Source organism: Camellia sinensis, chromosome 12 (assembly GCF_055761805.1).
Source record: "Camellia sinensis isolate YWXY chromosome 12, ASM5576180v1, whole genome shotgun sequence".
NCBI lineage: Eukaryota > Viridiplantae > Streptophyta > Magnoliopsida > Ericales > Theaceae > Camellia > Camellia sinensis.
In genome coordinates, this window is record NC_138972.1 from 85096069 (window position 1) to 85168157 (window position 72089).

The window sequence follows — 72089 nt, forward strand, 5'->3', positions numbered from 1 at the left end:
AAATTGTACAGGTAAAATTTGAACAAATAGAAAATTTGCACAGATAAAATTTGGACAAATATAAAATTTACACAAAAAAAATTGAACAGATAGAAAATCTACACAGGAAAAATTGAACAGATAGAGAAAAAAATTTGAACAGATAAATATAAATTTGAATAGATAGTCAACGAAAAGTCAAACAAATAAAAAAAGTCAAAGAGTAAAATTTGAAACAAAAATGTTCTCCAAGATTTCTCGCAAAACTATTTCACAGAGTGCGGATTTCTCACTAACAAAAAAAATCACTGAATCTAATGCCTTAGACAATTGTTAGAGTGAATTTTTCACCAATTTTCTCTCTTATTAACAAGATATTTCAAATAAGATGCATGAGCAATATGAAATTCTAAAGAAAAAAATTCACAGGACAGTGAAATTTCACTGACTTACATTGACTTACACTGACTTGGTCATCGAAATTTCAATGACCAACCAAAATTTCACTGACCTCATTTTTTTTTATATAGAATTTTTTATTCATTATGGATCTTGCTTTACAAATCTTGATGAAACCATTAAAAAAACACAGATTTTATAAAAAAAAAAAAACTAAGATCTAAATCAAAAATTTTCAAATTTTCAAAAGAGTTAAAAAAGTAATAAGTGTTACTATTGAAGCGATGTAGTGGGAATAATGTTGTCACTGTATGTTTTAGAAAACTTATACTAATATAAAAAATGTGTTGTCCTTATACTTTAAAAAAAAATATATTATTAGGGATCATAAACAAAAAAAAAAAAATCCCTAAAAATTCTGTTTGGTTTTGGATTTTTTAAAAACAATTTTCTAGTTTTCAATCAATTTTTTTTTGATAATTTAATATTTTAATCAAAATTTTAATTTTTTAAATTCACTTAATCTAGATAGATTTAAAAAATGTAAAATTTGGGATTTATTTAATAAAAACTTAATAAAAATATACAATTCATTAAATTTTCGTATTTTTTAATATTTATTAAAAAAATTGATTTTTTTTATTATAAATAGTTACTTTTTAACTATTTCTAAGGTGAATCTCAAACTAAAAAAATATTAAAATATGAAAAAAATAACAAAACACAGAGAATAAAAATTTAAAAATTCAAAATTTTAAGTGGAAACTGGTTTCGTTTGGGATGTTGGTTGGTTTTTTGGCTATTATATTTTGGGGTTAAAATAGATTCGTTTGGGATGTATTTTTTTGGTCTTTTGATTTTTATGAGACAAAAAAATATAATGATTATGATTTAGATGTGAAAATTTTTAATCTAAAACTAAAAAATATTTTTTTTTTGTTTGACTAAAATAGTCCTAATCTAACCCAAACCCACATGGCAGCTCCAATTTGCACACACCTATTCCACTCTGTGCACACACTTAATGATAATCACTATGCATGGTTATTATTTTTTAAAAATACTTTTCAGAAAATTATATTTTCTTATTTTTCGTATTTTTTTGTTTTTATTGAATTTTTTAAATATTTTGAGCAATTTTTTTAATTTTTAGACATACCTAATATAAATGTACCTAAAAAGTAAAAAAAAAATTGAAAAAAACCTTTTAAAAATTCATTAAATACCAAAAATACAAAAAAAAAAAGAGAATTCAATACATTTTTATGTATTTATTAATTTTTAAAAATATTTTTTCACAATTTTTTTACTTTTTAGATACATCTAAGTAAAGTGCATTTAAAAAAGTAAAAAAAAAATTAAAATTTTAAAAATATTCACTAAAAACAAAAAAAACACGAAAACCAAAAAATTCAGTTTTCAAAAAATTTAATTCAAAAAACTCAAACCAAACACACTGAATTGTTTTTATTTACAATTTTATTCTCAAGTGAAATTACTATTATGGACATCACATACAATTTAAATAAACACATTCGGAAGTTGAATGTCGAAAAAATGAAAAAAAAATTCAAAATTTTACTGTCAAAAGAAATGATAATTTTCGAAATGTTATTTCCGAACAAATTATTTATTAAGAAGAATGTGTATAAAGTGTAGTGAGTATGTGCAAATAGAAGCTCTCCACTCTAAACTGAATTGCCTTCGTTTTTGTTGAAAATAGCGGAACTGCCATTGGGCTCCAACATTTTTACGAATAATCGTAGTAGCGCACGAAGGCTGACAAAGCACTGGGATTCGTGTCAATCTAAGATCTACAGATATAACGAAGGATTGTTTTGAAAAGTCAATTAAGAGCAAATTTGACAATCTAAAAATAGTTTTTTTTTATCTTTTTATTTTTTTTATCACATTATTTTTTTTATTTTTTTATATATTTTTTTATAAAAAGATAAAAAAATATATTTATTTAGGTCATTCCAAACAACCCCTAAATGTTATTTTTTTAAAAAAATATAAAAAAATAAAGAGATGATATAATTTAAAATAAATTAAAAATCAAAATTAATTTTTAATTATGTCTTCAAATTAGGCCAAAAGTATGTTTTAATAAGTTGAACCGTTTTTGAATAAAAAAAAAATTGAATTTTATAATTTTTTTGTGTGTATTATTTATTAAAGAACAAATTAGATTGATTAATTAAATAATATATTTATTTTATTTCGTTTGTCTGCAGGGCGCTCGGCAATAAATTTACTTTTGAATTTTTTCTGCTCAAGCATCTAGGTATTTAAATAATATGTCTATAATGACAAATGACTAAACTATCCGTCGACATATATATATTGTTTTCAAACCCTAACCAAACCACTCAAATCGTTTATGTCTCTCACCGCCGTTCCATCGTCTCTGTCTCTTTTTCTTCTTTTATCTGTTCAATTTCTTTTCCCTCTTTATCTTCTTAGTCAGTCTCTCAGTTGCTCTCTCCTCTTCCTTGCTCCTTTTTACATCGATTCGATCAAAATTACCTGCATTGCCACCACTCTCCTCTGTCGTTGCCGCCATCAAAGCCAACGCCGACTCCACCCGAATCACTGTGACTCTCTTTGCTATAAATAGGCGAAAATCGGTGATCGGATAAAGTGGAGTTAAAGTGGCAATAGAAGAGGTGAGACGAGCCACTTCAGTCGCTAGAAAAAATGTTATTGGGTGGAGAAACCACTGGGGACACCGAAAATCGCGCACAAAGGCGCAAACGACACTGTGAGTGAACGGTGGAGTTGAGTGTAAATGCTAGAATGGTTGAAAGAAATATGAGAATTGTGTATCTGTATAATAATATTGAATAGAATTCAATAGGTGAGCATGTATTTATAGGCTGAACACAAACCTAGATAAGTATAGAAGAAGATAGAGATAGAGAGAGATAAAGATAGAAGAAGATAGAAATAGAGATAGAGATAGAGAGAGACAGGGATAAGCTATATCTATAATGCTAGAAGATACATATAAATCTAAATCTAATATATACATTAACAGCCCCCCTCAAACTCAAGGTGGGTAAGCATTAACCAACTTGACCCACCTTGAGTTTGGAAACTAGATCAAAGAAACGACTAGGAGAATGAGCCTTGGTGAAAATATCAGCACGTTAATCGGCAGAAGAAATAGGAAGAAGATAAACAGTGCCACGTGTAACATGCTGTCGAATGAAATGACAATCAATCTTAATATGTTTGGTGTGATCATGGAAAACATCATTGTGAGCAATCTGAATGGCACTCTGATTGCTACAATAGAGAGAAGTGGCACCAGGGGAAAAAACACCCATATTAACAAGGAGCCAGCGAAGCCATAAAGTTCCTGAGTAGTGACAGCAAGAGCACGGTATTCAGCTTCAGTACTAGAGCGAGCAGTGATGAACTGTTTCTTGTTGCGCCAAGTAAGAAGAGAATCTCCTAAGAAAAAACAGAATCCTGTGGTGGAGCGTAGAACAGTAGGATCTCCAGCCTAATCAGCATCAGAAAAGACACGAAGCTCAAGAGAAGAGTGAGCAAAGTAGTGGAGTCCATGGAACATAGTGCCTTTAAGGTAGCGAAGTAGAGCAGTGTAATGCGGAGTGCGGAGAGCTGACATGTACTGACTAACAAGATGGACAACATAAGCATTGTCAAGGTGAGTCATAGTGAGATAGACGAGACTACCGACCAGCTGGCGATAAAGAGTAGCATCAGAGAGAAGATCTTCGTCTAGAGGAGTGAAACGAGTCTAAGGATCAATGGGAGTAGAGGTAGTCTTGTAATCGGTAAGACCAGCACGTGCCATAAGATCGGATGCATATTTGGCTTGTGACAAATAATAACCATTGGAATCATGAGAGATTTCAAGCCATAAGAAATAATTAAGAGTACCAAGGTCCTTCATCTCAAACTGACAATTGAGAAATTGTTTGAGGCTAAGAATACTAGCCACATCATTATCGGTGATAATCATATCATCCACGTAAAGAAGAAGAAGAGTGCTGCCATGGGGAGTGGTCCGAACAAATAGAGCGGAGTCATATGAGCTAAAGGTGAAGCCAAATCATGGATGATAAAACTAAATTTTGCAAACCAAGCTCATGGGGCTTGCTTGTGACCATAGAGAGCAGGCTGTAATTTGCAAACCTTATGAACCAGATAAGCAGACCTAGGGGAAGGTTGCATGTAGACTTCCTTTTGACATCCATCTGAAAGAGATCCCAGTGGCGAACAGCGGTAATAACAAGTAACCTACGCACAAAGGTAAGCCGAGTAACCGAAGCGAAAGTCTCCTCATAATCAATGCCATATTCTTGGGTGAAGCCATTTGCACGAAGACGGGCTTTGTAGCGCTCAATAAAGCCATCAGAATGGGTCTTGATCTTGTATACCCATCTGCAGTTAATCGCAGTCTTTCTAGCATAAAGATCAATAACATCCCAGGTATGAGTTTTGTCTAAAGCCTGTAATTCATCAATCATAGATTGCAGCTAAAGAGGATTAGTACAAGTCTCACGATAGGAGGTAGGTTCATAAGTAGAAAAGGTAGTAGACCCGACAATATAATCACGAAGATGAACAGGTGGTTGAGTTACCCGATGTGGACGACCAGTGAGAGGAGGATTTGGTAGAGTGATAGGAGACTCAACAGGACCATCAAAGGGAGCAGTCGGGACATGATCAGGTGTAGGCAAAGGCATCTCTGGAGAGGAGGAACCTGTATCAAAGACATTAGAGAAGAGATCGATAGAAGGATTAGTAAACAAAATGGAAGTAAATAATGATGATAAATGGAACGAGAATAAGGATGAAAACATTTTACGCTCCCAGAAAACCACATGACGAGAGACACGAAGACGTTTAAAGATAGGATCCCAGCAACGATAGCCTTTATGTTCAATACCATATCCAAGAAAGCAACAAAGACAAGAACGGGGTTCAAGTTTGGTGTGTTCATGAGGTTGGAGGAGAACAAAGCATACAGACCCAAAAACCCTAAGATTTGTGTATGGAGCACTAGTGCCATGTAAACGTGCATAAAGAGTATGGTTATGGATAGTAGGAGTGGGAACACAATTGATAGTGTAGACAGCAGTAAGAGCAGCTTCCCTAAAAAAATATTCAAGACACGAAGAAGAGATAAGAAGGGCTCGAGTAGTGTCAAGAATATGCCTATGTTTCCGTTCAACACGATCATTTTGTTAGGGCGTGCCAGCACAGGAACGATGAGGCTGAGTACCGTGATGCTTAAGGAAAGAGAGAAAATCAAGATCCCTATATTCCATAGTATTATCAGATCAAAATTTTTTAATGGTTTTAGAAAATTGGGTTTGGACCATGCTTGCAAAAATTATAATAAAGTTGCTTGAGTTCTGATTGACTTTTCATGAAAAACATGAAAAATCATCAACAAAGACAACAAAGTAACGTGATCGCCCCATAGTGGTAGTAGGTGATAGTCCCCAAATATCAGAATGTATAAGATCAAATGGTGCATGAGAAACAGAAGTACTTGCATTAAATGATAAAGCAAGTTGTTTTGCAAGTTAACAAGATAAACAATCCAAAGTATCGGGAATGACATGACCTAATTGACTAGTAGAAACTAAATATTTTAATCGACTAATAGAAATATGTCTTAAACGACAATGCCAAATATTAAAAGAAGACATGCTGGAAGCATATGTAGGAGTAGCTATCGGGGTGGAGTCTGGAACATAAAGATGAATGAGCTCATTGTCACGACCCGAACCCGCCCTTATGGGTTAAGGCCATAACTGGCCAGTAATCACGAGATTACCTACGGCCTCAAACCAAATAAGACAAGACTCATCAGAGTAAAAGGGGCCAAACGGAAACAAATTTAAAACTTTGTCCATAGAGCCGTGCCATAACATTCCATACGTACATATGTTAATAACTCACAACAGAAAGTGTAATGACATAAGATTCTATACAGATAGGATCATCCAAACTAAGTTAACCCATGAAAACCATATACAGACGTATTCAAAACTTCGCTAACCTGACAAAATGTAAATACATAACAAAAGGGCGAAGATGGGTATCGTGCGTGAGACACAAGGGCCGACTCTCTCAAAACCTTAGTTGTTCCATATAGACTTCACTGAGGCTGGGTCTGGACTTCTCTTGGCTCACCTACAAACACATGAATGAGCGTGAGTGAAAACCCAGCGAATAATATCAAATCAAATACAGAAGTTACATAACAATGTAGAACAACATGTTCCAAACGGCCTTGGGCCCAATTCATATTTCTATTTAACAGATATATATAACTATACGAAATTCAAATCAAGTGACCGTAGTTCCAAACATTCTGGCCTTTGGCCCATTCAGATTTCCATTCATGTCAAAACGGCCTTCGGCTCATTCATTTATGTCAAAACGGCCTTTGGCCCATTCATTTATGTCAAAACGGCCTTCGGCCCATATATTCATGTCAAAACGGCCTTCGGCCCACTCATTCATGTCAAAACGACCTTAGGTCCATTCATATATGTCAAAACGACATTCGGTCCACTAATTTCTATCAAAACGACCTTCGGTCCATTCATTTCTGTCAAAACGACCTTTGGTCCATTCGTTTACGTCAAAACGGCCTTCGGCCCATACATTCGTGTCAAAACGGCCTTCGGCCCATTCGTTTACGTCAAAACGGCCTTCGGCCCACTCATTCATGTCAAAACGATCTTAGGTCCGACCTTAGGTCCATTTATTTCTATCAAAACGACCTTAGGTCCATTTATTCATATCGAAATGACCTTCGGTCCATTCATTCGTTCATGTCAGACTTTTGTCCACAATCCCAATTAGCAACTCATAAAGATTATAAGGGAATAAATAATTGGACATTGCTAAGCTTTCAAATATCGATATTACTCACAGTGATCGGCTTGTGGATTTGCCCTGGAGCTTGACCCTACACATTTCATGAACACAAAAGGGTCACTAACAGTCCAATCCGTTCTTTAATTCACATATTCCTCTTTAGGCTTTATTCTTATCTCGTTAACTCATTTACAATGATCAATGCATGTCTAAGAGTGCTTACAAGTGAAAGAGAACGGAAACCAGAACACAGAATGCAATTTCAAAATTTCAGAAAACAGGATCCCCGCTCGAGCGTGGACTTCCCCGCTCGAGCGTACCCTATAGGCCTGCAAAAGTGCTGGTTGCATCAAGAATACGCTCGAGCGTGAAATAGGGCGCTCGAGCGGAAGGCCTGTCAAAATAACTCCCCCGCTCGAGCGTGAATTACCCAGTTCGCGCGGACATCAAGTCTGCAAAAAGTACTAGGAGCACGCATTTCCCGCTCGAGCGGTAGGTTTCCCGCTCGAGCGGACCTCAAAATCCTAGAAAACCCAGAATTGTGTTCCTGAGCTTCATTTCGACTTTCAACCAACAATTCATGCATGGTATGGCTCAAATTACTCATAGACATGTACTAACATGGTACAAGCATAAATTACAACATATTGAAGCTCAATTTCATAATTAAATCACATGCATGGCTCAATTTAACTCAAACCCAATTCCATCATACACATTTATGCATTCAAAACTCCTATCTTTAATTATTCAAACATGCATGCTAATCTTGACTTCATTTCTATTCCAAATAATGCAAATGGTGTTCATCCTCATCGAACACAACAAAAACATGTTTGCATGTATGATTCAACACTCATATTTCCATATTCAATTTAATACATGCTTGATTATGCAAAATCATGGTGATCCTACACATGCATGTGCACATTAGCTTCAAATTCATCAATTATAGCACAACTCTTGTTCTTGGTTACCAATTAATCTTTAATTCACAAAATCACAAATTCAATCTCATGAATTTACTCACCTAGGAGCCTTAAACACCCAAGCTCTAGCCAAATCTTGAGCTTAATCCCCAAATTCCCAAGCTTGAGCCAAACATTACACAATTCTCTCATTTTTCTCTCTCTATAGCCGGTTCTCTCTCTATTTTGAGTCCCAAATTCAGCCAAATGAAGTGAAGAAGAGAGGATGGAGAGTGTAGTGACTTAACAACAAAACCCACTGAGGCCAATATAATAATAATAAGGTAATTGGACTCTAATTTATCAATTTAATCGATTAAATCTGACCCGAATCAATTTTCAATTAAATTTCACCGTAGGTTCTAAAAATTATGCCAATCACAATGGCGTAATCAATTTCGGGTTTTGTGGCCGATAAGGCCTCCAATTTAATTTCCAAAGCAGATTATTCAAACAGATATTTCTACGGTGAACAGATAGAAGTTCAAAGCCGCATATTTTCACATAATGGCACACAAAATCATACTCATATTAAGGACCAATTAACATATTACGGGACAGGAGTATCACACTCATAGAGATGTCCATGCTTACGGCCGATCCCAAGAGTCTGTCCCGTTTGAGGATCCTGTACCAAACAACCATTAGTAGAAAATGTGACAGTTCGACCAAGCTCACATAATTGACTAATAGAAATAAGATTGAAAGTGAGAGCAGGAATAAGATAAACATTTGATAAGGATAGATGAGAGGTGGAAACAAAACCAATATGACTTACAGACATAAGAGAACCATTAGCAGTATGAATGGAGGGAATACGAGGAGAAAAAGAAATAAAAGAAAATAGGGTAGAACTAGAAGTTATATGATTACAACATGCTGAGTCAAAATACCAGGGAGATGTACCTAAAGTCACAGACAGAGCAGTAGAATGAGGTGTACTAGATGTGGTGAGAAATTGTTTGAACATAGCTTCAACATCAGTTTGGGAAAATACAGGAGTGGCTGGATCTAAAGGCTTAGAAAATTCCTTAGAGGCAGCAACAGCAGTGCGATGAGCAGGCAGAGATCTAGACTGATTCCCGAGACGTTGTGAACGACCTCGTGATAAAGTCCTATGAGTATGAGCGGTCTGGATTGCGAAAATAATGTTGCTACAGATGACTAAGACTAATCTTGTTGCAGTGCAGGCAAGATTTTACTGGGCAATGAAGCAGAAGATGAGTAGAAGGAACGCCTCGATTCTGATAATAATTGCAAGTAGTGGGCCGTTGGGTGGTTGGTGCAGATGAACTTAGTGATTGAGTAGTGGCAAAAACTGTATCCACATGATGAGTCTTCAAAGGGCCAAAACGAGTCTCTTCAGATAATAACTCAGAAATAGCTTGCTCAAGAGTGGGCAATGGAGTGCGATGAAGTAGAGATGCACGCACGGGCTCAAATTGGGTAGTAAGAGCCATGAGAAACTGAACCAATCGTTGGTGATTACGATATTGAGTGAATAAAGTAGCATCTTCAATATGAGACCAGACAGGTTCAAAGAGAGTGAGCTGGTTCCAAACAGAATATATCTGTGAGAGGAAATCATTAACAGGCTAACCAGGCTCTTGACGTAGGCGATGAAGTTGACTTTGAAGTTGATATTGATAAGCAAGACCAGTAGTCTGATAATGTTCTGTCAAAAAATCCCAAATGTATTTGGCAGGAGTAGTCATGGAGTCAAGTTAAAAACAACCAAATTGTAAACTAATACAGGTGACAGAAGTATTCTGAAGCCAAGTGATGATCTGGTAATTCTTACTGTCCCAGTCCTCCAAACGATCTGCATATGTGGCAGCTGTTTCATGAACCTTTTTCTCTAGTTGAACCACATTTACAGTAGTAATGTGTCACAGTTTCTTCCCTTTTAAAAAACCAGACATGGCTTAGGCCTATAACACATAGTTGGAGCTGTCAAGGATAATAAAGATTGGATGTGAAGCATTATGACAATCCATAACGGTGGTTTGGTGAAGTAAAATAAAGAAAAACAGTGTTATAGGAGTAAAAATCAACAAAATAGAGTATACCAGTGAGTTCGGAAGGTCAAAAAAAGTTGAGAGAGGGGTCTGGTGTGCAAAGATGACGTTAGCAAGGGTTGAATGACGTCAGCAAAAGGTGTGGCACACAATAGCAGAGGGAGACGCGACGCACAATAGCAACAAGGACGTGCGCACACCGTAGCGGAAATGGCGCACATGGATGCACGGTAGGAGGATGGCGCATGTGGGTGCACGGAGGGGTGCATGTTGGCACATGTGAGAGTAGAGACAGAAGTCTGGATGTGCCGAAGAGAAAATAAGAACGTGAGGGCACGTGCGGAGAAGTTTGGCGACCGACCTGGTGGCATTGGAACCAGTGCATAATTCTGAGCACTTTGATGAAAAATTTATAAAATTTTGGTAAAAAATGATAACGAAACAGTGTTGTGGGGCAAAGAATGGTATATTGATGAAATAGAAGAGAGATACTATAATGTCACTGTATACGGGCAATGAGTAGGAGAAAAGATGAGCTAGGATTCAAGACCTAAGCTTTGATACCGTGTTAGAATGATTGAAAGAAATATGAGAATTGTGTATCTGTATAATAATATTGAATAGAATACAATAGGACAATAGGTGAGCCTGTATTTATTGGCTGAATACAAATCTAGATAAGTATAGAAGGAGATGAAGATAGAGAGAGATAGAGATAGATAGAGAGAGAAAGAGAAAGAGAGCTATATCTACAATACAAAAAGATAAATATAAATCTAAATCTAATATATACATTAAAGACGTTACGCCGGTTTGTATAATATCCTCAGACTAAGTTATGGTCAATGACACAGTGACGATAGTGGCCCTCATCGCCGTTGGAACACTCCGATGGTCAGACAATATCAGAATCCAATGTTGCTTGGTAGTGGAGAAGGAGGTCATTAGTTTTGCACCGAAGGAACCCATAATCAAGATCAAGACCACTGAGAGTGGAAATGGAATATGCTGCGTCGGGAGTCAAGGAACTCCCATGAGAAAGACCTTAGAGAAGAGAACAGTGTTGACATTTGGCTCAGATTCATTTTCAAACATTTTCCCTGGCCATAGGTCCATTTTCTCTCTTTATTTGATAAGGCTCTTAAATAAAATAATATAAATGTTTGGTGTCCTTTACTATTGTCTATGTCCAAAGAAACTAGCCTCTCTGTAATTACATTGTATATTGGGGCAAGAGGGAGAGAGAGAGAGTAGATTGAACAGATCAAAGTCTCTGTGATTCTAGAGTCTTTGTTTCTCACTCTATACAAATTGAATAGACCAGTCCCTCTGATCTGTGTCATAATTAAAATAAATAAAATAATTTTTATTTTCTGTTTGGTTGAAGTGGATATATTTTTATCCTTGTGTGGGTGATTTTTGTGTTTTCTGTTTGGTTGATAAGAAAGTTGAGTTGTTTAACAATGGAGCAAATTTACATAGATAGATTTGCACTAATGAGTTTAATAGTGGATTTCAATAGATAGATTTAAAAAAAAAAAAGATAATTTGAATAGATAAAAATTTCAACAGATAGATGTTTGTGAAAAAAATTCAAAAATAGATTAAAAAAATCAACAGATAAAAAAATGTTTGAATAGATAGACAAAATTTTTTGAGCAGATAGATAAAAAAATTTGAACAGATAGATATAAATTTGAACAGATAATCAATAAAAAGTCAACAAATAAAAAAAGTCAATAGATAAATTAAAGGGTCAAATTGAAAATAAAATATCTTTCAAAATCAATGAAAGAACTTCTTACCAAATTATTTTTACAGAGGATGAACCTCTCTCCAATAAAAAATATCCACTAAACCTATTGCCTTATACTCTCCTTACCTTGGACTTTTTAATAATTTTCTTGTCTAAATAACATGAACAATTGTCTATTTTTTATTTTTTATATTACTCACCCAATAGTAAAAAACATTAATAATTTATTTTCTCTTATCATTTAGATAAGGGTAAATTACATTTTGCCCCCCTAAAGTTTCACCCATTTCCCACTTTGGCCCTTTAAATTTAATTTTTCTCATTTTGGCCTTCATGTTTGCAATCCTTCCACTTTGGCCTTTTAAGTTTAATTTTTCCTACTTTGACCCTTCATGTTTGCAATCCATCCTACTTTGACCCTTCATATTTGTAATTTTTCCCACTTTATTCCTAGACTAACTTTCATTCAAAAAACTAACAGAATCTGTCACATCACTAACACATCAGCTCCACGTGTGATCTAAAAAATTCACTAAAGATGTAAAAAACAAAAAATGGAAAACAAAAAAATTAATTTTTTTTTTAGTCTTTAGTGAACTTTTTTTTTCAAATTTATTGATAAACATTATTACATTATAAATGCATCTAGATTAGATGCAACTAAAAACAATAAAAACAAATTTTAAAAAAAAAAGAAAAAAGTTTGCTAAAGATGAAAAAAAATGAAAATGTACTGACCAAACACCTGTATTATTTACTATCTTTTTTTCGTCTTTAGTGAACTTTTTTTTTTCTTTTTTAGTTAATTGTTTTTTCTTTTTTTAGCTGCATCTAATCTAGATGCATATAATGTAATAATGTTTATGAATAAACTATAAAAAAAAAAAAGTTCAGTAAAGACTAAAAAAAAATTCCAATTTTTTTTGTTTTTTATTTTTTATTTTTTTGCATATTTAGTGAATTTTTTGCTTCACATATAGAACTGATGTGTTAGTGAGTGGGAAGAATTGTAAACATAAAGGGTCAAAGTGAAAAAAAATCAAACTTAAAGAGCCAAAATAAAAAATAAGTGAAACTCGAATGGAGCAAAGTGTACTTTACCATTTAGATAAACAATTTTAATTTTTTTTCTCACATCGCAAATCAAAATGAAGGGTTAGACCAGTTCACAAATAAGTGGGAATCCTGCTCCCACATCCTTTCGTAATTCAAATGGAGGGTTTTGTTGATTTTGTAAGATTTTCATAGTATATTATTCATTAAAAAAAATTAAGTCGATTTAATAATTGTAATATTTTTATTTTATTATATTTGTTTTCAGAAAAATAAATGATTCATTTTTAAAAATATACTTGTCGTTCATTTTTTTGGGAACAAACACTATAAAATAAAAAGTTACAATTATCGGATCAACCTATTTTTTTTCATGAATGATATACATTGAGGGATGTACAAAATGAATTGTTTAAATTATCGAATCGAGACCTGTGGTGTGCCCTATGGGTTTCTCAAGTTCTATCAAATTTAGATTTAAACCCAAGAGAAACTCAACCTACTAATAATGTCTTCTTAGGTACATATATAATAGGATAAATCACACTGGCCTTCCTGAGATTTTGAAAAAATACAATAAATCTCACAAGTTTAACATAACTACATTCGAATCTCTTATATTGTGTTTGATTGGGGGATTCGAGGAGGGATTTGGAAAGAAAAATAAAAAAAGTAGGTGAAATGTGAATAAAATATACCTAAATTTTACCTAGTTTCACACATCTTTTCCCTTTTTTTTTTTCTTCTAAATCTCTTCACAAATCTCCTAACCAAACACAACGTTAGGGAGTATGGATTTAGATAGAAATTTGAGAAGGGAAATGAAAAAAGTAAGTGAAGTATGAATGAAATATAATTATTTATTATTTATATTTCACACACATTTTCTCTTTCATTTTTCAAATTCCTATCCAAATTTATGAACCAAACACAACATTATGGTTTTAATTCATAAAATACTTGATTCTCTCTTATCAGAAATTCGTTAGTCATATGAATAAAAAAATGATATAGTCATCTTTTTTACACCAAAATATATATTTTACCCGATGTATTTTTATATCTTCATACTATCTACATTAATTTTGATTTTTCTAATATTACTAAAAGAAAAATTAATATAATTATATCAAAATTATAAAATTTGTTATATTTTTTTTGAACTTCAAATTAGGAATTTTCCCAATATAATACATATAGTGAGAGAAAAGGCAGCAAGGAGAGAGAGAGAGAGAGAGAGAGAGGGGGGGGGGGGGGGGGGGTAAGTGGGAGAATGAAGAAAGAATCCCCTCGAGAATTATGCGGGTGACTTTTCATCATCATACAACTCACTACTGCTTGATGGACACAACACACACACTCGCAAAACTAAAGCATGTGTGTGTATTAGCTTTGCAGTGTTGTGTTGTAAATTGTAATGTAGTAGTAGTGTTTTGTGCGTGTCAACAAAAACACTTTAATCGATTATATGTTTGGCCTGTGGGGCAGAACCGTTGGTCGTTTATATCGCCCGCATTCATCGTACCCTTTCTCATGTGTCATTGTCTTACTCCTTCACCCTATGCTTTCTAAAATGACCTTACCTTCTTCTCCCACTACCCTTTTTTTTTAATTGCCACATGATCATGATTTAGACCAACCCACCATCCCTTTAAACCCTCTGTTTTTTTTTTTTTTTTTTTTTTTTTTTTTTTTTTTTTTAAGGGGTGATGGTTTGGTGTTTTGGAGTGATTTTTAGAAGCCATGGAAAAAGGGGGTTGGTGCTTGGGAGTGATTTTTAGAAGCCATGGAAAAAGTTATGTTTGATATAACTTTTAAAGTTAAAAGACTAAATTGCCCTTCGTTCAGCTACCCATGAATTCATTTTAGGTCTATTTTGACAATCTAAATAAGTTAGTTTGTAGGTATCATAGAGAAGATCATTCATAAAAAAAATTAGTTTAATCGAACATTGGTAGAAACTTGGTCAGATGATATTTTTCTAAAAAACATAGACAAGTTACTTTCAAAATCATATTGCCTATTAATTATTTTTTACACAATTTTATTCCAATCAAGTGTTTAATGATGTTCAATCAAGTTGTTTTTGATATGGATGATCTTTTCAAAGGATCCTATTAAATGATTGTTCAAATTGTCAAAATGGGCCCATAGTGGGCCAAACTACATGGTAATTCACACCCAAACGTTAATCAATTGAAAATATAGGTTAAAAGAATTTTTTTTTTCTAATTCTCAATAATCAATTTTTTTTTAACTTATTTAAACTATATATGACTTGTTAATTGTAAGTGAAAATTGCACTATTTTTTTTTTCACTACACTACTAGAAAAAGTACTTTTTGCGGCCGTCACAAGCCGTCGCAAATAATAAGAATACAGTCGCAAAAGACCTTTTGCGACGGCCCATGTGACCGCAAATGGGGGATGCAAATGTGGGGGTGGCAAAGCCTTTTTGCGACGGCAAAGCAACGGTTGCAAGTTATTTGTGACTGCCAAAACTACTTTTTACGACAGCTATTTTACTATTGCAAAAAAACACACAATTTTAGTGACTCTTTTTTACTGTCACAAATAATTGTTTATTATAACAATCATATATACGATTGCTACAACAACAACAAAAAAAAAAATCAATTGCAAGCATCTAACAATTTTTTTAATGAAAAATAACAAAAATAACAAATTAATTAAATTTATAATAGAAATATTAACCTATATTCACATATATATATACATATATATATGTTTGTGTGTGTGTGTGCAAACAAAATATAAATTTTCATACATGCAAAACAAATATCCATCAATCATTCTTAAAATACATCGTACTAAAAGATTTAAGTCTTCAAAAAAAAAGAAAGAAAAAAGTGCAGTATAATCTTGGTTTGGCTCCCAACATCGCCCACTCGATCATATCAACTACTCCTTCAAAAAACCTGTAAAAACATATATCAAACTTGACTTGAAAATTTAATGCACTTTAATTTGTTAGTTTAACTTGAAATAATCAAATAAAACTATTTTAAAAGAAATTGTTAAAATAAAAAAAGAGGTCATTCTCTAAATTCTTTTGCTTGGAGTAAATTACAAAAACATAGATGCCAATTCGTAATTTGCACAAATAAATAGACAAGAAAATGGTCACCCAATCCAATTAGACTAATGAATAAACTAAAATATTTGAAAAATGAACATAATTAACATATGGTATTTTGTAAATATAATGGGAGTCTTATAACTTGTTACAAGTAAACTCGGCCACTTAGGCATATTTAATGGATGCATATCTCATTCCTTTACTCAAGTTCCAAGTGTCCGATGCAATACTTCCCAAATTTAAAAGAGTCCATGTAACATAACTTTTGAGGATATGATATAAGCATCATAGGTATTTCTTACCAGATGAACCCCCATTTTTATACCATGATTATGAAGTGCATCAAAATCTAGTTGAATGGATACACCTAAGAACTCTTGGCAAAGATGAATGAAAATCATGCATCACAACTACTCAGTGTCCACATTTACAGCAAATGAACAGCTTATTTGTCATTTCAGCCTCAAAGGCAAGTCCATGAAAGATTATTATTTGGAAACAATTGATTCACATAAGACATACATAAGAATCCATACACCAGTTTCCTAATACAACTTCAGAAGGCTTGCCAGTCAATAAAATTAAAGATATAACCATAAGAAAAACTTATGTACCATCAATTTTGTCCAAAAGCTCATTCAATGCTGCAAGAAAGTCAGAATCCAAGACGAGTGGATGCACATGCTTTGCATTTTGAACTAAGTTTTTTGGTTTTCTGCGTCTCAGTGGCTTTGAACTGTATACAAATTATGTTCATTCATTTAAGGCCATTGGCACTCAAACTAACAAAAGCAATTAAAAAATAAATAAATACGCAGAAGCAATTTATCAATTCAATAGTCGAACAACAAAATTTTATATTTATAGATGACTTACCAAAAGAAAAATGTTTGTTGCTTAGGATCAACACCATCTGCAACAATCTGAGCAGAACATAATGGGAAAAAAAAATCAATAAACATAGTAAATTCCTTTCAATCTCACATCATAATAAAACATTTTCCTGATTTTGGCCACAATGCATCTGTCAACAAATAAAGGTGGAGTAGTGGACATGCATTCAGTTAAGCTATAAAAAAAAAAAAGATGAAAAAGCTTTTATCACCAAAGTCAGCAGCAAGATGACCATGTAGAGGAATTTAGACCAGCCACCTACATCTAAAATCCTTCGATTGTATATCTGGAAGCTAATGTACTGAAAAATTAATTGAAACTTCCCAAAGAGAGACTTCACCAGGAAGTACGACAGATGATGCAACTGCAGATTTGCACCTTGCTAACCTTTTCTCATCAAGAAAAGTATGCACCTCTGGCCAGAACATGCCCCCTTATATATAAAATATATGCACATCTATAGTTGTATGCACTCAAACATTTATGTAGATGTCCACAATTGATTAAATACTAAACCAATCTCCAATAGACATTTTTCATTAAAGAAATAGCATCTGACCTCAGGTCTCTATATATCTGTTTTTACAGAAACGTTTACAGCCAGATAGTCTTCAGTGACCTAGAGAATATCAATGCTGTCAATAGTTATGGTTTGAAAGAACTAAATGATTGAATGCTATCATAGATTACTGAAGTTTACCAACCCAAAACTCAAAGTTGAATAGATCATGGGATGAGGGCAAGTGATATTGTAGACCCTGTACAGAAGTTGATATATTTGTTAGAATGAACCCATAAATCTAGATATTCTTTGTTCAGTTCAATCCAAACATGTGACAACCCTCACCACTGATTAATGCTAATCCATGATTAAGCATGTTAATTGACTGACTGACTGAATTACTAAACTGATCGATTGATTGTGCTGGTTTGAATGCAATCCTATCTGTTGACTGTTAAATTATATGTTCATGTTTTATGCTTTAAACTGCAAATTGAAGGCCTTATCGGCGGCCAAATCTGAAATTGATTGATGTTTTGTGCTAATTAAGATTTATGTGATTTTATGGTATATTTAATTGAAATGTGATTTTGTATGATTAAATTAGATTTAATAAAGCTAAATTATATAAGTTGACTTTATTTACTAAAATGCCATCTAGTGGGCCACTTTACCAATATTGTTGAAGGCTTAGTCTTGCATCTCATTCTTGTTCATCCTTGAGAGACCAAACCGAGAGAAGGAGTGAGAGAGGAGAAACTTAGCTTCATTTGAGAATTGGCTTGGAAACTAGAAGAATTGAAGGCTAATTGTGCAATTTGAGCTTGTATATCTTGCATTCTAGACCTAAGGTAGAACATTTACCTTCTTGTTTGTGAATTTAAGTTAATTCTTGCATGGCTCATGGTAATTTAGTCAGCTAAGTCTAGAATTGGTTTACAATGTTGAATTGAGAGCTAGATCATGCATGCATGTATATATTTTGACGTTTAAAGTTGTTTTCATGGAAATTCCTCACATACATGTCCATATCTTGAGTATAGTCCATGAATTCATCTTGTTATAGAAATAATTGGCTCATTTGTTCATGTTTTGGAAGCTTGAAGTTGATTTAATTCATACATGTTATGTTTTACATCATGTTCATGGAATTTGTTTGAATTTGTGTTCAATTGAACTACCTTTGGGCCTTGATTTTACAAATTGAGCTTTGAATCATGTTAAACTATGAATTTACAAGTGTTTTTCAGAAAATTGGCCCAAGGGGATCGAATTTGATGCATTAAAACTTGATTTTGAGCTTGAGGTTCAAATTTGAAAATTCCAGATTTTGGACTCCAGCTCGAGCGGGGTAAGTGGCGCTCGAGCGGGAAATTCGTGTATCCAGCACTTTTGTTGTGTTTACAGTCCGCTCGAGCGGGATTTTGCACGCTCGAGCGAGGACTTGTGTCACACGCTCGAGCGGGTGTCGAACGCCCATCGAGCGTGATTTTCACACATCCAGTACTTTTGCAGTACGCTCGAGCGGGAAAGTTTACGCTCGAGCGGAGACTTTTGTTTGCATGTACGCTTGAGCGGGGAAACCTACGCTCGAGCGGGACGTCTATTTTTTGAAAATTCTGAAAATATTTTTAAAGTGCATCTTTGCATCCTCATTCCATTCTAGGCATTCTTAGGCCTTGTTTAAGGCATCTTAATGAGGGTATTGATGTAGAACCACACCGAGACAAATTAGGGATTAAGTTATCATTTTTCCCAACTGTGTAGCTTAGTGTGTGTTCACTCTGTAACTGTGTAGGGTTGACATCTGAGGACGCGTACTAGCTTATCTGTAGCCCAGAACTTTGTGAGTAACAATGTTGTAAAGATATGTTCAATAATGATTATCTTCTGAACAATTGAACTATATTGTTTTCTGAAATGATACTGTTACTGAATGAATGATGTCCTATTTGTGAATTGTACTCATGGCATCCATAGCAATTTATTGTTACTGAACTGTTACTGCTACTGTTATAGAGATCTCTGTCGGTTCCCACGTTTGGAACCATTACTGATGGCCATCATTGATTGCTCGGTCTGTTAAGACTTAATGTACTGTTTTACTATTGGGTGTACCACATATGACTATTATAGTTTCTGAATTACTGTGTGGCATGATTTATGAGCCACAGACTGAATGACTGATATACTGTTTAAATGACTGTTTTCAATACTGAAAGGACATTCATTCTTAACCTCTTTACGCATATGTTATTCACTGGGCTTTAGCTCACTGCTCATATATAGATGTAGGTGTTCAGGCACCGGACCGTTGCTAGGGGCGTCAAGCCAACCTTTGTGCTTCACTTTGAGGTTCCAGAACTGTTCAAGCTGAGGCTGCTTGGGGTGTTTTAGTTTTCCCCCTCTTTGTTTATGTTCTGTATAGACTGAATGATGTTGTACTGTACTGTTCTAATAGGGATTAAGTCCCTGTCCTGAATGATTGTATATATTGTACATACTGTTTGGTACTGATTGTATATATATATATATGAAAAGTCTTTTTGCATACAGACTGTCGCAGCTCATTGGACATCTTTTAATTACTGTTTTGGCTTCCTCCAGCCCCTGTACTCTGTATTACTGTGTTCCTATTAAGCAGGCCTTCCGTAATCTCGGATTACTGGCCGGTTACGGTGCTAAACCCATAGGGGCGGGTTTGGGTCGTGACAAAACAGGGGGGAGTAAGAATATAAATCAACGTCTGTTTACCTTAAAGCTTGCACATTTTATCAAGCAGAACGGGCAGGAGAAGTCTTCTGTCACTGCAAGTTAAGAGTACATATCAGATCCAAAACTCAAACTTCAAGCAATCATTCCATGCTATGTAAGCTCCAACTACAGTACAGTTGCCAAAGTATCAGGAAAAAAGATCAACCATAATAGACGCACATGGTTTTTAGGGATAAACAGCAGAAGTAAGCACTGCCATTGGGCAGAGAGAGATCCATTGAAAGTTATGTAGAATTATACAATCAATTCCAATAGTACTAAATCTAAATTTCTTCTCCGAGCATTGCCACATCATTCTTATAAAGTTTTTTGTATGAATTTTAACAAATCAAGTCTCAAGTAGCATAAATCCCTTATTATCAATCATCTATCCAAAGCACCAAACAGCTAACCTAGAATTTAATATTTCATCATCTATACACGATTATGAACATAAATTGAACTTTAGCAGTAAAGTTTACCTTGCAGAAGAAATGGTGGCAACACTAGTTTGGCCTGCTGAGTGTGCAAAAGATGCTAGGGTTTCAGCTTGAATTTCAATTGAATGTTTACCGCAAAACTTAGAACTTGAACTCAAAGTCTGCAAACCTAAGGATGCACAGAGAGATCATAAATGATCCAAAATCATAGATAGAATATGAGAAAGCTAGATAAGTATAGAGAGATTGAAGCAACCAAATATAAATATTCAAAATCACATTTTCCATTTTTTCTCTTCAATTTCTGAGCAAGCAAACAAATTAATAGAGAGATTGAAGCAACAAATATAAAAAAAGAGCCAACAAATCTAGAAATTAGTCCAACATATCATCACAAACTTCCACTCAATCACATATAATACGTACCAAATCACTTCAAAATCTGTACACAGGTATTTGAAATACAAATAAATAAGAGAAGAAATGAATTAAATCAAAGCAATTCAATCAAATAGCAAGAGTTCAAACACATGAGAGGTGAGCTTACTCTGCTGCATTTGAGTGCTCCAAGAGAACTTGTCCATGGAAAAGGTAGGGTTTCTCTGCGACGAATCGTGCAAATTGTATAGAGAGAAAGTAGATAATGTATACGCAGATACAAAGAGAGCGAGCGAGCGAGAGAGAGAGAGAGAGAGAGAGAGAGAGAGAGAGAGAGAGGAAGAGAGAGATTAAGAGATCGAGATAGAGAGATCAATCGATTAAGATCAAGAGGGATAGAGAGATTCATACCAGTGAGCGAGAGCGAGAGAGAGAGGTTAAGCGAGCCAAGCTAGGGCAAAATTAAGGAAATGTAGCAAATAAATAAAAGAAAATAGGAGAAATAAATGTTAAATATAAATTAGAGCTTTTTTTTTTTTTTTTTTTTTTTTTTGCGGCGACCAAACAAGCAATCGCAAAAAAATAGTCGCAAAAAGTCATTTTTCTAGTAGTGCTATTTTATGTCACCGTCCTAGTTGGGTGCTTATATTGGTTTCATATTTGGAAGAAATTAAAAAACAAAAAAATGAAGGAGGATAATATTTTCTAACTTTGTCATGAATTAAAATAAGAGTAATGTTGTACATTAAAAAAAAAATGGTAAAGTCCAAATTAATAAATACACGTGATCTATAATTTTGTTTCTTGTAATAGTTAAAAAAAAAAAAAAGTCATTTGTGTATAAATTTTGTCATTAATAAAAATAGGTATGGTATAGCATTGCTTACTAAATTCAGGGTTGGTCATCTAGCTAGTAGGGTAGCAGCAAGCAAGGAGCTTAATGAGATAATGTTGGGAAGATAATAACTCCATCTCCATCGTGCCAATCCTAACAACTTATAATGTGATTTCTCTTCCATGTGATCAATACTTAAGGATAAAATATTAAAAACAAAAAGATGATTTTAAATATATATATATATATATATATTTTGAGGGACGGGGAGGCATAGGAGAAAAGATCTTAGCTATTGGATACTGAAACTAAGGTTGACTAATTCTTACGAGTTCAATAATTCTTCAATGGATCAATAATTCTTGTTAAAAAAAAAATAAAAATAAATTAAACCTTGTCAGAAGAAAATGTTGACCCCTAAAATTTTCACTTAAAAGAGTTGGGACAGCTAATTGACCTAGCCTCAATTGATATCTTGATAACAATAGAAGGTGTGGGTCTCCAACTTAAAGTTAAATATTTTATGTTGTATTTTCTTTGATTCCAAGACAACATTGTTGGTGTATATGGCCTTGGGGCCTAGTTTGAAAATGTATGTGCTCATTTTATTCTAATATCTCAATGGGCAATTAAGTTTTGTCATTGTCTAATGTCTAGGGTGTAGCCTTTTAACATGTTTTTGTTGTAACCATCAATTTAAAATAGGGTTTCAACCATCTAAATCTCATAAGGGAGATGGAGATTGTTCATTGATAAGTACATAATTGTAGTGTCAACTTCCTAAGAAGACATCTCATCTTCATTAGTTATATGCTCTTTTCTATTTTTATTTATTTTTGATGTGCACATGTGCACCTTCCTCATCGAAGGTGGGGTGCACTTTTGTGGGGAACAGGGTTGAGAAACATGAATTGTAAATAAAGTTAGCGGGTTGAGATTGAGTATTTTTCGACATGAATTTGACTGATACGAAACGATAACACGATAAATAAATAGGTCGAGTTAGTGTCAAATCTATATAATATTATGAATTTGACAAAAATAACTCGTTTAGTGAAAGATTAGTTACACATTTTAATATTATTTTCATTAACACGTGTTTAAATCAACTTGTGCAATCCTATCTAGTTGAATAAAAATACGTAGATTAAGATTTTTGGTGAATAGAAACTAGTTTGACGAATAGAAACATCAAATAGATATTTAAAAAATTTTAAAATTATTTTTGTCCCACAAAAAATAAAAGGGGAATTTTTTTTCAGGTCCCTAGTATTAAGACTTTACAGCATAAAGGACACTCAATATTTTTATAATGTCTAAGGTCTCTCAAGTTGATTCAAAGAAAATTGGTCCAGAGAAAATTTGTCCAGAGAAAATTCCTCAATATTTTCATAATTTCTTCACCTGTTTGAATATGCAGCGTTACCACCATGGGTTTGTTTACATGGTCCAGAGAAATTCTTTGGTTTAGACTGAATTTTTTTTGGTCTGAACTGAATTTTCTTTGGACTTTCTCTGGGTTGGTCCAGAGAATTTCTCTAGTTTGGTTGGTCTGAATTTTCTCTGGGTTGTTGGACTGAAATTTGAAAAGCTGATGCATACTTACCTTGATTGAATTACCCATGAGATTTGTGATGATTTGCCGAAATCTACCTGGATCTCCATAATACTGAAATTCTTGAATCGGGAAAATTCAGTTTAAAAACCAAAGAATTTCTCTAGACCAACCCAGAGAAAATTCAGTTTAAAAACCAGAGAATTTCTCTGGTTTTAACCCAGAGAAAATTCAGTTAAAAAATCAGAGAACTTTTCTGGTTTCAACCCAGAGAAAATTCAGTTCAGGTGAATGGCCATGGCCATGGGAGTTTCCCTGTCTTGAAGCTGTAGCAGTGTTGATGGAATGTGAAAATCCAGTGAATTCTCCACTATACATGAACACCAATAGGAGTGCTTATACTAGTTGTATTAATAAAACAGTCAAGTCTTCTTCACAAATCCATTATTAACACCAATAGTAGTGAGGCAACAAAGGATGCTAGTGTAATTGCTGGTCTCAATGTGATGCGTATCATCAATGAACCCATTGCCGCTGCCATTGCTTATCGTCTTGACAAAAAGGCAACCAGTGTTGGCGAGAAGAATGTTTAGAAACTCTAGAGCGGTGCATTGGTGGATTACACACAAAATAATAATAATAAATAAATAATTAGAATTAAAATCGAACACATGCATTAAGAAAATGAAGACGCAGTGATATATATGCAGTAGTATTGAAATTCAAATACCATTAGTCCAGAGAAAATTATCATTTTTATAGCTAGTTATAACAATCTATATATATATATATATATATGCACATTGATCATATGTTTTCTTTCTTTCACAATTTGAGAAACCAAACCATGCACGAGGTGAAAACTTTTCTACATTTGTATATTTTCCAAGGATTATCAGTGAGAACTGAGTGTATGTACAATCCATTATAGGCCAATCCATTATAGGCCTTTTCCAGTTTCTCTCTCTATTCAGGGCAGATCAATTATAGGAAAATCCAATCTGGATCTGGGTATAGTCATAACAAAACAACACAAATATTTGATATTTGGCCAAGATGGCAATGACTCTGCATATTGGTGAAAATCTGAAGCTTATCAAGGGAGATCAGGGAAAGTGGTGTTCTTAGAATACTCACATTTTGCTTACTATACACAGTTTCATTCTCATGATACTGTTAAAGGTTTCAAAAAACCTAGTATAGTGATCACAAATAATTTAAATTATTCCAACTCATAACTTCAAATCCACTGCCTACCAAATACATCATAGGTAAAATAAGTTACTAGATGGAAGGATAACTAAATGAGAGACTATACAATATAGGAGCATGCATATATATATTGGTGAAAGGAAGAGTAACAGCACCAAAATGCATGGATACAACAGAATCGTTCTACAGCACAGGCATTGTATAAATGATTCAATCACAGAGAAAATTCAAATTTCTCTGGGTTCAGTTTGACCAATTTTCAAACCAGAGAAAATTGATAAATTCTGGACTTCCCAAGCTTAGAGAAAATTGGTACTATTATTAGAATCTTGAATTTGAAGCTGTGATTTCAAATCTTCCACTTTGTTGGGTTATGAATAAAATTGGTTTTCAAAAATTCAGGTGGCCTCCTCTCTCTCTCTAGCCTGAGACCATCCATCACATGCAAGCAAATCCTTTAAAACCACCATGGACGATGCTGCTGTTTGGGTGAAGCAAGAAACCAAGCGACCGAGGTTCGGATGAATAGACACAAACCCAGACCTCTTTCTCTCTCTCGGGTGGGAGAGACAGCATTGTTTGTGAGACACATGCATGATCTCTCTATCTATCACCTTCTCTCTCTCCACAGGGGCAAAACCCAGCTTGCTCATAGCCCATGGCTGCCACTCTAGGGGCCGTCGTCATCACCGAAGCCCAAGCCACCTTGCACACCATTGGCGGTCATAGCTTCGGTTACCATTAACGTCGCGATAGCTCTGGCTACCATCGGTTCATGCCGATACCATCTCCACCTCATCTTGGTGCTTCACTTCAGACTATCACTCGTTGGAGTCGGATCCATCGATGGCTATTTCCATAGGCATAGCAGCAGAAGAGGAAGACGCAATGTTATTGTTGATGGGCTCGGCCATATCTGATGAAGAATCAACAACGCGAAGTCGAAGAGAGAGAGAGAGAGGAATTGTGGGCAAAGAGTCAAATTTCTCTGATATATGTTTAGGGACCTTAGACATCAAAAAATAATTTTGTGGATTTCTTCTATTACGAAAAGTGGGAGAGGGACCTTAGACTAATTTTCCCAAAATATTATTATTTTTTTTCATAGAAATTATTTTTATTTTTGAAAAAAAACAAAAAATGATTTAAAAAATTAAACTAAACAGAGTTTCCTTTATTTATGTGTTTATTTGATATAATCTTCTCTTTTCATTATTGTTTTTGAGTCAATCTAGTAATAAATAAATAAATAACTTTTAGTCTTTTTGAAATTGGATAAATAGAATTAAAGTAGAAATAGTAGTGTTGGATTTGAATGAGTTTTTTTTTTTTTTTTTTGTTTAAATTTTTTTTCCCCCCGTGTAACATTCAAATTCTCAAGGGATCCACAATCTGATAAGGTCCGTTGCCTGTCTAACCAAATTTAGATCCAGGCCCAATGTCAGGCCGATATATATACGGGACCTTATTCATTTATTAAGGGCAAATTACAATAACCACCTTTGATAAAAAAAAATTACAATAACTCTTATAAATTTAACATAATTATACCAATCTCTCTAAGTAAAATTGAAGTGATTGAAACTAATGTAGATACTAGCGGTTATACACATAAATAAACAAAGGTATAACATATGTTTTAGTATAAAAGATATGATAATATCATTCTTCTATCTAAGTTTAACAAACTAAATGATTAATTTCTCGGTAAGTTTTATTATCTAGAAAAAATGACCAGATTTTTTTCCACTGAATTTAAGTGTGTGATGGAGATTCAATTAACATATTGTAAGCTTAATATATAAAATGAATTTGGATCACAGGATGATATTCTTAAATAAAATTCCAAGTATATAATATTACTAGTAATTTCTTTCTACCTAGCCTTTTGATATTTGTGAATCTTTTGACTGGTTGTTCGCAACATAAAGGTTTCACTGTTTAGCCGTTTATAATTTAATCCCTTTTCTCATTAGGTTGTTAAACTTTAGCATTTACATGACAATAGTCCAAAATTATCAAAACAGAATACACTCACCTTTGACAAAACATCCACTATAAATTTTCTATAAGCATGCATAACCCGTCCAACCCGTTGGAACAGATGTAATTCGATCGATTTTGGACAAATGTGTCTCTTTTGATGGACAGATGCAAATGAAATATTTCAAAAATCACGGATACGATTTAGATAGCGGATCAACCATTAAACCGATCCGTCCGTAGATGAAGTTTAAAAAATAAATAAAAATTTGCTAACAAATAACAAAATAGAATAGAAAGAATAAAAAATATATTTTTGTAAAAATGAAAAACTATACCTTAAAAATATATATGCGCGGTGTCATGGCTTATTATAGACAAATAATACATATCTTTCAAGATTACTAGTTATTGGATGTTGTAAAAGATGAATTATAATTCAAAAAAATGTTTAAAATTTGTAAAGTCTAAATCGTCAAATCGATCACATCCATTTGCTAACCTGCACGGCTCACTCAATCTGCATCCGCCAAACCAGTGGACGTATGCAGATTGATTTTTTTCAATCCTTCTAATTTTGGACAGATACTTGATAAGATGTCACCCTGTTAATGTATATATTAGCTTTATATCTATCTGTATTGTAGATATATCTTTGTATCTCTATCTCTCTCTATCTCTATCTCTTTGTATCTCTATCTCCTTCTACACTTATCTAGGTTTTTCAGCCTATATATATATAGGCATTTCCTATTGTATATGTTAAACTTATTTATTTTGATGATTTATTTAATTATATTTTAATTTATTTGAAAGAGAAAAATAGAATCCAAAATTTATTTTGATGATTTATTTAATTATATTTTAATTTATTTGACAAAGAAAAATAGAATCCAAAATTTATTTTGATGATTTATTTAATTATGTTTTAATTTATTTGAAAGAGAAAAATAGAATTAAAATTTATTTTGTCTCATTATTTATCACCTAAACCTTTATCCTAAATGTTGTTAGAATGTATTTAATATTTGATGAAATCAGGAGTTCAAATAGCCAAAAACAGAGGTTCAAACAGCCCAGCATAGCAGCAGGCCAAAAGGTTCGAACAGTCTAGCACAGCAGCAGGCCAAAAGGTTCAAGTGGAAGATATTCAAATTAGTAACGATGGAGTACAACGGCTATAAACAGTTATAAATTCAAATGAATACAACGGCTATAAGTTTCTTTATATATATCAAAGCTTCTAATGTAAACAAAAAAAATCAGATCTATAATCACTCATATCTATTCTCTGAAAAATTCTCTGAGAAGTGTTCTTCAATTTTTGTTTACATCCTCTTTTAGAAATTATACACTGAGATGTATAGTTTTAAGCCTATCTTTCCTGTGTGAGGTTTACAGAAAAATCAGAGCTTCATTTTGTATATCCATCTGGGAGAGATATTTATTGTAAGTTTCTTTGAAAGCAAAAATACCATTTCATATTGTAAAAGTGTTGCAAACACTGTGTTCATGAAATCTTGAGAGTGATTGTGAATCACCTAAGATTTGCAAGGGTTTGGGCTTGTGAAGTTTGTGTAAAATCTATGGAGGATTGCTTCATGTTTATGAGGTTGCTAGCACCCCTATGAAGCTAGAAGACAGTGAAAAACCTCAAGTGAATCTTGAGGAGTGGATATAGGCTTGGTTGAAGCCGAACCATTATAAATCTGTTTGTCTCCTCTTTCCTAATCTCTTTATTTTCCTACTACTGCTATAGCTATCTAATATTCATGTGTTAATTATTTGATTTACCTTGTATGTTAGTTATACTTCATTGTTATTTTTCTTGATCATTTACTGCTAAGTTCATCATTGTGCTTATTAATAATTTGTTGTACTAGTAGTTAATTTTATTGGGATATTATTAATTTTAATTTGTAGAAACCTAATTCACCCCCCTCTTAGGTTATTTTTTGGGTAACAGTATATTATTCAATTCAATATAACACAGATATACAATTCTCATATTTCTTTCAACCATTTTAACATAGTATCAGAGCTTTAGATTCTACACTTATAGCCTTTTTTTTCTTTTCTTTTCTCTTGCTTAGTCTCGTACACAGTGGCACTGCAGCCTTCATTCCATTACCCATATACTTTATTATCTTTGTTCCAGCACTGCTTCACTGTTATTTTCACCCAAAATTTTTTCCCCTACCACCAAATTGATCGGAATCTCTTCACGATTCCAACGGCACCAACCACGTCACCAGAAAGTTCTCTACGCGCCCTCACGTGACGTTTTTGTGCTTGGCGCGCCTCGGCCTTCCACCGCTACTCTCCCACGCGTCCTTTAGCTGCTTGCTCACGTCAGCACCTGATGTTAGCCCTACGTCCGCGTACATTGTTCCTGTTGCTATGCGCCGCGCGTGGGCCAATCTGCTACTGTACACTGCGAGACCCTTTCTGCTATTGTTATTGTGCGCCACACCTCCTGTTGACGTCATTCAGCCCTTGTTGACATCATCTCTGCACAATAGACCCATTTCCCAACTATTTACGACCTTTTAAACTCACTAATATGCTCTGTTTTGCTGATTTTTTTTCCTATAGCACTGTTTTTCTCTTTTTTACTTCACCAAACCACCGTTATGGATCGTCATGATGCTTCTCATCCAATCTTTGTTATCCTTAACGGCTCCAACTATGTGTTATGGGCCCAAGCCATGTCCGGTTTTCTGAAAGGGAAGAAACTCTGATGCAGTATCACTGGAGATGTGATTCAACCAGTGAAAGAGGTTCATGAAACAGCTGCCACATATGCAGACTGTTTAGAGGACTGGGACAGTAAGAATTACCAGATCATCACTTGGCTTCGGAATACTTTTGTTACTTCTATCTGTTTACAATTTGGTCGTTTTCAACTTGACTCCGTGACTACTCCTACTAAAGAATTTTGGGATTTTTTTAACAGAACGTTATCAGACTACTGGTCTTGCTCATCAGTATCAACTTTAAAGTCAACTTCATCGTCTGCGTCAAGAGCTTGGTTAGTCTGTTAATGATTTACTCTCTCAGAATATTTTGTCTGGGACCAGCTCGCTCTTTCTAAACCTTCCTGGCCTCATATTGAAGATGCTACTTTATTCACTCAGTATCGTAATCACCAACGATTGGTTCAGTTTCTCATGGCTCTCACTACCTAGTTTGAACCCGTGCATGCATCTCTGCTTCATCGCACTCCATTGCCCACTCTTGAGTAGGCTATTTTTGAGTTATTATCTGAGGAGACTCGTCTTGGCCCTTTAAAGACTCATCATGTGGATACAGTTCTTGCTACTCCCCAATCATTGAGTTCCTCTACACCAACCACCCAACGGCCCACTACTTGCAATTATTGTCAAAATCGGGGCCTTCCTTCTACTCATCTTCTGTTTCACTGCCCAGTCAGATCCTGTTGGTACTGTAACAAGATTAGTCCTAGTCATCTGCAGCAAGATTGTTTTCACAATCCAGACCGCTCATCTACTACTCGTGGTGCTTCTTCACGAGGTCGTTCATAACGTCTCGGGAATTAGTCTAGATCTCTGCCTATTCATCGCACTGCTACTGTTGCCTCTGAGGAATTTTCTGAGCCTTTAGATCCAACCACTCCTGTCTTTTCCCAAACTGATGTTGAAGCCATGTTCAAATAGTTTCTCACCACCTCTGGTATACCTCATTTTACTACTTTATCTGTGACTTCAGGTACATCTCCCTGGTATTTTGACTTAGCATGTTGCAATCATGTGACTTCTAGTTCTACTCTATGTTCTTATATTTCTTCATCTCCTCATATTTCCTCCATTCATACTACTGATGGTTCTCTCAAGTCTGTAAGTCATATTGGTTCTGTTTCTACCTCTCATCTATCCTTATCAAATGTTTATCTTGTTCCTGCTCTTACTTTAAATCTTATCTCTATTAGTTAATTATGTGAGCTTGGTCTAACTGTCACATTTTCTACTAATGGTTGTTTGGTACAGTACCCTCAGACGGGACAGACTCTTGGGATCAGCTGTAAGTATGGATGTCTCTCTGAGCTCATTCATCTTCATGTTCCAAACTCTACCCGATAGCTGCTCCGACATTTGCTTCCAACATGTCTCCTTTTAACATTTAGCATTGTCGTTTAGGACGTATTTCTATTAGTCGATTAAAATCTTTAGTTTCTACTAGTCAGTTGGGTTATGTCATTCCTGATACTTTGGATTGTTTATCTTGTCAACTTGCAAAACAACACGCTTTATCATTTAATGTAAGTACTTCTGTTTCTCATGCACCATTTGATCTTATACATTCTTATATTTGGGGACCATTACCTGCTACCACTATGGGGGGATCACGTTACTTTATTATCTTTGTTCATGATTTTTCACGTTTTACATGGTTATTTCTCATGAAAAGTCAATCAGAACTCAAACAACTTTATTACAATTTTACAAGCATGGTTCAAACCCAATTTTCTAAAACCATTAAAATTTTTCAATCTAATAATGCTATGGAATATAAGGATCTTGATTTTTTCTCATTCCTTCAGAATCACGGTACTCAGCCTCATTGTTCCTGTGTTGGCACGTCCCAACAAAATGGCCGTGCTAAACGGAAACATAGGCATATCTTTGACACTACTCGCACCCTTCTTATTTCTTCCTCGTGTCATGAATATTTTTTGGGAGAAGCTGCTTGTACTGTTGTCTACACTATCAATTGTGTTCCTACCTCTACTATCCATAACCAAACTCCTTATGCACGTTTACATAGCACTAGTCCTCCATACACAAATCTTCGGTGTTAGAATGGTTGAAAGAAATATGGGAATTGTGTATATGTATTATATTGAATTGAATAATATACAATAGGAGATGCCTATATATATATAGGCTGAAAAACCTAGATAAGTATAGAAGGAAATGGAGATAGAGATAGAGATAGAGAGAGAGATAGAGATACAAAGAGATAGAGATAGTAATAGAGAGAGATAGAGATACAAAGATATATCTACAATATAGATATATATAAAGCTAATATATACATTAACAACCCCCCTCAAACTCAAGGTGGGTAAGCATCATTCAACTTAAGTTTGGAAACTAGATCACTGAAATGACCAGAAAGATGAGCCTTGGTGAAAATATCAGCAGGTTGATCAGTAGAAGAAATAGGGAGAAGATGAACAGTGCCATATGTAACATGCTGTTGAATGAAATGACAATCAATCTCAATATGTTTGGTGCAATCATGGAAGACATCATTGTAAGCAATCTGAATGGCACTTTGATTGTCACAATAGAGAGAGATAGCACCAGGGGAGGAAACACCCATATCAGCAAGGAGCCAGTGAAGCCACAAAAGCCTGAGTAGTGTCAGCAAGTGCACGGTATTCAGCTTCAGTACTAGAGTGAGCAGTGAGAGACTGTTTCTTGCTACACCAAGTAAGAAGAGAATCCCCTAAGAAGAAATAGAAACCCGTGGTGGAGCGTCGATTAGTAGGATCCCCAACCCAATCAGTATCAGAAAAAACACGAAGCTTGAGAGAAGAGTGAGTAGAGTGGTGGAGTCCATGGAACATGTGCCTTTGAGGTAACGAAGTATGCAAAGTAGAGCAGTATAATGTGGGGTGCGGGAGCCGACATGTACTGACTAACAAGATGGACATCATAGGCAACGTCAGGATGAGTCACAGTGAGATAGACAAGATTACCTACCAGCTGGCGATAAAGAGTAGCATTAGAGAGAAGATCCCAGTCTAAAGGAGTGAGACGAGTCTGAGGATCAATGGGAATAGAGGTAGTCTTGCAATCAGTAAGACCAGCACGTGCTAGAAGATTGGATGCATATTTGGCTTGGGATAAATAATAACTAGTGGAATCATGAGAGATTTCAAGCCTTAAGAAATAATTGAGACTTCCAAGGTCCTTCATCTCAAACTGACGATTGAAAAATTGTTTGAGGCTAAGAATACCAGCCACATCATCACCGATGATAATCATATCATCCACGTAAAGAAGAAGAAGAGTGGTGCCATTAGGAGTGGTTCGAACAAATAGAGCAGAGTCATATGAGCTGGAAGTGAAGCTGAAATCATAGATGGTGGAACTGAATTTAGTAAACCAAGCGCATGGGGCTTGCTTGAGACCATAGAGAGCACGCTGTAATTTGTAAACCTTATGAACTGATAAGCAGACCTAGGGGGAGGTTGTATGTAGACTTCCTCGAGAAGATCACCATTGAGGCAGATATTTTTGACATCCATCTGAAAGAGATCCCAGTGGTGAGCAGCGGCAACACAAGTAAGCTACGCACAGAGGTAAGCCAAGCAACTAGAGCGAAAGTCTCCTTATAATCAATGTCATATTCCTGGGTAAAGCCCTTTGCAACAAGACAAGCTTTGTAGCGCTCAACAGAGTCATCAGAATGAGTCTTAATTTTGAAGACTCATTATTAGCCAATTGCAGTCTTTCCAGGAGGAAGATCAATAACATCCCAGGTATGAGTTTTGTCTAAAGCCTGCAATTCATCAGTCATAGCTTACTGCTAAAGAGGATTAGTACAAGCCTCACGATAGGAGGCAGGTTCATAAGTAGAAAATGCAGTAGACCCGACAATATAATCACGAAGATGAACAGGTAGTTCAGTTACCCGATGTGGACGACCGGTGGGAAGAGGATCTGGTAGGGTGATAGAAGACTCAACGGGGCCATCAGAGAGAGAAGTCGGGATAGGATCAGGTGTAGGCAAAGGCGTCTCTAGAGAGGAAGAACCTGCATCAAAGGCATTAGAAAAGAGATCGATAGAAGGATTAGTAAACAAAATGGAAGTAGAAGATTATGATGAGTGGAACGAGAATAAGGATGAAAATGTATTATGCTCCTAGAAAACTACATGACAAGAGATACGAAGACGTTTAGAGATAGGATCCAAACAACGATAGCCATTATGTTCAATTTCATACCCAAGAAAGCAACAAAGATGAGAACGAAGTTCAAATTTGGTGTGTTCATAATGTTTGAGGAGAACAAAGCATGCAGATCCAAAAGCCCCAACTCAACCCAATCTGTGATCACCCTAATAAGCATATGATATCTCAATTTATAAAAGAATGTTAGTGGAAATGAACCCCCCCAAAAAATCATAAATTTGAATGCTCCAGTATGATCAATAAAAAAATATCCAAAGATGTACAATGATATATAACAACTATTCAAATTACAAGCATACAAACAAAACAATTGGCCATTAATGCCATGCAAATGCACATCTCTTTGCCTCAACTTCCATACATCCTCTTTCTTTAGTACATTTTCAAGAAGTTGTAGCATTGTTTATCTCTCAATTTTAAATATTAGTCATGCATAATTTTGAATTTTGATATTATACGTATGTCGATATTGTTATTTTGAGAGCGTAGACGAGCTTGGCTCATGTGGACTGATTTCTTGATCAGGAATTTCAATAATCTCAGAATGGGGTTGACGAGAAGAGAATTCAGCTAGAGATGGTATCCGGTGATGAGAGGAGAGATCTGGTGAGTTGGTTCTGTTGTTGCTCCACACACTAGGTGAGTCATCTCGATCTCGGAGAGGAGATTGTGAAAATGGTGATGATCTTTTTTTTCTCTTGTCTCTTACTCCTTCATGCCATTGCCTTATGACATGCACTGTTTGTTCTTCTAGCACCACACTCTTAAAATGTGTTCCCATCTATGTACACAAAATACACCAAGTTTGATACATGCTCCACAGGCTATGTATATATATGGAGAGAGAGAGAGAGAGGTGAAAACCTGGGTGACAAGAGCATAGAGGGGGAGAGTAATGTAACTGCAAAGGATTTGAACCATCACCCTACAAACATCATTTAAAGATGCAAGCAGACAAATCAATTAAAAATGAAAATGATTTACTAACAAAAATGTTATATAGAAATAGTAATATTACAGACTCACCCTTATCAACTCAAAAATTATTCAGAATTTTCATCCTATGATTCATATTTATTCTATACATGAACCTCATATAGAATTCACACTACCCAAATTAATTTCTACCACACAATCACCCACCCAAATTTTCTGGATGGATTAATCTGGTTCTCTAAATTAGTTCATATAGAAAACACATGTAGAGTAATGTGTCAACAATATTTTTAAAATTATGACGATAAAAATGGGTGATTTCGTTGAAAATAAAATGTGAAGAAATCACACCATTCTGTATGAACATTCTATATAAAAATTTCACAATTTTTTCCGTAAATTTTTTTATTTTTGTCCACACTATATTAATTCTAGATTTGTTCTTTATTTATTCTGTGTGATATGTTTGTGTGCTCATAGAAGTGTAGTGTATTATCATGATGAGGGCAAGATATATCGAAAGAAAGAAACACTTCAACTTTCTTTTTAGCTTGAATGTTGAGAAAATAAATAAATAAATAAATAAATAAATAAAAGATAAAAGAAAAAGCAAAGTAGTGTGTGAGAGAGAATAGAATGTGTGTTTGGCACTTACGCTAATACCGCCCTGACACTGATGATCTTTACTCGTTCATGGTAACAAGAATAGAACCCAAATTCTAACTGAAAAATAATCAAACAAATAAAATTAAGATAATATATATTTTAATAGGTTTATTACTACATTCTCAAGCAGATAAAAGATCTCAATCTCATAGAAGAAAGAAAATACTAATAATTCTAAATTCATACCGTGACCCAAACGAAGAAGGCAAATTCAAATGCATTCTGTAATAAAATCAAAAGGAAATTAGTTTATTGTCAATTATGGAAAGAAGAATAGTTGTTTAATTCAATTTACTTCTGTATCAATAAGGATAAATTACACAAAGGATCCTAAACCTTTGCCGAAAAAGAAATCCCGGTATGTTTTAGGGACTATTTGTGTAATTCACCATATAAATGAGGACCAATTGGTAGTTATGAAAGAATTACCACAAAGAGAGTGTAATGAAGAAGGGTCAAGACGAATTCAGGGCGACCAAACCAGAAGAGATTGTCACTGGGTTGCACCAATGGGGCTCCTTTTATCACATTGTTTTGATTTTGCAGTTGAAGTGCCATTTTTGCCACTATTACTTCTAATTTTGTTCCAACAAATAGCACTATCTACAAACATACACAATCCAATATTTAAAACAACAACAATAATAATAACAATAATTATGTAAAATATTGAAACCCTTATGAAGAGTTAATTACACCTAGATCTCTTCAATTATAAACTCGTACAAATACACCATTTTTAGAGGTGATCTGCAGGGGTGGGTAATACATTTTCGCGAGAGTCAAAATGTATTTGTTTATAAATAAGGGAACTAAAGTGATATTTATTAATAATTGAGGAGTCTTAATGTAATTAATTTCTCTTGTAAACTCATAAAGTGGAAACCTAAAAGTTTGAATTTTTTATACTTACAATGAGTGGGAGAAAGGATACCCAAAGGTATACTTGCCAACCTGTTTCAATTCATACAATTTCAATGAATTAATAATGCAAATAAAAATGAGAAAGTAAAAAAAACAATCTGGAAAAAATCTCAATTTTATTATGTAATTTATATAATTTTACTCAAGTCCCTCCAAAATTAAATAATTTTATCTTGACTCCCCAATTTTGAAAATTTTTATTCTTTTTGAGTATTTATAAAAATAAATAAGTAGTTTGTTTAGCAAATTCTACATAATTGCACTTCAATTCCTTTGAAATTTAAATAATTTTAATTTAGCCCCCTTTTCACAATTTCAGGTTAGCCACTAACCCTACCTAAAATCTTATTCCTATTTTTTTGAAAAATAATCATCATTATTGTTTAAATAAGCAAGGTTCTCACGCTAATATGATTAATTTTTTAGTAAATTTTTTTGGGCCAACTTTTCAAACACCCTAAAAATTACTCTATATTTATGTGTGTATAGTATATATATATGAGTAATTTATATAAACTCACCATGCACGTCGACTAGTATGAGGATTACAACCAGAAGCCACATGAAAGGACTGCCAAAGTAATGCAAAAAGTGATTTAGTTAGCATAAAAATTTCAACAAAGAAATATTTAAAGGTTTAAAAATTCATTTGTGAGGAAAAAAAAAAAAAAAAACCTCAGCTTGTGATAGAGAGAATCCTATTTGATTTCATTTTGAATTTTTTTTTCTTTTCTAAATACTAAAAGCAAATAATAATAAAAAGGAAAATTTACCCATAAGTTTTAGTTTCTGAAAAGTTGTACCATTTAGTCCTAAAAGTTTTCTTATGCTCCATTTAGTCCCATTTGCACATCAATCTAATGTTTGAAACATTAATCTGATGTTCGAAATCTAATGTTCGAAACATTAATCTGATGTTCGAAATTTAATGTTCGAAACATTAATCTGATGTTTGAAACATTGTAATGGGACCTTTCAGTCTATAAGAAAATTTTTAGGACTAAACAGTGTGTAAGTTATTAATTTGGGATTTATTGATGCATCCTCCTAATAAAATTTTTTTTTAAAAAAAACTCATCTTTTGTGCAAAAAATACTCATCTGTTATTTGGTATTTATTTCCATAAAACTAATTTTTAAAAAATAGATTTTGAAACAAAACCATACTATATAGTGAATTGCAAAACACAAAAATAATAAAATTTGTTTACCTGATGCCTACAACAACTTTGAAATCCTCTTCCAATGATCGTTGTATGTATTTTTGGAAATTGAAAGTGTTGTTTGTTGACAAATGAGCCTACAAAAAATTTTGTAATTAATCATGTTACAATACAAATACATATATTGTTTTTAGCACCAATGAAAGAGGTAACTACAATTTTTTAGAAACTTTAAACTAGGGAAGTTTTGATAATAGTAAGTAACATCATCAAAAGTGTTAGGGATTTCAAAAGTTCTTCCGAATGTCTCATTTTGGTAGAAATTTTGATAAAACTTTTGAGGTCTTTGGCATTACTGTTACATCGTTGGTCCTCCAATTTGAACAAAATTTCAATTTAATTCTATTTGAATATTACCTTTTCAGTTTTGTTACAATACAGTCTCTCTGATATTTATTGTTAGAATATTAAATGCAAAAATGTGATGTGCAAAATTAGAGAGATCAAAATGAAATTGAAAAAAATTACAGAAATCACAATAAAATGGTATTGAATTTGGAGATAAAAGAAAGCAAAGATGAAAGGCTAGGGATAGGATACCAACCGCAATGAAACCATGTCGGAGAGTGAGATAATCAACCTTTGCTACTGAATTGAAAAATTGCCTGATGAAACTTTTCTGCTCAAGTTCAAGAATATTCATATTAAATAAATAAAAACACACATAATGAGGTAATTATACTTCTCTGAAAAAATTAAACATAAATGAAAACACAAAAAAAGAAAAAGAAAAAAAAAGGAGTATTTTTGCTGGTAAAATAACAAGATTATGAACTCACAATCCACAGTAGAATTGGTGTTGTACAATCGGTCATATGTCGTCGCCCAAATGTCGTTTGTCTTGTAAATCTAAACCGATTTGGATCTGATTCAATGTATAATTATAAGAAAATTGGCGTATAATGAATTTTTCTATATTCAAAATTGGGTTGAACTTGAGGGGCTTCTAGAGCCTACCACAAGTCTTGTTTCGATAATCTGAACTATTCATTTGTAGAGCTTTTAATCTGTAATATCCATGAAAAAAATTAATTCGATCCAATAATCGTAATTTTTTATTTTATCTTATTGCATTTGTCTTTGTAAAAATAGATGACATATATATTTTTAAAATAGACCATCAATTTTCTTATAGACAAATGTTATAAAATGAAAAAATTACAATTATCGGATTAACCTAAATTTTTTTATGGATATTATACATTGAGGGTCCTACAAAATGAACGGTTTAGATTATCGAAACGATACTCATAATGGGCCCTATAAGCCTCTTAAGTTCTCTCATGTTATGATTTTAATATGAGAAAAGCTCAATCCATAAACAAAAATTAAAGAAATCATAATTAGCACTCGTTAAACGATACTTTAAGTCCGTATTTGAATCATTGATTTAGATAAGTTTTTGAAAAGACAAAAAGAAAAAGTGTGAAAAATACATGTAAAATGTAATTATATTTTATTTATAATTTAAAAGTGTGAAAAATGGAGAGGTAGTTATAAAAATTATACCATTAGCTGCCATGTATTCCACTGTTTGGGTTTCTTTTTCCCAAGCTTTCCAACGCCTCATCTACAAACAATTAAGAAAATAAAGTTATTTATTTTTTAAAAATTGAAGCAGAAAAAAAAAGAAAAAAATCTAAATTAATATTAGCATAAAAAAAAAATGTAGTTGAGTCATGAGTGGCAACTAAAAAGATATAGCTAAAAAGATCAGTCTCTGCAAAAGTAAAAGTCCAAAAGGACCAAAATTGGGCTTTTGACTTTCCAATCCAAGTGATCTTTGCCACAAAAATATAAAATAAATTATCAATACACAGAATTATTTAAAATACAAATTGTTCAATTACGAAAATTATAAGTATTCTTGTTAGATTTTTTTATTTAATAAAATGGACAAATAAAATTAAATTCTTAACTATTTTTTTATAAAATTACTAGAATTATTAATTAAAATATATTTCTGTTATTATTAAAAATTATAATTGATTTTAAAATTTATTAATAAAAAAATTATTTATTATACGACTAAAAATTTGAAAGAATGAAATGTAATATCTAAAATTATTAAGAATAATTTATATTTCAAATAAATTTTAAAAAATGTATTTATAATTTATTAAAAATTGGTATAATGCAATGAAGAGAATCTGCCGACAGCATAGTGGGCGCTCAATGAAATCCACACAAATGGATGGTTGCATATTTTTTTAGTCACATGCATTTGTAACATTGCAACTTTGGGTTTGTTTGAGAAGTGGGTTGATTTTTTGGCTTTTTTAGTTATTTTAGTTTGGGATTAAAAAGTCTCGGGTTTTTTATTTTTTTGTTTTTTTGTGAGAGGAAGAATTTAATAATTATAGATTAGATGTGATGTTTTATCTTATTGGGTTAAAAAATTTATTTTATTTTTGTGACTAAAATAGCCAAAAAAACCCCAAACTTGGCTTCCCAAACGAAGCCTTGGAGTGGCAAATGGGTTGAGTCAAACTTTAAAAGTGTTTAAATTTGTGTATTAAGAATCAGTTGAGTTTGAGCTTTAGCTGAGTTCAAGTCGAGTTTAAATAATTGAGCTCGAGCGCTTGGAAAAAAAATTAACTTAAATTAATTTACTTAGATAAAAAAATAGAAAATTATGAATAAAATATACAAGAATGCTTATGAAAATAATAATAAATTTCATCAATCAAATATGTAAATCTACACAAATAGAAAAATAAAATAAATTATAAAATTTTTTTTTGATATATTATTAAAAGTAAATATTAATTTATTTTTTTTATATTTACAAGCCTTATCGAGCCAAACTTAGGATTACTCGAACTCGGCTCAATTAATAAACGAGCTTAAAAATCGAGCTCGACCTTGTTCATTAATAAACAAGCCAAGCTCAAACGAGATTTTTAATATTTACATTAAAGAAAATACACGGATAAAAAAAAATTACAAGATTTTCATAAGGTCATGTCTAGATCTTACAAACAATATGAGTAAAAATTTTATTTAAGTGAATCACTCCATATTGAACAAACTCACGTTTAACTATAAATTTGACTAAAACTTCATTAGTGGTAGAGGTAGAGTGATAAATTTTGAGTAAATATTTGAATCGCTCTTAATTTGGGAAAAAATTTAAGTAAAACTCAATTTGAATTTCAGTTTGAATCATGAATTAGAATGTGTATTGAGTGATTTTTATTTAAATTTAAATTTGATATAAATTTGAGTCAAAAGATTAGAATGCATCTACTAGATAATGGAATTTGTACCTTGGCCCTTCCTAAAGCCATTGTGGCAATACTGTACACAATCTGCATTACTGCTAATACAAAGATGAAGGTACTCAGCTGAACTGTCCCTGGAGCCGATATGAGAGGTGTCATTCCCTGCCCAAAAAAAATAAAAAAAATCATTATACGGAGAAAAAGTCTAAGAACACAAAAATCGGTTACAAAATCAGTGTAATTGATTTGTGTGTAAATTGAGAAACTGTTACTCGGACGCATTGATCGACCAAAACATCAACTTTTCGACAACAATCAAATTAATGTAAAAAAATTAGTACAATTACTTTAGAACCACAATGATCTAAGATAGGAGAAGGAGAATGGGATTCCAATTTTCTCTCCAAATGTTGAAATGTGTTTGGTGCCCAAATAGGAGGATGATCATATGAGAAGCCGAGTGCATTGGTTGTTTTTTGTTCAGGGATGGATTTTGGACATGGAAGCATGTAATCAGCAACACTGTTTGGTATGCAGATTTTGGCAATACCCCTTCGAGTTATTGCTAGTGTTAGTGACATGAACCCCATCTGCATCAACACTGCACCCAACCACAAACTCTATTCAATTTACCAAAAAAAAAAAAATAATCAAATATGAATAACGGGTTTAAAATGCTACATATCTAGAAAGAAAGTCTAGAATTTAAAATGTGAGAATTAGATTCCTCATGTGTGACGCATCTATACTTTAAATTTATACCATATGTTTAAAATTTTGAGAATCTTTTTGATGACAAATTTCTTATATATTTTTTTTTATTTGTAAATCATTACACTTCTCTTTTTTTTAGAAAATGCAATTTATATAGAATTTTATAGGAAATTTGTCATAAGGATGTGGGAGTATTATTTTGTAATTAAATGTTATTTTAATAGAAACTTTGTTTTAAAATGGTCAATTCTAATGCAATCACACCATTATGTATATTTTTTTGGTTTATATATCTGCTTTTTTGGGATATAATGTTTCCAATAACAAAAACAAATAAGTAAAAGAGGGAGCACAATTATAAGGTTACGTTTGGATGCAACACGAGGGAAGCATTCAAGATTAGCTTAAGTTGATTAATTGTTATAAGGATTAGAAGTGGAAGCAACTCTTCCATGAAGTTGAATCCAAACACACCTTCACAAGAAGTTAGGCAAAAAATTATTGAAACAAACCTGACTTTAGCTTCTCTACTGCCTCAGACACTCCATTCTTTCTATGTTTCTTTAGCCACTACATCAAATTACAAAGCACAAATTAGCCTATATTCAATCCCCCCCCCCCCCCCCCCCCCCCAAAAAAAAAAAAAAAAAAAAAAAAAAACACCATCAAAACATAAAGTAAGTTAATAACATCAATTAACTGAGTAATAATTTTTTGTCAAAAATCTTAACAGTTGTTATCAATTGAACTAAATTGATAAAATCTAAAATTTATCAAAATCGAACCAATTGAAATTATAAGAATTAAAACAATACAAGAACAAAAAAAAAAATAATACAAGGACTACTGATATAATTTGTCCTAAGTTTTTAATAAACTGGTTGTTACTTACATGGCCTAGGAGATGGATCAAGTATTCAATGAAAATGCCAACGAAGATGAATATGAAGATAACAGTTGCTACAGCCCAAGTGGGTGTTACTTGAAGAGTCCGAGGGGTACTCACCCCTTCTCCTCCTCCTCCACCACCACCTTCGGCGGCCATACTTTAAAGACTTTTTCAAGAGAGAGATTATTGAGAACCACTGAAGGAGGGAGAGAGAGAGAGAGATGGGTTCTTAAATATGGATTAAGTAAAAGCAAAGTAAAGAAGATCAATGACATGTTCCACATACTAAGAAAGCAAAGACATGTTCAACGCCGACGTTTCTCTCTCTCTCTCTCTCTCTCTTTCTCTCTCCCTTTCCATGAGACTTGGGCTTGTAAAGCAGTAATGGCTGCACCGGTGAAGGTCTTAACTAGCGCTCTCTCTCCCTGTCTCTCTCACTCTAGTTTGACCAAGTAGCTTAAATTTATTTTATTTATTTATTTATTTATTATGAGATCTTTGTTTTCGTTGGTCCACATAACGGAATCGATAGGACCTTTCTGGTTTCCTTGCACGGAATCCCCTCTTTAAAATCAGTAATAACTCAGGTTTTGTTTGGCTGATGGTTGAGATAAATTTAATTTTTTAAAAGATAAAATAAATTAAAAAGTTAATAAAAAATGTTATATTTAAATTATAATTATTTTATATTTTTTTCATAAAATTATAAAAAAAATTAAAAGTTTAATCCAAATTGAACCTTTTTTAATTAGACTAAAATAATCAAAAAATCAAAAAGTCAAGTTAAAAATGTTCTTCTCATATACTAAGTTGGAAGGTAATACTAGGCTTGTGGGGGCTCATCACGAGTCTCATTTTGATAATCCGAACTGTTCAATGTGTAGAACTCTTACATTATTATATGTCTGTAAAAAATCACGTTAATCGAATATCGCTAACTATATGATCAAATCAATTTGGTATAAAAATGCATGGTGTTATAGTTAATGGTTGACAAAAAAAATTAATCCGATCAGATAGTTATAGATATCCGATCAATGTGATTTTTTACAAATATATAATACTCGACGAGTTGTACACATTGAACGGTTCCGATTAACAAAACGGGACATGTGATGGCTCCCGTTGGCCAAAGAGCACCGTCCAAATGGTTGCCCGAAAAGGAGACAACCATTTCTTAGCCTAGCCTCAATTTTGAGCCGTTGCATTGCAAATTTACATCTCCTCTACAACTCAAACGGATATATATAAAATGGTCATAATAATTCAAACGGTTAGAATTTAAACTAGTATAAATATATTTTAGTTTTCAAAATATATTTCACAACAAATCATTCTCTCTCTCTCTCTTCAACTCTCTCAATCTCTCTCAATTCTCAATTAATTTTGAAGTGTCATCCCTAAGTGGTCATTGCAATTGTATAACAAGAAACTTTTAGCAGAAGAAGAAAATTTCTATAACGCATTCGCCAGTCGATAACATTAATTAGTTTAATTAAATTTATTAACTACTCATTTTTTTCATTAATTATTTATACACATATATTAATTATTATTTTTTACTGATTGAATTTACACATTATTTAAATTAATTGTTAATTCTTATATATTGTTTTACTTGCATTACTATGGATCCTAATATGCCTAATGCTTATGTCGATGTTGATACATATACTACACCACATGAATCTGTTGATTCTCCCTCTAATATCTCTCTTTCAACAGTTGCATCATCATCTAGGAGAAGAAGTAGTAGTGTTTGAGAACATTTTGAAAAAATATCTATAAATAATCCTAATGACACAATTACATTTAAAGTAAAATGTAAATATTGTGCACGTTTAGTTAGTGATACATTTGCAGGGGGTACTAGTCATTTAAAAAGGCATTCTAACAAACATTTACAAAGTAAACAACCTGATATTCGAAATCAAATGTAATTAGGGGCTTCATCAACTGGTAATTTGCAAATATTTTCATATGATCTTATATGTGCATAAAATTCTGTAATTGATTATATTATTAAAAAAGAACAACCTTTTAGTACTAGTGAATGTCCTAATTTTACCGAAATGATTTACGAAAGTTTTGCACCGCAATATCAAAGTTTTTTAAGAAATACTACTAGAAACAGGATTTTAAAGAATTTTGAGGATATTAAAAGTGAATTATTTGATATCTTTAAAAATTTGAATGGAATAGTTTGTTTAACATCTGATTTGTGGTCAAATAATGGTTTTGAATATTAATGTATCACTGCACATTTTATTGATAATGATTGGAAATTAAATAAAAGAATTATTTCATTTAAATTAATTGAACTTCCATACACTGGTCATTCGCTTCGTGTAGAAATAAGAATTGTATTATATGAGTGGGTTTTACAAAATAAAATATTTACGATTAGTTTAGATAATGCATCATATTATAATCCAACTGTAACCCATTTAAAATCAACTTTACAATTACTTGTTGATGGTGATTTATTTCATGTTTGTTGTTGTGTCCATATTTTAAATTTGATTGTTAAAGAAGCTATGCATGTATATGAAACTTCTGTACTTGTAATAAAAAATGCAGTTGTTACTATTATGTCTTGTGGTAATCGAATTTCAGAATATAAAAAAATTTGTCAATGAGAAAATATGTCATTTAAAAAATTAATTTTAGATGTAGATAGTAGGTGGAATTCAACATATAATGTGTTAAAAATAGTTTGTAAACAAAGAATAGTAATAGATTTATTTTTTGCAACAACATCAATAGGAGGAGTACTGATACCTACTGAACTTAATTGGCGCCAAGTAGCCTTATATAAAGATTTTTTTAAAAGTTTTCGATATTTCAACAAAATTATTTTCTTATATATATATATATATATATTCCTACTTCACTATTTGTTTTTCATATGCTAGCAGAAATAATTAAAGTTTTATAAAATATATGGGTAATGAACTTTATGTAACCATTATTACTTCAATGAAAGAAAAATTTGATAAATATTTTCATCCTTTGCCTCATTTATTAGGTTTAACTATAATAATTGATCCTATGCGTAAAGAAGTTGATTTACAAGAATTTTTAGAGCGTATTTTTGATGATCAAATTATTTCAAGAATACAGGGTAGCTGCAACTGCATCTGCATTTGTAAATACACTTACACACACTACACTAGCAGTCAAGAAATCTCGAGGTGGGAGATTAAGTATTTTCACAGCAATAAAAAGTAAAGGATATCTCAATATACAAGTGTAAGTAGTTATGAACTGTAACGTTATTTGGAAAGCCCGTTAGTAGATGATTCCGATAATTTTGACATTTTGGAATGGTGGAAACAAAATGAATCTATGTGGCCTGTGCTTTCACAGATGACACGTGATATACTAACCGTTTCTATTTCTACAATTGCTTCAGAAACAACTTTTAGTGCAGGTGGACGGGTGCTGAGTGACTACAGGAGCAGGCTTTCACCCGAAATGGTTGATGCATTGATGATATCCAGGGATCATATGCACACACTTACAAGAAGACAAAATTTTAGTGAAAAGGAGCGAATTCAATATGATTTAGATGACATATCATCGGGTAACGCGACTGAAATGTCTGTCTCCTCCGATGATTGATCAATAATTTATTTTTTACTATTTCATTTCATTTCGTTTTTTTCTTGGTTTTTGTTTTGTTTTGTTTTGTTTTGTTTTTTGTATTAGATTATTGAGGTGGAGTATAATGCAAATGATTGGTAGGCTAGTAGGTGCCAACCTAATTGGGATGTACTTGACTTATAGTGATGCAATTGCTATATCATCATCAGTAATCTACACATAATTTATTTAATAATATCAATTTTTGTAATATTTTATTTCATTTTGAAATAAAAATTATTCATTCAATAAATGTTATATAAATAATTTAATATTGTAATATTGAAAGTTTCAATTTCATATATATAAAATTATTCATTTCGAAAGAAAAAAAATTACATATTTGTATACTTTTTTAGTTATAAATTTACAATTAAAAAAACATAAGTCACATATAATTAAATTTAAATATCACTATAAAACATTACATAACCAAACAAAATATCTCATTAATCGTAATTAAAATACTTTAGTATAATTTCTTTTTAATTTTTTTTTCTAATATTAAAAAAAAAAGTCCGACTAAGCCCAGCCCACGGGCCAAAGCCCGAGCCCACGCCCTAGGCCCGGCCCGGCCCTATTATGAGTGGGCTTAGGCTTGGGCCTGGGCCCCACATTTTAACCCATGGGCCGGCCCGCTAAAAAATCATGAGCCCACAAAGCCCGAATGGGCCGGGTTGGGCCATTATTACACTCTTAACACAACTGCAAGAACCAAACTGTGTCAGCGAATACACTATGTGTAGTCTATTGTCTTGGCTTATACGAACAGCTGAATAGTTCAAGGCATCATGTCCACTGGTTAGCCAGAAAGTCCAATAGGCTTTCACTAGAGGAGGTTCAAAGTCAAAAACTACCTATCTCGATGTGGTGTATCTTCTTAATGTACTATTTCTTTGTATGTATCTTGTTGCATGTCCGTTATCGTGAATTCTATACATGAGGGGGATTGTTGGTAAATGACTTTTGTATAACTTTATTTTTTACTAACTTTGAGCATTAATTAAGGTGGGACCCAAGCTTTATTTTTAACGTTTCTAATTGGATTCATGTTAAATGCCGCGTAGTGAATAAATTCATATATTTGGTTGCTCAAAACCATTTCTGGCTAAATGAAAATTCAACGTGCGTTTTGGATTCGTGGAACTAGTTTTTTGGTGGGTTTCCTACACATTTGTGAAATGTGCTTGTCCCACATTAGAGAGACTTGAGGTTTTGAATGGTTTTATATACCTTAACTTGGGATACTTTGGATGGGCCCCAAGGAGTACCCAAGTTTGTGAAAGGGTGAGATTATGGGTGAAGTCTAGACCAATTGGATCCAAAATTAAAACCGCTCGTCTGTCCAGCCGGTCGGGCGGGCTGGACTAGACCTGGGCTTGGGCGCGAGTGCGTGGTGTGAGGTTGAGTTGGGTTTGTCCGGCCTAATACTTATCTTTTTTGGCCAAAAACTTTTATATTTTATTTTTTATTTTTAATTTTGGTTTCAAAATTCAAAATAAATTGATCCAGAATTTTTTCTTCACCCAAACAGGTCTCTAACAAGTTTAACCCACCCGAACAGTTCAAAGGGTTCAACACAGGTTTAGATCTGTTGAATTCAACATGGAATCTGTTCCAAACAGATTCAAATCTGTTGGTGCCTATTTAATCTATCCGAACAAGTTTCCTACCTGTTCGAACACCCACCAATCTGCCTATATAAAGTCTGCTCTAACAATTCATTTTCAATTCGAAAATTTTCAGACTTCTTTCCTTTCTTCTTCTGTTCGTCCTCTGTTGCTCCTGCAGATATTTCTTGTATATCTGCTATTGTTGTTGCTCTACTTTCTGAGGTATTCCATAGGATATTTGGATGTGCTTAGTGTTTACATTAGGGGTTTTGGCCTATTATTTTCCTGTTGCTTTTAATTATTTTCTACTTAGTTTCATTCTCTATAACTTGGAATGTTGAATGGTCTTTGCATTTTAAAGATATGTTATCTTTGTATAATGGGTTGTCATGAGATTGATCACATAATTTCCTTAGCCATTAGTTTCTTTTGTTTTGACTGAATGAATTGCTGCATATGTTTTCAGATTGTATAATATGATTAATTCAATCAATTTTTTTATTTGTTTGTTTGTTAACATTACTAGGATGATCATTTATCATTTATTAATTCAATATAGTTTGTTAACATTACTAGAATTGCTGTATATGCTGATCATTTATCAATTCAATTTATCTTCCTTGATCAAAATGTTAGAAAAAATTGTGTTAGAATTTTTTTTTTCTAGAATTGTGTTAGAAAAAATTGCTCTGTAATTTTGCTGCCTCTGTTTATTCATTATTTTTATAAAGATTAAAAATGTCAAATGTTAACTCTTAAGTACCATTTGAGAGCGAGGCCTGACAACAATCATCACCAACTATCAACTTACCAGTTCCCCTCTCTAATCAAAATGTTATTGATTTAGAAAAAGAGTCTAACACTTGTGGAGAAACTAAAAGAAAACCTAGTGTTGTGTGGAAACACTTTAAGAAACAACGAGCCAATGGGGTGTCGAAGGTAATATGTAATTAATGTAATAAGCATCTTGAAGGTGATTCAAAAAATAAAATTAGGCATTTGCATGATCACTATAAGAGTTATACTAGGAAAAAAGTGATGGACATGAGGCAAAAAGTTTTAACTAACAACTTTAATAGAGAGAGTCTAAAAATGAATTCTTATATTTTTTATCAGGATTTTGCTAGGAAAGAGTTGTCACGTGCCATAATATTGCATGAATATCCCCTCTCTATCGTAAATCATGGTAGTTTTAAACGATATTCAGCAACACTCCAACCATTGTTTAAAGTGCCTTCTCGAAATACGATAAATAATGATATTTTAAAGATTTATGATTATGAGAAGGTAAAGACATTGAGTTTGGTAAAGAATAATAAAAGTAGAGTGGCAATCGCAATTGATATGTGAACTGCTAGTAATCAAAAGAAAGGATTCATGACTGTCACAACACACTTTATTGATAATTCATGGACATTGCAAAATTGCATTTTGAGGTATATATTTGTAAATTTACAAATCATTTAAAAGTTCTATCTTATTCAGTTTAATTTGCATGTTATTAATAATTGTTCATGAATATTGTATTTTAGGTTTATTTATGCTCCATATCCACACACAACAGTTCTTTGTGATACTTTGCTTGAGTGTATGATGGACTAGAATTGTCACGACCCAAACCCACCCCTATGGGTTTAGCACCGTAACCGGCCAGTAATCCGAGATTACCGAAGGCCTGCTTAACAGTAATACAGTAATACAGAGTACAGGGGTTGACGGAAGCCAAAACAGTAATAAAAGATGTCTAACGAGTTGTGACAGTCTGTATGAAAAAAGACTTTTCATATATATATACAAGCAATCAGTACCAAAACAGTATGTACAATATATATAATCATTCAGGACAATTAATCCCTATTAGAACAGTACATTACAACATCATTCAGTCTATACAGTAATTACAAAACAGATACAAAAGGGAGAAAACTAAAACACCCCAAACAGCCTTAGCTTGAACAGTTCTAGAACCTCAAAGTGAGGCACAAAAGGTGGCTTGACAAAATAGGAGTTAAGCTTGACGCCCCTAGCAACGGTCCGATGCCTGAACACCTACATATATATATGAGCAGTGGGCTAAAGCCCAGTGAATAACATATGCGTAAAGAGGTTAAGAATGAATGTCCTTTCAGTATTGAAAACAGTCATTTATCAGTATATCAGTCATTCAGTTTGTGGCTCAGAATTCATGCCATAATAGTCATTCAGAAACTATAATAGTCATATGTGGTACATCCAATAGCAAAACAGTACAGTAGGTCTTAACAGACCGAGCAGTCAATGATAGCCATCAGTAATGGTTCCAAACATGGGAACCGACAGAGATCTCGGTAACAGTAGCAGTAACAGTATATTACTATGGATGCCACGAATACAATTCACAAATAGGACATCATTCATTCAGTAACAGTGTCATTTCAGAAAATAGTACAGTTCAATTGTTCAGAAGATAATCATTGTTGAACATATCTTTACAACATTGTTACTCACAGAGTTCTGGACTACAGATAAGCCAGTATGCGTCCTCGGATGCCAACCCTACACAGTTATAGAGTGAACACACACTAAGCTACACAGTTGGAAAAATAATAACTTAATCCCTGTCTTGACTCGGTGTGGTTCTACATCAATATCCTTATTAAGATGCCTTAAACTAGGCCTAGGAATGCCGAGAATGGAATAAGGATGCAAAGATGCACTTTAAAAATATTTTCAGAATTTTTCAAAAAATAGAGGTCCCGCTCGAGCGTGGGTTTACCCGCTCGAGTGGACATGCAAACAAAAGTCCCCGCTCGAGTGTAAACTTTACCGCTCACGCGGACTGCAAAAGTACTGGATGTGTGAAAATCACGCTCGATGGGCGCTCGATACCCACTCGAGCGTGTGACACAAGTCCTCGCTCGAGCGTGCAAAACCCTGCTCGAGCGGACTGTAAACACAAAAGAAGTGCTGGATGCACGAATTTCCCGCTTGAGCGCCACTTACCCCACTCGAGCGGGAGTTCAAAATCTGAAATTTCTAGATTTGAACCTCAAGCTCAAAATCAAGTTTCAATATACCAAATTCGATCCTTTTGGGCTGATTTTTTGAAAAACACTTTAAAACTCGTAATATAACATGATTCAAAGCTCAATTAAATACCAATTTCAAACCAACTTTCATGAACATGATGAACATGCAACATGCATTAATTGGAACAACTTCAAAGCTTCAAATACTTGTCCCAATGAGCCAATTCTTCTCAAAACATGGTGAATTCATGGATTTCAACAATAATATGGACATGCATGCAATAATTCCCATGAAAACAACTCTAAACTTCAAGATATGCACATGCATGCAAGGAATGAGCTTCAATTTAACAATTTAAACCAATTCTAGGCTCAATTCTTCAATTTAGCCTGAAACATGAAAGAACTAACTTAAATTCACAATTAAAAGGATGGACACACTACCTTAAGTCTCCAATTATAAGACTAGAAGCTCAAGTAGGCAATCTCTTCTATGATTCTTCAAATTTCAAGCTAAAACTCTCAAGAACAACTCAATTCTCTCACACTCTCTCTCTCTTAGTCGGTTGAGGGCTCAAGAATGGCTGAACAAATGTTTTGTTTGAATGTAATAAGGCTTCAATATGTGTTGCCTAAGTGGTCTACTAACATGGCATTATGGTAAATACTTGAACTTTTGTGCTTCAATGCTATTTAATCTAATTTAATCATACCGAATCACATTTCAAGTAAATATACCATAAAATTCCATAAATTCTAATTAGCACATAACGCTAATCAATTTCTGGTTCGGCCGCCGATAAGGCCTTCAATTTGCAGTTTAAAACATAAAATATGAACAGATAATATAACAGTCAAACAGATAGATATACATTTGAACTAATACAATCAATCAATCGATTCAGAATCTCAGTCAGTCAGTCAATTAACATGCTTAATCATAGATTAGCACTAATCAGTGTTATTATCAGTAAACAGTGGTGAGGGTTGTCACAGTCTCCCCTCCTTATAAAGAGTTTTGTCCTCTAAACTCAAATTACCTTCATTTTAGAAGAAAACAGGATTCAGTAGGAACAAGTCAAGATATCTTTTCATCATATCATCTTCCCTTTCCCAAGTGGCATACACGCCACCATGGTCTTGCCAGTCAACTTTTACTAACGGAATCTCTTTGTTCCTTAACTTCTTGATCCGTCGGTTTACAATCTGTATAGGTCGTTCTTCATAGGTGTAGTCATCATTTAGCACTACACAGGTAGGCTCAATCACATGGAAGGGATCCCGGAGGTATTCCCTCAACATAGAAATATGGAACACGTTATGCATATGCTCCATTTCAAGAGGAAGCGCTACTTGATACGCCACCGGATTGATTTTCTCAATAATCTCATACGGTCCGACATATCGCGGCGCTAACTTGTCTTTAACTCCAAAATGAGTCTGGCCTTTCATCGGTGTCACTTTTATAAACACATGATTACCTACTTCATACTCTCTGTCTCGCCTTCGAACATCCGTATAACTTTTCTGTCGGCTCTGTGCGGTTTTCAGTCTTTGTTGGATCAGTTTTACTTTTTCTGTAGTTTCATACACAATCTTGAGCCCAAGTAAAGGCCCATCTCCAACTTCTGCCCAGCAGATAAGAGATCGACATTTCCTACCATATAAAGCCTCGAAAAGTGCCATACCAATGCTTGAATGAAAACTGTCGTTGTAGGCGAATTTAGCCAACGGTAGATGACTTTCCCAATTTCCCTGGAAATCAAGAACACACATCTGCAGTAAATCCTCCAGAGTCTGGATGGTTCTTTCTGACTGACCATCTGTCTGAGGATAGTAGGCACTACTTAGTCTGAGTTCGGTACCCAATACAGTTTGCAGACTTTGCCAGAATCTTAATGTATACTTCGAGTCCCTATCAGAAATAATGGACACAGGCACTCCATGCAATCTCATAATTTCATCAATATAGAGTATAGCCAATCTGTCCGCATTATAAATTGTTTTGACAGGTAAGAAATGAGCAGATTTAGTCAGTCTATCAACAATAACCCAAATTGAATCCATATCTTTACTGGAGCGAGGTAAACCAACAATAAAATCCATAGTGATATGTTCCCATTTCTACTCCGGTATCGGTAAGGGTTGTAGTAAACCTACGGGTCATTGATGCTCGGCTTTAACTTGTTGGCAATGAATACATTTTGACACAAAATCAGTAATTTCTTTCTTCATTCCCGGCCACCAAAAATTCAGTTTCAAGTTTTGATACATTTTCGTATTTCCTGGATGGATAGACAATTTTGAATTGTGGCTCTCTTGCAGAATTCTCTTTTCAGTTCAGAATCATTGGGTACACATAATCTTCCCTGAAATTTTAACACATTACTTTCAAATTTGAAATCCGGTCTCGGTTTAGATTCCTGGTCTCGGTTTAGATTCCCGTTCTTCGATGATCTTCTTTAAGAAGTCATCCTGTTGTTGTTTCTCTTTAATCTCTTCAATCAGTGTCGGTTGAGCAAAAATAGCAGCTAAGGTTCCACCTTGTTCACGCAAAACAATCTTAATTTCAAGTCTTTCAAGGTCACATAGCAACTCTTTCTGTCCGGTGAGTAAACAGGCTAAATTTCCAATCGATTTCCGACTCAATGCATCGGCAACGGTGTTAGCTTTCCTTGGATGGTACAAAATTTGCAAATCATAATCTTTTATCAGTTCTAACCATCTTCGCTGCCTCATATTCAGTTTTTTCTGTGTGAAGAAGTACTTCAAACTCTTGTGGTCTGTGTATACCTCACATGTCGCCCCATAAAGGTTGTGATGCCAAATTTTTAGTGCAAACACCATTACAGCAAGTTCTAAGTCATGGGTCGGGTAGTTCTTTTCATGAGGTCTCAGTTGTCGGGAAGCATATGTAATAACTTTCCCATTCTGCATTAAAACACATCCCAAACCCTTATGAGAAGCATCACTAAATACAGTATAACCATCCGTACCTGAGGGTAAGGTGAGAATCGGTGCAGTCACTAGTCGGGTTTTTAACTCTTGAAAAGTCGATTCCCTCTGATCGGTCCAGTCAAATGATATCCCCTTCTGAATCAGCTATGTCAGTGATAGAGCAATTTTGGAGAAATCTTTGACAAACCTTTTGTAATACCCAGCTAAGCCTAGAAAACTTCGAACTTCGGTAACATTTGTCGGTCTAGGCCAGTTCACTACTGCTTCAATTTTCTGTGGATCAACTGAAATTCCATCTTTATTGATTACATGCCCCAAAAACATAACATTGCCAAGCCAAAAGTCACATTTAGTTAGTTTAGCATACAGTTTCTGTTCTCTTAGGGTCTGTAGGGCAATTCTCAAATGATGTTTATGTTCCTCCATGCTTTTGGAATAAATTAAAATGTCATCTATAAATACAACAATAAAGTCATTGAGGAATGGTTTAAAAATTCGGTTCATAAGGTCCATAAATACAGCAGGTGCATTGGTAACTCCGAAAGGCATAACTAAGAATTCATAATGTCCATACCTCGTTCGAAATGCAGTCTTTTCTATGTCCCCTGTCTTGACTTTCAACTGGTGGTATCCAGATCTAAGGTCAATTTTGGAGAACATTTGGGCACTCTGTAACTGGTCAAATAAATCATCAATACGAGGTAATGGGTATTTATTTTTCACTGTTACCTTGTTCAGTTCACGGTAGTCAATGTAGAGTCTCAGTGAGCCGTCTTTCTTTTTCACAAATAAGACTGGCGCGCCCCACGATGAAATACTGGGCCTGATGAACTTCTTGTCTAACAGTTCTTGCAGCTGAACTTTTAACTCTTTCAATTCAGTCGGTGCCATTCTGTAAGGAGCTTTCGATACTGGCTGTGTACTCAGAATCACATCAATGGTGAACTCAATTTCCCTATCAATCAAATCCCCTGGCAGATCATCTGGAAAAACATCTGGGAATTCTCTGACTATAGGAATACTGTTTACATCAGTTTTATCATCAGTAGGTACAGTCAATACAGAATATAGACACCCTTTACACCCATTTCTAATCAATTTAAAAGTTTTCATGGATGAAATCAGATATGGGGGAGATACTACTCCTACTCCGTTAAACACAAATTTAGGCAGTCCGGGTGGACGGAAAACATCTTGTTTTGTTACACAGTCTGTGGTAGCATGGTATTTTGTTAACTAGCCCATTCTCAATATCACATCAAAGTGATCAATATTCAGAGGCAGTAAATCAATATACAGATGAACATCCCCAACAATAATTTCACATGCAGGGTACATATAAGCACAAGTCATAGATCCCCCAACAGGTGAAGATACAGCTAACAGATAGTTCATGGGTTCCAATAGTCTATTCAATTTTCGCGAAAAAGCATGCGATACATATGAATGTGTAGACCCCGAATCAATCAAAACATACGCATTTTGAGCACAAATTGAGAGTATACCTGACACGACGGTCTCGGTATTTTGTACATCTCCTAGTACGAGTGCGAACACTCGGCCTTGCCTCATAGGCTCTTTTCCAGTTGCTTTAGGGTTGGATTTTGGTGGAGCAGTTGATGCTGCTGCACTTGGTGCAGCTTTGCTATTGCCTTGAAGAGCAGAAGGGCAATCTTTAACCATGTAGCCCACCTTGCCACACCTGTAACAAGCACCAGAGATTTTATAACATACTCCCTTATGGTTCTTACCACATTCGGGACAGGGCGGTATAGACCGGTTCCCTTGACTAGAACTAGTCGTTAACCCTGTATTCTGCTTTTTGTTCAATAAGTTGTTTCTGCCTTTCTTGAACTTAAAACCCCGTTTCTTATTGTGTCATTCAGTTGCCAGTGTGTCAGTCTGTTTCAGTGCTTCAATATTTGCTTCAGCCATGATGGCTCGGTCAAGAACATTTACATATTTCAGTAATTTCAGTACGTTGATCCTGTCCAGTATTTCTACATTGAGGCCACCTTCAAACTTCCTGGCCTTCTTGTAGTCAGTGTCCACCATGTGTGGTGCGTATCTAGCAAGTTTGGTAAACTTTGACTCATATTCTGCGACAGACATGGTGCCTTGTTTCAGTTGTTCAAACTCAGTCACTTTTCTGTCCCTGACACACTGTGGGAAGTATTTCTCGAAGAAGGCTCCCTTAAACTGAGCCCAATCCATAGTAGTATTGGTGTCACGGACCAACATCCACCACCTTCTAGCTTCTTCTTGTAAGGTGAAGGTAGCTAGCAACACTTTATATGCTTTAGAGCACGGAAACACTTCAAACAATTTTTCTGTTTCAAGAACCCAAGCATCAGTCTTTAAGGGTTCAAGGCCTCCCTGAAAGGATGACGGTTTCATCTTACTGAACTTCTGTGTCAGAGCTATTATGTCATCATTAACAGATGGCTTTGGTTGTACTGGAGGAGGTGTGGGCTATTGTTTCTGTTGTTGCAGCCTTAAGGCCCCAGTCAACATTTCCACTGTTCTCTCTAACCTTGCCATTTTGGCCTCAGATGATTTAGTTTCATCAGTAGTTCCTGCATTATCCATTTCACTATAGACAATTATAGAAATAATAAACATAGGCAGTTGCATACTTAAACACATTAGCACATTAGCACAGATATTCATGTCATGGTTACACACACTTTTCAATGCTCATGCAATGCCTTATTCACTTTTCTAGGACATCCTATAACTCGTTTGGACACGTGTGTGCGGTATAACTCGTGGTTTAGTATCGCTCTGATACCACTCTGTCACGACCCAAACCTGCCCCTATGGGTTTAGCACCGTAACCGGCCAGTAATCCGAGATTACCGAAGGCCTGCTTAACAGTAATACAGTAATATAGAGTACAGGGGCTGGCGGAAGCCAAAACAGTAATAAAAGATGTCCAACGAACTGTGACAGTCTGTATACAAAAAGACTTTTCATATATATATATATATATATAAGCAATCAGTACCAAAACAGTATGTACAATATATACAATCATTCAGGATAGAGACTTAATCCCTATTAGAACAGTACAGTACAACATCATTCAGTTTATATAGTAATTACAAAACAAATACAAAAGGGGAAAAACTAAAACACCCCAAGCAGCCTCAGCTTGAACAGTTCTGGAACCTCAAAGTCAGGCACAAAGGTTGGCTTGACAAAACAGGAGTTAAGCTTGACGCCCCTAGCAACGGTCAGGTGCCTGAACACCTACATATATATATGAGCAGTGAGCTAAAGCCCAGTGAATAACATATGCGTAAAGAGGTTAAGAATGAATGTCCTTTCAGTATTGAAAACAGTCATTTATCAGTATATCAGTCATTCAGTTTGTGGCTCAGAATTCATGCCATAACAGTCATTCAAAAACTATAATAGTCATATGTGGTACATCCAATAGCAAAACAGTACAACAGGTCTTAACAGACCGAGCAGTCAATGATGGCCATCAGTAATGGTTCCAAACATGGGAATCGACAGAGATCTCTGTAACAGTAGCAGTAACAGTTCAGTAACAGTATATTGCTATGGATGCCACGAATACACTTCACAAATAGGACGTCATTCATTCAGTAACAGTATCATTTCAGAAAATAGTACAGTTCAATTGTTCAGAAGATAATCATTATTGAACATATCTTTACAACATTGTTACTCACAAAGTTCTGGGCTACAGATAAGCCAATACGCGTCCTCGGATGCCAACCCTACACAGTTACAAAGTGAACACACACTAAGCTACACAGTTGGAAAAATAATAACTTAATCCCTATCTTGACTCGGTGTGGTTCTACATCAATATCCTCACTAAGATGCCTTAAACTAGACCTAAGAATGCCTAGAATGGAATGAGGATGCAAAGATGCACTTTAAAAACATTTTCAGAATTTTTCAGAAAATAGAGGTCCTGCTCGAGCGTGGGTTTATCCGCTCGAGCGGACATGCAAACAAAAGTCCCCGCTCGAGCGTAAACTTTACCGCTCGAGCGGACTGCAAAAGTACTGGATGTATGAAAATCATGCTCGATGGGCGCTCGATACCCGCTCGAGCGTATGACACAAGTCCTCACTCGAGCGTGCAAAACCCCGCTTGAGCGGACTGTAAACACAACAGAAGTGCTGGATGCACGAATTTCCCGCTCGAGCGCCACTTACCCCGCTCGAGCGAGAGTCCAAAATCTGGAATTCTTCAATTTAGCATGAAACATGAAAGAACTAACTTAAATTCACAATTAAAAGAATGGACACACTACCTTAAGTCTCCAATTATAAGACTAGAAGCTCAAGTAGGCAATCTCTTCTATGATTCTTCAAATTCCAAGCTAAAACTCTCAAGAACAACTCAATTCTCTCACTCTCTCTCTCTCTTAGTCGGTTGAGGGCTCAAGAATGGCTGAACAAATGTTTTGTTTAAATGTAATAAGGCTTCAATATGTGTTGCCTAAGTGGTCCACTAACATGACATTATGGTAAATACTTAGACTTTTGTGCTTCAATGCTATTTAATCTAATTTAATCATACCGAATCACATTTCAAGTAAATATACCATAAAATTTCATAAATTCTAATTAGCACATAACGCTAATCAATTTCTGGTTTGGCCGTCGATAAGGCCTTCAATTTGCAGTTTAAAACATAAAACATGAACAGATAATATAACAGTCAAACAGATAGATATGCATTTGAACTAATACAATCAATCAATCGATTCAGAATTTCAGTCAGTCAGTGAATTAACATGCTTAATCATAGATTAGCACTAATCAATGTTATTATCAGTAAGCAGTGGTGAGAGTTGTCACAAGAATATTGACAGAAAAATATCTACTGTTACTGTTGATAATTGCTCCACAAATGATGCCATGATTACCATGTTAATGGATAAGTTGAGTAATACATTGCCTTTGTTGGGTGGTACTTTGTTTCATATGCGTTATTGTACGCATATTTTGAATTTGATTGTCAGAGATGGATTGGATGTCACACAAGTGGGTGTATGTCACGACCTAAACCCGGCCCTATGGGTTTAGCACCGTAACCGGCCAGTAATCCGAGATTACCGAAGGCCTGCAGAACAGTAGTATAGTAAAACAGAGTACAGGGCTTGGTGGAAGCCAAAACAGTAAATAAATAATGTCCATTGAGCTGTGACAGTCTGCATGCCAAAAAGATTTTTCATGCATTCATACATACAACAGTACAGTCTATACAATAATTTACAGTCACACAGTACAGGGACCTAATCCCTTGATAACAGTACAGTAAACATTCAGTCTATACAGAACAGTAGACGGTACAGAAGGGGGAATTGTAAAACACCCCGAAGCCTTAACACGATAGGCTCGGAACCTCGCAGTGAGGCACAAAGGCTGGCTTGACAAAACTGGAGTCTAACCCGCGCTCCTAGCTCCGATCTGGTGGCTGAGCATCTACATATATATATATAAACAGTGAGCTAAAGCCCAGTGAATAACATGATGCGTAAAGGGTTTAAGAATGAATGTCCTTACAGTAATGAAAACAGTCCATTAAATCAGTATTTCAGTCAGTACAGTCATATGTGGTACATCCATTAGCATAACAGTACAGTAAACAGTAGGTCTTAAAAGACCGAACAGTAAATGATGGCCATCAATCAGTAAACAGTAGTGGTTCCACGAGGGAACCGACAGAGATCTCTGTAACAGTAACAGTCAGTAACAGTAGTTGCTAAGGATGCCACAATACAGTTCAGAATAGAGGACATACATTCATTCAATTAACAGTAACAGTTCAGAAAGCAGTGCAGTTCAATTGTTCAGAAGATAATCATTTTGAACATATCTTTACACAGTTGTTACTCACAGAGTTTGGGTTACAGTATGCTAGAGCGTGCCTCCCCAGTCGCCAACCCTACACAGTTAACAGATTGAACACACACTAAGCTACACAGTTGGGAGATAACATAATTTAACCCCTAATGCCTCGGTGTGTTCTACATCTATCCTCGGCAGGATGTCTTAAACTAGGCCTAAGAATGCCTAGAATGGAATGAGGATGCAGAGATGTGATCAGAAGACTGTTTCAAGATTTTCAGAAAACAGGGTCCAGCTTGAGCGCAAGTTTCCCCGCTCGAGCGGTCATGTGACAAAGGTACACCCTCGAGCGTCAACTTTCCCGCTCGAGCGTACTGTAAAAGTACTGGATGGGTGAAATCTCTGCTCGATGCCCGCTCGAGCTTGAGACATGACTTCGCTCGAGCGCCCAATCCTCCGCTCGAGCGGACTGTAAAACAGTGCAGAGATACTGGATGCTCGGATTCCACGCTCGAGCGGCACTTCCCCTGCTCGAGCGGAAGTGCAGAATCTGGGAATTCCAGATTGCACCTCCAAGCTCAAACTCGCATTCAAATGCATCAAAACCGATCCTCTTGGGCCCGTTTTCTGGAAAACATTTATAAACACATAGAATAACATGTTTCAAAGCTCAATTTTAAGAAATCAAAGCCCAATGGTGTTTAATTCAAACTCAATTTAAACCATTTTTCAAGCACAAGATGAACATGCAAACATGCATGAATTCAAACTATTTTGAAGCTCCAATTTGATGCTCTAAGGAGCCAATTGATCCAAAAACAAGCTGAAAACATGGACCATTACAAAATTATGGACATGCATGCACCATTTTGCCATGAACTCAACTCCAAATTCAACCAAGAACACATGCAAGCATGAATTATGCTCTATATCAATATGTATGAACTAAAACATGACTTAGCTCTACAATTTAACATGGACCATGCAAGAATTAGTTCAAACACAAGAATGAGAAGGTGAAATTCATACCTAAGTTCCTTGAATGCAAGTCTAGGGGTTCAATTTAGCAATCCACACTTCAATTAGCAAGCAATACACCAAGCATTTCAAGCCAATTCAACAAAATGAACTCAATTCTCTCCTCTAGTCTCTCTCTAGTCGGTAAGGCAAGGAAGAAGGCTGAGGTAAACGTTTTTGGCTCAAGTATAATGAACTCAAAAGTGTATAGGTAGTGGCCCACTCAAGGGCAAGGTTGTAATTAAGGCCAACTCTGTATTCTATCAATATTTAATCTAATTTAATCATACCTAATCAGTTTTCAAATAATTATACCATAAAATCACATTAATTATGACGATCATAGGACACCAATCGGTTTCTAATTCGGCCGTCGATAAGGCCTTCAATTAGCGGTTTAAACACAAGGACATGAACAGATAATTAATCAATCACACAGATAGAATATGCAACACAATAGATATACTTGGCTAATTCAGTTTCAATTTCAGTCAGTCGGTTCAGTACTTTTAATCAGTTCAATCATCAGTCATAATCAGTCCAGTTTAACGGTAATCGGCGGTTATTCGGTAAACAGTAACGAGGGTTGTTACAGTCTTCCCTCCTTATAAAGAGTTTAGTCCTCTAAACTCGAGTTACCTTCATTCTGGAAGAAAACAGGATTCAGTGGAAACAGTTCAAGATATCTTTTGGCCATCTCATCTTCCCTTTCCCAAGTGGCATACACGCCACCATGGTTCTGCCAGTCAACTTTCACTAGCGGGATCTCTTTGTTTCTCAGTTTCTTGATTCGTCTATTTACAATCTGTATAGGCCGTTCCTCGTAAGTGTAGTCATCACTCAACACTACTCGAGTAGGCTCAATCACATGGAAGGGGTCCCGGAGATAATCTCTTAACATCGAAATGTGGAAAACTTTATGCATGTGCTCCATTTCAGGAGGGAGCTGTAGACGTCCCCGAACGCCCCGGGAGGAACGAGCTCCCGTTCTGTTCATTTTGGGGTCACTACAGCTCGGACTCTCAAATTGTCACGGTTCTAAGTCTGAACCAAAGAGTCTAAATCCGGCAAATCGTTTTGATAAAAACAGATTTTTGAAAGAAGTGCCAAACATGGACTGCTTTGCCAGATACAGAGTCGCCACCTAAATGTTTTTTAATGGGAAATTTAGGAAACCCTGACTCGGTGCCAAAGGCCACGTGTCCGTCATCACCAAAGTTGCCTCGGCTCGGGAACTTGGGTACGATTGGGGAAGGTCACTTCGTGAGCACCCCCGCTCGCCCGATCAAAGTTTGGCCTCTACTAACCATGATATCTATTTTTGAAAACTTTGTGTGTTCTTATTCCGGTTATTAGCCTAGGTTACTATGTGTTGCGCACAGCATACAAGTATAGACTGGATCGCCTGAATTGGAACAAAACATTTCATGTTCGTTTTTTGAAAGATGGTTTGCTACTCGCAAGTAGGCTTAAAATGCAGATTTTGCCACCCTCAGGTGGGCTTAGAAAAGATGGTTTTGCCACTATCTAGTGGGCTTAAAACAAATATTTGATGAATTGTCCCAATCCAAACGACCCAACCTTCACCCACAGGCATTCGGGCAGTTATATCACATAAGCATATAGCCTCATGGTAAGCATGCTATTCATGGCAGTCACTCACACGCATGCAAGGATGCTAAAGCATAAAACTTACCGAGTACTCCAAGTCAAAATAGAAACTCATTAGAAATCATGCATGAATCCTAAGTATACAGAAATGCCTAATGTAACACATGCAAAAATGTAACTATAGCAGGCTCGGCTATTCTAAACATGGCATATGAAATGCTACAACTATCATGTATTCAATTTGGAATTGAAAATACAATGCAGTTAGTATGATGCGCCGAGCCCGGTGCATGCAATACAGATGAATGATGCAAACATGCTGTCATACTGTATGCTAATTTAAACATGCCCTAATCTAACCATCAAAAACGGATAAATAAAAGGGAGAAAGACGTGGGGTTGGAAGACATACAACACACACACGCACACTTATTACAGTTGTGCCCTCGTGCTGAGGGTCCGAATAAATATACAGTCCCAAATGAAAGAATATTACAGTCCAAATATTACAGTCCAAATATGTACAAATTCCTAATTAATTAACAAATTAACTAAGAAAATAAATAAACTGGCATACAAGCCAGGGACTGCCTTGCTCCTGATGAATAATGCATGTCTGGGCTGCCTTCGCGGAAATCCACTGGGATGCCCCAATTAGCCTCTGTTTACACATTTTCTTGAAATGCGCCCCAAACTCCAAAAAGTTGCTGATCCTTCATTTTGCTGCAACAGAGAGCAGGAAAGGGGCATGGCAATGTATTTTCACAGATATATGCATGCCTCGATCTTCGTGCCACCAATCACGCATACCGAGACATGATGGCCGAGGAGTCGAAATGCACAATTCAATATAGGATGAATGCACATGAAAACACAACAAGACCTAACTCCATCATGGATGATCCGGAGTGTCGGTGACTGGGAAATTGAGACACATTTCGTCACTCGGAGTATGAAATGCACCTCGTTTCCCGTGCCCGGGCTAACTCCTATCCCGGATACGATGCAATATGCATGATATGCATGAAATGCGACTAAGATACAATCCTAACATACACAATGCTATGAAAATGAGATGCCTCGAAATACGTACACACGGGCACGCAAACTGAGAAAATGACAGATTGCGATCTAAGATACAACCTAGTATGCACTATGCTGTAAAAATGAGATGCCTCGAAATGCGTGCACACGGACACGCAAACCGAGGCAATGGCATATGCAATGCAAATGCATGGAAATATCATATAAAATGCAACATGGACTTATATTAACATGAGAGAGACTCATCCACACTCACATAAGAGGCCGATAGATGAAAATGAAGTGCCTCGAAATGCGTGCACACGGGCACGCAAACCGAGGCAATGGTATATGCAATGCAATGGCATGGAAATGGCATATAGAATGCAACATGGACTTATACTAACATGAGAGAGCCTCAGCCACACTCACATAAGAGGCCGATGGATGAAAATGAAGTGCCTCGAAATGCGTGCACACGGGCACGCAAACCGAGGCAATGGTATATGCAATGCAATGGCATGAAAATGGCATATAGAATGCAACATGGACTTATACTAACATGAGAGAGCCTCAACCACACTCACATAAGAGGCCGATGGATGAAAATGAAGTGCCTCGAAATGCGTGTACACGGGCACGCAAACCGAGGCAATGGCATATGCAATGCAAATGCATGGAAATGGCATATAAAATGCAACATGGACTTATACTAACATGAGAGAGCCTCAGCCACACTCACATAAGAGGCCGATGGATGAAAATGAAGTGCCTCGAAATGCGTGCACACGGGCACGCAAACCGAGGCAATGGTATATGCAATGCAATGGCATGGAAATGATATGCAAACATGCTAAGGGAATTTCAGCACTGAAATGTGGGCGAAAACAGCCCCGGAATGAGGCGAAAACACACCCGATGCATGGAATCTCTCCCGAAATGCAAAGTTAGGCGCATAGAATGAACTACAGCTATACAAAGCATGCATAATTGGTACATGGAATGAAAAGACAGAAGCAAGGCAGCCTCAAAATAAGCATTTTTCTAGTACAAATCAGGGCCAAACAGCGAGCAAGGATAGGGCAACAATGGCATGCAAAAATGGCCCTAAACATGAGGTTATGAAGCAACTCACGGCTGCTAACTCCAAATGGGTTAGGACCCTTCAACAACATTGAATAGGGGCCCAAAATATGATGTTTTCCAGAACTGTAAAAACCCCAAAAACAAACACAGGTATGGCTGCACTCCTATGCAAGAAAAAGGGCCAAAAGGTGGCCAAAGTGGCAAGTGGTATATGCAAAGCCCAAACTGAAAAATTCCCTTCTACAACATTGAAGAGGGACCAAAAATAAGCATATTTACAGAACTATAAAAACTCCAAAACAGTATACAAACATGCTAGAAATGCAATGCAAAATAAGGCTCAAAAGAGGCTATAACATGAGGTATGCAAAATATTCCACAAACAGCCAAAGACCCTTAATGAAACATGAAGAATGGGACAAAATAAGACTATTTTAAGAACTGTAAAATGGCCAAAAACAAAAGCATGATAGGCTAACAAAACATACAAGAATGAGGACCAAAAGAGAGATATAACATGAAGTGGCATATGGAGGTCCCAAACCATGAAAGGCCCTAAATGAAACATGAAGAATGGACCAAAATGAGACTATTTTCAGTGCTGTAAAATGACCAAAAACCAAAGCACAATAGGCTGCCAAAGCATGCCAAAAATGGGACCGAAAAGGGAGTATAAAGGCAAGTATAGCATGGAGGTCCCAAACAGTGTTGATCCCTTCTTCAATGCTGAAGAGGGGCTCAAAATAATCCTATTTACAGTTTACATCATGCTCCAAAATAGATCACACACAAGCTAAAAAAATCATGCAAGAAAACGGTATTTGAGAAGGGTATTGAAACAATTTCAATATGGGGGGCTCAAACAGGGTTGAGCCCTTAAGAAAAAGTGAAAATGAGCTCAAAACAAGGCCACTTTCAGTTATGGCCGGAGCTCAAAGAAAAAAGCATATATGGTTAAGAAAAGTTGCAAAAATAAGCCCAAAAAGGGTGAAATAGCAACTCACCCTTGTAGACCAATCTTTGGTTGCTTCTTGGACCAAGTTGCAGCACCTTTAGCCTTTGAGAAGCCCTCCTTGTTGCTGGAAATGGAGTGGTGGTGGTGGTGCTTGGTGGTGATGAAGGAATGAAGTATAGAACTTGGATGTTTTTGAGGAAATGAGAGAGATAGAGGGAGGTTTGAATGTATATGCTTGAAGGCAATTTCTCTAACCCCTAATACAAGTGTTGGCCCTTGGTTATATGGACCAAAAAGAGGGGCAAAAGGTGGGGGAAAAAGGAGGCAAGCTTTCCCCCACAAAATATCCCCCGGATATAGATATTTTCTGGGGGATAAAGCTATACAGCTGTAAAGTGAACAGTGTGAGGATCATGGCCGGCCAGGTATTTTTGTTGCAGGTGGCCGGCCGGCCACACCCCCTAGCCGGCCGGCTAGGGGTCAAAAGGGTCAAGTTGGTTTAGTGGCCGGCCACCACATAATGGTGTCCTCCCATGTGCCCTCAACACAACCCTGTGGTTAAAAGTCCAAGAAAGTGGCTCAAGGGTGTTCAACATTGGCTCGGAAGGAGGGGTTCAAAAGGGTCAAGCAACATTAGTGGCCGGCCACCAACTTTTAAGGTTCCCATTTGTGTACATCACAAGTATGTGGTTCAAAGTTCAAGAAAGTGGGTCCAAGGTGTTCAACATTAGCCCGGACGGAGGGGTTCAAAAGGGTCAAGTAACATTAGTGGCCGGCCACCAACTTTTAGGGTCCTCCCATGTGTGTACATCACAAGTATGTGGTTCAAAGTTCAAGAAAGTGGGCCCAAGGTGTTCCATATTAGCCCGGAAGTGTGAAAAACGGGCGTCGGAGGGCGTCGGAGGATATATAACTGGTTGCTGCAACAATTACTGGCCTCCCACCCTTCAGTGACCTTCCCAGTGATAAAACAGAGGTACCTGCCAAAAATGAACGAAAACCGTTGCAAAACGAATGTTCGGGGGCCAAAACGCGCAGTTCGAGGTCCCGAAAATGGGCTGTTAAGCACCGAAAGTGGCATTCGGCCACGAAGTGGGTTTCTCAGACCCCAGTGTCCCTCAAAAGGGAGTAGAAAGGAAGTATGCCAAAAATCAGAACAAACGGAGATGGTTAGGCGGTCCCGAATCGAGGCACACGGCCTGACGGCTCCGAAAACCAGGAACCGGGCCCCGAAATGGGCAAAATGGCCTACGGCCACCAAATGTAGCCTACGGACATTGAGAGATGGTCTACGGGACCTCTCCCTTCCCTCAGGAAAAGAAACCGAGAAAACCGAGCCTGGTTTGCAAACCGAGGCAAAGCACAAAAGAGGGTTCGGAAGTCCGGAGGCAGGGCTCACGGCCGCAACTCTGAAACTTCTGAACGAGCACATTATGCAACATTACCAAGCGCTCAATCAGTGACGTCTGAGTCTTAAGGTCGGTCAAAAATGGGGTGTCTACAGTTGCCCCTCTTTGACAGAACTCGAAAGTCACAAGTGACGGGAGTGAATGTCAAAGCCCAGAGACGACCCATTTTTGACAAGGCCGAAGACTTAGAAAAACGTACAAAGTAAAAAGAGATGTGCCCACAGGCAGGCCCGCAGGCAGGGGGGGCAAAACGCAAAGCGATATGCAAGAAGCCGATCATAACTCAATGATCATGCAAATGCAGCAAGCTGTAATGAAGCAAGTATTCGCAAATAGATGCAACAGTTTTAAGCAAGAATTCAAAGCAACAACTACATTTCATGCAGTTAGGGATGCGGAAGATTATTCAATCCCCGCCATGTCTCACACGGAGAAGATACGACACCTGCGCGATTCGTCTAGTCGCACCAGCCTCAATTGAACCGTACATACAATATCGTGCCTGCAAAAGAGAGAAATTGTAATAAGTGTAGTATGCTACCAACATATATTCAATGTGATTCTGGAAGTTTGACACACGCAGTGCCGGTGAGTGAATGCATCGCAATGCAAGAGTGGAACATGCGTGACAACGCATGCTCAAGCATAAAGGTATGCCAATATCAAGAAATGTGCATAAAAATGTAAGTATGCTCATGAGAATGCAAGTTATGTGCATGATAGTGCAAAACGAGCATAAATCAGGGTGCTCGTTTGTCATGAAATAACGAGTACGGAAATGCGTGTTTCGGCGAAGGCGACTCGATCACGGCCTCCGATCCACTTCCTGGAAAGGCTACAACTCATTCAAAAAGGGTACACTTTGATTTTGATGAATGATGATGAGACACATGTCAGATCTTGAAGCTGAAGTTCCGGCGGAGCAATTTCGCGACCGGAAGTGTACTTTTCTTGAACTTTTTCAGGTCCTGGGAACTCCAATCTTCCTCAAAATTTGCAGGGAGCTAGGTGAGCCTGTGAGGGACATGGCCGGCCAGTTTTATGAGGGATAGGAGGTGGCCGGCTGGTTTTGCAAAAAGTGAATGGCTGGCCGGCCGATTTTCCAAAAAGGAAATGGTCGGCCGGCTAGAAAAGGGGCCGGCCGGCTATATGACCAAATCCGAGGGCATTTTGGTCCTTTCACCTCCTTTCTTCATGCTCCTTCATCCCAAGACTTGGAGCCTATAAATGCAGCCGAGATCTTCTCTTTTCTTGCCTCCTACACCACTTTCTTCTCCAGATCTGAGTTCCATACGCGTTTTCCAACGCCCCACGCAAGTTGTTTCCATAAAAATACTCAGTTTCAAGCACTTTGAACTGATTAAATTTTGGTTTCGGAGCTTCTTTTCTCATTTACGCCACTTGAGGTGAGTTTGTCTCAATATTTGGAAGATTTTCTCGGGAGTTGACTTTTGTTGACTTTTTCATTTCCCGAGAGTTGACTTTTGTTGACTTTTTCCAATTTTGGCTCATTTTGGCTCATTTTCGCTCCTTTTGCAGATTTTCTGAAAATGACGGGCAATTCTCCTCATGGTGGGGGCTTTCCGGGTGCCGGGGACGATTTTGATCCCCTGACTTTGCCTCCGAGGGTCCGACCTTTTATTCCCGGGAGGTACGCTCCGCCAGCACATGTCCTTCCGCGTGCCGTTTTCCGTCATTTCACTGACTTTGATGACCGAGCACCTGGGGATCTACTTCTTCGAGAGCCAGAGCATCACCTCTCCCATGAGGCCCGAGAGGTATTTACTTCATTTTCCGCATTTTTCGTACATTTCGTGCCTTTGCCATGCTTGAACACACAGTTTAGCTTATGACATAGTACTCTATTTGCATCTTGAATCTGTAGCTTAAACACTTGAATTTATGAACACTCGGCTCATTAATTGATTGTGAACGCACGGCACACATTAGTTAAGAAATGAACACACGGCTCACACACTGATTTGTCGAACACACAGCCCGAATTTGAAAGTGAACACACAGCCCACACTGATTAGGAGCAGAACACACAGCCCCAGATTAGAATAGTGAACACGCAGCCCACACTGATTGAAAGTTGAACACGCAGCCCAAACTTTAAATTTTCTGAACACGCAGCCCAGATTAAATAGTGAACACGCAGCCCACACTGAATGAGAGCTGAACACGCAGTCCAAACTTTAAATTTTTTGAACACGCAGCCCAGATTAATAGTGAACACGCAGCCCACACTGATTGAAAGTTGAACACGCAGCCCAAACTTTAAATTTTCTGAACACGCAGCCCAGATTAGAATAGTGAATACGCAGCCCACACTGATTGAAAGTTGAACACGCAGTCCAAACTTTAAATTTTCTGAACGCGCAGCCCAGATTAATAGTGAACACGCAGCCCACACTGATTGAAAGTTGAACACGCAGCCCAAACTTTAAATTTTCTGAACACGCAGCCCAGATTAATAGTGAACACGCAGCCCACACTGATTGAAAGTTGAACACGCAGCCCAAACTTAAAATTTTCTGAACACGCAGCCCAGATTAATAGTGAACACGCAGCCCACACTGATTGAAAGTTGAACACGCAGCCCAAACTTAAAATTTTCTGAACACGCAGCCCAGATTAATAGTGAACACGCAGCCCACACTGATTGAAGTTGAACACGCAGCCCAAACTTAAAATTTTCTGAACACGCAGCCCAGATTAGAATAGTGAACACGCAGCCCACACTGATTGAAAGTTGAACACGCAGCCCAAACTTAAAATTTTCTGAACACGCAGCCCAGATTAATAGTGAACACGCAGCCCACACTGATTGAAAGTTGAACACGCAGCCCAAACTTAAAATTTTCTGAACACGCAGCCCAGATTAATAGTGAACACGCAGCCCACACTGATTGAAAGTTGAACACGCAGCCCAAACTTTAAATTTTCTGAACACGCAGCTCAGATTAGAATAGTGAACACGCAGCCCACACTGATTGAAAGTTGCTTATACTGAACACACAGTTCGTACACTTCACTTCTGAACACACGGCTACTTCATTTTATTTGCATGCAGCTTATTTCACTTCATCGGCACACAGCCCATCTCATTTCATCGGCACACAGCCCATTTCATTTCATCGGCACACAGCCCATTTCACTTCATCGGCACACAGCCCATTTCACTTCATTAGCACGCAGCCCATTTCACTTCATCGGCACACAGCCCATCTCATTTCATTAGAACGCAGCCCATTTCACTTCATCGGCACACAGCCCATCTCATTTCATCGGCACACAGCCCATCTCATTTTATTAGCACGCAACCTAGATTTTCCATTATTGACACATGTATTCATTCTGAATGCAGGTTGGTTCTCGCAGTGTACGGGGGTATGGTTCTACCGCCGCGCGGGACTGGTACGCTGAGCTCCCGGAGGGTGTCCGAGATTTAGTAGACTTGGCAGGGTTCGGGGCCTTCTGCATTGGGTTGTCACGTTGTTCTGCCAGGAGGACACTGATGGCGGGATTGGTAGAGAGATGGTGGGACACCACCAACTCCTTTCATTTCTCTACCACCGGAGACATGACTATGACCCCTCTAGACTTCGCTGTGTTGACCGGCCTAGACATAGGAGGTTGGTCCATCCCCTATGACGAGGACATGGGCGAGTGGGAGGCTGCTTGGACATATCTGCTGGGGGCTCGCCCGCCTGTTGACAGGGTTTCTGGGAGAGTCCGATATACTTGGTTCTCTTCCCATTTCCGGCGGGCGGAGATGGTGCCCGAGACTCCTGAGGAGACGGAGCAGTACGCCCGTGGTTTCCTTATGTTCCTCTTCGGGACTACCCTGTTCGCCGATAGAGGGAACACAGTCGGGCTATATCTGTTGAGCGCTCTGGTTGACCTATCAAAGGTCAGTCGATACAACTGGGGTGGCGCCGGCCTGGCTACCCTTTACTTTTATATGAGCGCCACCTCCCGCGGGCGGGAAGACTTACTTGGCGGTTATTGGCGAGCCTGGGAGGTACTTTTCTGTCCCCTTGATTTACATTTCTGCTCTTCATTACTTGTACATTGTACACACAGCGCACTTTACAGTCTGTATTTTGCTCTCAGCACTTTGTACTTACATTCTGCACTGCTTTTCTCAGCTATGGGTCTATGTATACTTCCCAGCATTAGCCCCAAAGTTGGAGGTGGCAGGACCCCCCATGACCCCATATTCACTGGTGTTCGAGGGCCCGCATCGGCCGAGACCCCGAGAGACTCTTATTTATCTGCGACAGTATTTTGACACTGTGCGCCCATCGGAGGTACTTCAGAACTTTCAGTTCTTTTCATTTTCATCTTTGATTTGTTCTGTGCATTCCCGATTTCTGATTTGGCTTATGTATTTGTTATCCGCAGATCACATGGCAGCCTTGGGCACCCTTGGGCGATGGTCTTCGATTTCAGTATCCCGGAGGATCGGGCACCTCCCAGTACAGGTTCCTGCTCGAAGGACCTGTTGGCAGGGCATGGTTTCTGGGGGAACGCTTTCTGCGTCAGGTATGGGGGTATCTTTCTCAGGATCCTCCCGCAGTACCCCCAGTCAGTATGCGGACTGCTGACAGGCTCTCTTTCTCGGAGGTAGTCGGCGCCATGCTGGGTAGTGATGCTTTACTATATCTTGAGGAGGGGGACTACGCCACTTACCGTCACACATATTTGATGCCTCCATTGACGGGAGCTCGCACCCCGATGATGAGGTCTGCCGGTATGTCATCCTCGGGCCAGGCCCGGGCTCGGGCTGCAGACGCCCCTTCTACTAGTAGGGCTGGTACATCGAGAGGTGGGGGTAGATCGGTTCCTCCGACTCCTTCGACTTATCCTCATCCTGGATGGCCGGACATGCCGTCCAAGTTGACGGGATGGCGTTTTGGGACTCCTTACCAGATTCCGCTAGAGCCTCCGCTTCCTGACCATAGATATGTCAGGGATCCTGATTCACCACCAGTATCATTTATAGCTTTGATTTATCAGTCGAGTACTTAGACATTCATTCCTTTACTGATAGTTTTGCCTTTGTATCTGCAGCCTCCGGCTGAGTATGTGGACGAGATTCTCGGGGCGATGGCCGCACTTGAGGGCATGGTTCTTCGGAGAGAGACACACCTATCCGTTATGGGTGTGCAGGTACCGTTCATTTTTCTTGCATTTATCACACTTCTGATGACACACTGGTTTTGAGCATTCTTCTGTATTATAGAGCACATCCGACACACACCCCACTCACATACTGTACTCGCATCTGATTTTCATATTTGAACTGATGTATTGAACTTTTCATTTTCAGATGCCTCCTGTATATGCTCCGCCGCGGGCCGGGCCACCTGGGCCTCCTTGGGGAGCTGGGCCATCTGGGCCTTTTTACGGAGCTGGGCCATCTGGGCCTTCTCAGGGAGCTGGGCCATCCAGGCCTTTCCGAGGAGCTGGGCCATCCAGGCCTTTTCGAGGAGCTCGAGAAGGGTCCTCCCGCAGACGTAGGGCACGCGTTGTAGAGGTGGAGCCCGAGGAGGAGGAGGAGGAGGAGGTTACCGACCGCCAGTCGGAGACATCTGCCGAGGAGGGGGGCTCCAGTCTTGGTTCAGGGAACAGAGGCGAGGCCGAGGGGGATTCTGAGGATGACAGCTCCGACCCGGATGATGATGATGGTGCAGAGGTTGTC

The 72089-nt window shown here is 36.3% G+C and overlaps 2 protein-coding genes and 1 long non-coding RNA gene across 6 annotated transcripts; all 3 read right to left on the reverse strand.

Moving 5' to 3' along the window:
• Nucleotides 1–15723: 15723 nt before the first annotated feature.
• LOC145804612 (uncharacterized) lies at nucleotides 15724–22357 on the reverse strand. The gene is made up of 6 exons (XR_014346740.1): nucleotides 21284–22357; nucleotides 20779–20905; nucleotides 20297–20349; nucleotides 17023–17069; nucleotides 16761–16882; nucleotides 15724–15985 (listed from the first exon to the last, which is right to left on the reverse strand). It is a non-coding gene; the product is annotated as an uncharacterized LOC145804612 (long non-coding RNA).
• Nucleotides 22358–31533: 9176 nt separating this feature from the next.
• LOC114256374 (MLO-like protein 3) lies at nucleotides 31534–42676 on the reverse strand. Of its 4 annotated transcripts, XR_003627179.2 has the most exons (16): nucleotides 42221–42675; nucleotides 41841–41898; nucleotides 40962–41215; nucleotides 40660–40776; nucleotides 38900–38960; nucleotides 38170–38255; nucleotides 37935–38009; nucleotides 37379–37467; nucleotides 36690–36739; nucleotides 36158–36198; nucleotides 35674–35847; nucleotides 35431–35466; nucleotides 35234–35301; nucleotides 34507–34567; nucleotides 33363–33484; nucleotides 31534–33230 (listed from the first exon to the last, which is right to left on the reverse strand). XR_003627179.2 is itself a non-coding variant. In XM_028196007.2 (15 exons), the coding sequence occupies exons 1-15, from the start codon at nucleotides 42371–42373 to the stop codon at nucleotides 33470–33472; spliced, it is 1338 nt and encodes a 445-aa protein (XP_028051808.1). In that variant the 5' UTR covers nucleotides 42374–42675; the 3' UTR covers nucleotides 31534–33469. The 4 variants fall into 4 exon arrangements, 3 of the variants coding, with proteins under 3 accessions (XP_028051808.1, XP_028051807.1, XP_082755259.1); XM_028196007.2 differs by having other exon boundaries at nucleotides 31534–33484; XM_028196006.2 differs by lacking the exons at nucleotides 31534–33230; nucleotides 33363–33484 and adding an exon at nucleotides 33876–34423 and having other exon boundaries at nucleotides 42221–42676.
• LOC114256413 (putative mitochondrial protein AtMg00810) lies at nucleotides 32047–32976 on the reverse strand. The gene is made up of 3 exons (XM_082897031.1): nucleotides 32888–32976; nucleotides 32361–32798; nucleotides 32047–32146 (listed from the first exon to the last, which is right to left on the reverse strand). The coding sequence occupies exons 1-3, from the start codon at nucleotides 32974–32976 to the stop codon at nucleotides 32047–32049; spliced, it is 627 nt and encodes a 208-aa protein (XP_082753157.1).
• Nucleotides 42677–72089: the final 29413 nt, after the last annotated feature.

Excerpts from the sequence above, each read along its gene's own strand:
- LOC114256413 (XM_082897031.1), bottom strand. The coding sequence starts at position 32,976 with ATGGATGTCAAAAATATCTGCCTCAATGGTGATCTTCTCGAGGAAGTC. Across the intron at positions 32,799-32,887 it reads TCTGCTTATCAGTTCATAAG|CTTCACTTCCAGCTCATATG; the intron begins GTTTACAAATTA and ends CTATGATTTCAG. Across the intron at positions 32,147-32,360 it reads GATGTCCATCTTGTTAGTCA|CAAGAAACAGTCTCTCACTG; the intron begins GTACATGTCGGC and ends TACTTGGTGTAG.
- LOC114256374 (XM_028196006.2), bottom strand. The coding sequence starts at position 42,373 with ATGGCCGCCGAAGGTGGTGGTGGAGGAGGAGGAGAAGGGGTGAGTACC. Across the intron at positions 38,010-38,169 it reads CACCAATTCTACTGTGGATT|AAAAGTTTCATCAGGCAATT; the intron begins GTGAGTTCATAA and ends GAACTTGAGCAG. Across the intron at positions 35,848-36,157 it reads TATCCTTTCTCCCACTCATT|ATAGTGCTATTTGTTGGAAC; the intron begins GTAAGTATAAAA and ends GTATGTTTGTAG.